Raw genomic sequence first — 72,089 nt, forward strand, 5'->3', positions numbered from 1 at the left:
TCAGTGGAGGGTCTGGACTCTGGGCTGGTGTCTCCATCGAATAGGGTGGCAAGTTTGCTGACTGATCTATGGTTTCCTATCCCTGTAGTTTTGTCGGCCACAAGTACAGCACTGCCTTGGATTATCCTCCATTGATTCCGGGGAAGTGTCCCACCTGGCTGTAGCGGCTCTTGGCCAATGGGCTTGAGTGGGATTCCAGGGATTCCAGTCCTAGGGGGATCTGTGTGCCAGAATCGGAGTGTCTTATACTGTTTAGCTCCTTCAGTGACATCCCCAGCAATCTCTCCTGGTTTGCCATATTATTTACTCCGTACACAAGGCGGTCCCATAGCCTCTCGGGCAGGGGTGGCTCACAGTTGCAAAACTCGCTAATTTGCACAATTGTACCAAACAAATTGGTAATGAACTCTCCTGGGGTCCTCTCGTCTGTATTAACTCGAGACCTCTGTACGATAACCAGTGGTTTAGGGTCATAGTGGTTTGCCATGAGCGCCAGTAGCTCTTCGAACGTCTTGAGGTCTGGGGCCCCGGAGTATGTTAGGCTGAAAGTGGGAGCCCCACAGGCGGTCAGATCAATTACAGTCTGGCGACCATCCCCAACAATAGCATTTTTCTTAAAGAAATAGTAGTTCCACTTTATCCTTATCGCCAATTTAGCAGTCATGGAGGCGTCTGGAAAGGAGAGTCAAAAAATGGTTTATTTCTAAAAGTGAAGTATTTGCCAGTTACAGTCCCATTCGGGACTATTCTGCAGCTCAGCTCCTACCTGGGCCAGCCTTTATGGTACTGAGTTAGCTAGCCCGCTGATCGGCCTCTGTTCCTCAGCAGGGGAGCTCGCAATCGATCATGGGGCGACTAATTGGGTGGTCCGCATGGGTCTTGTGGGGGTTATATCACCCTGTTGCACCTGTCAGGAAACAGGATGGTACAATACGTATCTGGGGAGGTTTTAAGACAACAATCATTCCGCGGGGCAGACTTGAGTCTGTGGCCCACCCTCTCTCAGAAAGAATGTTCCCGATGGTGGGGAAGTCCATAACTACAGTTCATAGTTTGAGGATAAATCTTTTAGGACTGCGGTGAGGAGAAATTTCTTCACCCAGAGAGTGGTGAATCTGTGGAATTCGCCACGGCAGAAAGTCGTTGAGGCCAAAACATTGTGTAATTTTAAGAAGGAATTAGATATAGCTCTTGGTGCTAAAGGGATCAAGGAATATGGGGGGGAAGACAGGATCAGGATATTGAACTTGATGATCAGCCATGATCATAATGAATGGCGGAGCAGGTTCGAGGGGCTGAATGGCCTCCTCCTGCTTCTATTTTCTATTATCCTCTTCATGCAGCCAGGGTAAGCCTGCCTTATGTCTGCCTTCCCACACCCATCACTCCTCCACAGTGATCTCTATTCAAGCCGCCTCACGGGGTCCTAGAACTTGTCACGTCGCCCTCCACTCCACCCCTGCATGATCCCCCAGTACCTCCTCGGCTCCTCGCGTTCCCGCTTCTTCTCACCTCCCACACATGCCAGACTCGATTGCCATCAGACCAGGCATGAGTCCTGCTTACACTTTCCCCATCTGTCTCATTGCAGGACAAACTCAACCAGTGCGAGTGGGAGCAGCTTGTTAGAGTTATGCTCCATCTCAAGACCCGAACCCACTTTGAGGAAAGAGCTAGCTGATGAGTAGCAGGACTGCATCTGTGCAGAGGGTGAGGTGGGGGCAAGAGACAAAAGTGAACATATCTAGCCATGGTGCAAGCCTCACGTGAATTATCTTTCTTTTATCAGCCTGCCTGTGTCATGTACTAATGCCATCTCGCTTCCCTTGCAGGTCGATCAGTGGACCAGCGCAGACCATCCTTGCACCCTCTGGAGACCACAGACCCAGGCAGCTCCAAGAGCAACAACTCTGAGACGAGCATCGAGGAGGCATTATAGCTGTTACCCTCCACCAGCGGAGATCCTCACATCTTGGTGGGAATAAGTAGTAGGCAGGCGACTGGTGAGCACTTCACAGCTGATGGTGTACAGCAGGTGGAGGCAGGGATGTCCCAGGGATCGTTCAGTCACACCATCTCATTTCCTGCGCATTGAGAGCGATCAAGACAATGATCTCCTGCTGGTAGAGCACAAGTCCTAATTATCTCACACCCAATGTTGGGGGTGGGGGGGGGGGGGGGGGGGGCAAATATGGCCACACTAGTCTTCCCCAAAGCAGGGGGAATCAGGGCGCCCCTAGCCTTGCATCCAATTCGGGTCCAGGTCCTTCCTCCACCTCCCCTGGGTGTTGACCATTATCACCCCCCTCGACCTCCTTCTCATCTGAGAGATGTGGTGCTCCTCCATCTCCTCCTCAACCAGCACCTCGCCCCAGTGCAGTGCCAGGTTGTGCAGAGCGCAGCAGACCATTATAATGCACAACATCATCTGGGGATCCCCTCGACCAGTCCAGGCATCGGAACCATATCTTTAGCAGGCCAACAGGAGATCATCATCTTGATCGCTAGTGCTTCAGAACATGCCGCACCCCTAGTCAAGCTGTTTCAGGACAGCCACAACACTGGCATCTGCCCGGAAATGTGGAAAATTGCCCACATGTGTCATGTACACAAAAAACAGGTTGAATCCAGCCCACCAAAGCACTAGCCTTCAGTACAATTGCAGGAATATTGTCAGGGCCCATAGCCTTTGCAGTATCCAGTGCCTTCAGCCGTTTCTTGATAACACGTGGAGTGACTCATATCGGCTGAAGACTGACATCTGTGATGTTGAGGATCTTCAGAGGAGACAGAGGTGGATCATCCACTTGGCACATCTGGCTGAAGATTGTTGCCAGTGCTTCAGCCTTGTCTTTTGCACGAATGTGCTGGACTCCTCCATCATTGAGGGTGGGGATATCTGTGGAGCCTCCTCCTCCAGTGAGTTGTTTAAGTGTTCACCACCATTCACGGCTGGATGTGGCAGAACTGTAGAGCTTAGATCTGATGCGTACCTTGTGGAATCGCTTATTGATCATTTATTACTTGCTGCTTATGCTGTTTGGAAAAAAATGAGTAGTCCTGAGTTGTAGCTTCATCAGGTTGGCACCTAATATTTCCGTATGCCTGATGTTGCTCCTGGCATGCTCTCCTGGACTGTTCATTGAACCAGGGTTGATCCCCTGACTTGGTGGTACTGGTAGAGTGGGGGATATACCGAACCAGGAGGTTGTAGATTCTGGTTGAATACAATTCTGCTGCTGCTGATGGCCCACAGCACCTCATCGATGCCCAGTCTTGAGTTGCTAGATCTGTTTGAAGTCTGTCCTGTTTGGCAGGGTGGCAGTGCCACACAACACGACGGAGGGTATCCTCAATGTGAAGACGGGACTTTGGCTCCACAAGTAATGTGCGTTGGTCACTTCTTCCGATACTGTCATAGATGTGAGAATCGCATTTGCCGACTAGCAGGATTTTGTGCCCTGATTTACGCTGACAGCTAATGTGGGCTCAGAATTCTGCCTTGCGTGTTTTCATGTGATTTTACTGCAGTGAAATTCAGGCATGGTGACTGGAATGGTGCTGCACTTTGTGGAACAGGACGAACAGCTGCTGCTCAGCACAACAGATGATAAATTAATTTGCTCCCACGTAGGATGTTCGGCTTATTCTTAACACTCTTCACTCTGGAAACGATGTGGGACGCGATTCAGTGGCCTCGTTGTGCTCGACTTGTGTTGGGTCCAGGCTGTTGAATCTCACGATAGGCCTTCATCGACAATTGGAGTGTTTGAAATGTCTCCTGCAATTCAATGCAATCTCGTGGCCGGCTGTGACTTGGATCTCGCTCTCACTGGGCGAGATTGAAGTGTGCATATTTAAATGGGCCATTAGACTCACTTAAACATATGCTCGCCCAATTCACCCGGAGCTTGGGACTCACCAAACTTGCCAGCGAGGATCAACTGGGCGCCATTTGGTTCAAGTCCACAAAGTCATGAACTAGTCATGATGGCACCTCGGGGAGGGGGGGGGGGGGTTGAGTTGAGGCTCCTGGGTGGTCGGGACAGGGCAGGCTGGCACCCTGGCACTCCTCTTGGCATCTGTGCAACTTGGCACTGCCACCTGGGCACCGTGGCACTGCTAGGCTGGCAAGGATACTGCCAGGGTGCCAGGATGGCAGTTCCAAGGTGCCGAGGTCTTGCCCATAAGAGGTGGGGTGAAGGAGAACCCTGGAAGTTGGGCAAAGTTGGGTTCCTGAAGCCACAGTGGATGTCAAAATATCGAGGCTGCCTTTACAAATGGACGTGGAGAAGTGACGTGGAGAGTAGCCTCGGTGGGGTGTTCTTGCCCAGGCAACAAAACTGGCAAAGTGCCGTTGAATAGCAGGGTCTTTCTCGGTGCTAAGCGTGCCATTCAGCCGACTTTAACTTGAGTCCGCTGAATTGCACCCGTGATTTTTGATCTAGCTCATTCTGTACTGCGAGCTTCAAGCTGAAATCTACGGCAGAAAATGCAGGATATTCACAGTCGGGAGGCAAACGAAAAAAGGAATAAATTGGTAAGTGAATCAAAAACCTGCCTTTTTGTTCAGATTGATGGGCAGCACGGGTAGAACAAGTGGATAGCACTGTGGCTTCACAGCGTCAGGGCCCCAGGTTTGATTCCCTGCTGGGCCACTGTCTATGCGGAGTCTGCACGTTCTCCCAGGTCTGCGTGGGTTTCCTCCGGGTGCTCCGGTTTCCTCCCACAGTCCAAAGATGTGCACATTAGGTGGATTGGCCATGATAAATTGCCCTTAGTGACCAAAAAGGCTTGGAGGGATTATTGGGTTACGGGGATAGGGTGGAAGTGAGGGCTTAAGTGGGTCAGTGCAGACTCGATGGGCCGAACGGCCTCCTTCTGCACTGTATGTTCTATGTTCTATCTCTATGTATTGACGTGGTGATTTGCAGCATTTCAGGTTTCAGTTCTGCTTTCAACCTTTGATCTTTCCCGTTTCGCAACTGCCTCACTCCAAGTGGGCACGGAGAAAAGGAGAGAGAAGAAAACAGTTGTTCATGTTGGGAGAAAGTGTCTGGAAAGAACAGATTATATTGGCACAATCAACAAAATAGCATGAAAAGTAATTTATTGAACAGCATATTAAATAGAAACCATGACATTGAAATCTAAGCATCTCAGACACCCTGAGGCTGAAAAACACCATGAAAGTATTATGTAGCCAAATTTAAGTGACAGTATAAATCTGATGTATTTTTTAACCAGACATAACTGTTATGGGACAGAGATTCAGTGATACATTCTTGTTTACTTTGTATGACCACACACTGTATTAATCATTGACTTAATCTATGGCGTGAAGATTGTTTAGCAGAATTTAATCCCACCAGAATCCAGTTCCCAGGATCTCCACAAATGATTTTGCTGAGGCTGTGTATTCTCTCTATCCTCACACGTTTACACAGGAGTACCTAGAGTAAACAGAAACTTAGAGGCGGCTTATAACTTGGAGTGGGTAGTGTACAGAGAGCAAGGAAATTCAAAGAGTTCATTTTAACTCCCAGGCTTCATTTAAGCGCTGCAGCATCTCAAACTGGCAAAAATAATGTCAAAAGTTAATTGCAGGAGCAAAAATTAGGAGAGGAACTCAAGGAGGTTTGGGTAAGGTTACATTTATATACAGTAAATCCTAATTAATCTTGCGGTCGCAATCCTGAAAATCCTGCAACTTTAAGTGAAATGACTTGAAGTGAATCGCAGCTTCTAATCGGGATGAATGGAAAGACGGGAGTTAGGTTCCGTCAGACATTTCTCACCGGGATAAACAACGTACAGGTTGAAATACTGCATTCTACATGTGCAGTACTGTGCATTTTTAGCTGAAATAACGTGAAAAATAAAATAAAGCACTAAATATAAAATTAATACTGTAGGTTAGGCATTTTTCACAGCGAACAAAAATGAATACAATCAAAGTTAAAATGCTGCAATTCTTAAATGCCTACATTCATGAATGAAATAACCTTCAAAAAATAAATTTAGAAATATAAATCAAATACAAATAACTGTAAATATAAATAAATGTAAAAACAACTTACACTCACCTGGGGCGGGATTCTCCGACCCCCCGCCGGGTTGGAGAATCGCCCAGGGCCGGGGTCAATCCCGCCCCCGCCGTGTCCCAAATTCTCCGCCAACCGATATTTGGCGGGGACGGGAATCGTGCTGCGCCGGTCGGCGGGCCCCCCGCGGCGATTCTCCAGCCCGCGATGGGCCGAAGTCCCGCTGCTGACAAGCCTCTCCCGCTGGCGTGGATTAAACCACCTACCTGACCGGCGGGAGCAGGCAGCGCGGGTGGGGTCCGGGTCCTGGGGGGGGACGCGGGGCGATCTGACCCCGGGGAGTGCCCCGCCCCGGTGGCCTGGCCCGCGATCGGGGCCCACCAATCGGCGGGCGGGCCTGTGCCGTGGGAGCACTCTTTTTCTTCGCCTTCGCCATGGTCTTCACCATGGCGGAGGCGGAAGAGACCCCCACCCCGGCGCATGCGCGGACTTACGGCGGCCGGCGAAGTCCTTTCGGCCCCGGCAGGCGAGGCGCTAAAGGCCGTTCACGCCAGCCGGCGGAGCGGGAACCACTGCGGCGCGGGCCTAGCCCCTCAATGTGAGGGCTTGGGCCCTAAAGGTGTGGAGACTTCCGCACCTTTGGGGCGGTCCAACGCTGGAGTGGTTCACGCCACTCCAACATGCCGGGACCCCCCGCCCCGCCGGGTAGGGGAGAATCCCGGCCCATATGCGCATGCAGACCACAAAACAGGAAGTCTATGGCAAATGATGCTCAAGTGAAACTTGCAATGTTTAAGGGATATATTGTCACTGCTTTATTTACGACGTTAAAGCAAAACAACATTAAATGAGCCAACCTTAAGTGTGGGTGTACTCTATTTACCTTGGCATTTCTGCCATTCCTTTGATTTCCAGCAGGGTGTGCAGCTGGATGTAGCCCTGTGCATGCCTCCAGAAACCTTTAGTTAAATTAACATTCTGAAACTAAGAACACCATCAGGTTGCAATATTTCCGTATAAAGTAGGGCTTTGTCTTGCCGGAATGGTTGGCTCTCCTCTTCCTGTTTTGAGGTGAGTTAAGATGTTGGGAAACAGGAAACTGCTCTGAACACACCACAGCGTCCTGCCGCCTTAAACCCTACCCAGTAACTCTTGCATTGAGTGTGGAGGAGTAAACTGATCATTTAATATCCCCTTCAGATGACAGTGAGACAAATTGATTTGCAAGTCTCTGTTTTTCAGGCAGGAAAGTGTTGAAATGTCCAATTCACAGGACATGCACATGCTTATTTCATGCTGTATATGTATCACTTGGTAGTTTTACTAGTGCCCTGCAGTTGATCAGGGCTCCCAAGTGAACCTAGAGCTAGGTCCACTGCCTCTGCCTAAACCCTGTTTCAGGCCCCTTGACAAAATTAGATACTGACTGCAACCAATCACTAAACTTTAAAGGAACTTCTCCGGTTCCATATTAACAGTACAAACAATCTGTACAGCCTCTCCCTTCACAACTGATTGCCTCCCTCCCAGATATATTTTACATTGACATCTGAGCTAGCTGATATCACCTCCCCCCACCACCTCTCCCCACCGCCCCACAGGCCAACCATCTCTGGCAAACTGTCTAAGGGCAGTGACTGGCACCCTCAGCTCACTGTACCAGACTAATGTGGCCACGAGCTTTCAGTGAGTGCAGCATGCATCCCACTCAAATTGTGCCCCAGTTCAGTTTGGCAACACCTCAATTTTATAATAACTTCCCTTGTGTTCACATCCATCCATGGGCTTGCCCCTCCCTATTTCTGTATCTGCCTCCAACCTGACAACGTCCGAGATCTCGGCCTTCCTACAATTCTGGCCTTCATGATTGGCAGACATGCCTGCAGCTGCCTAGCCACTAAACTTTGACTAAGCTTTTCAAAATGCTGGGCGCAACCGGCTTTCAAAAATGCTCGCTGTCCCTTGCAGGCGTGCCCCCTCAGCCGAATGTAGCAGTACGCAGGCCAGGAGCCCAGCGGGGCAGACCACATCCTCCGTACGTCAGCGTGCTGTCTCAGGAGAAGATTAATTAAAAAAATTGATGGAGTCTTCCTGCCAGAAGCGGCAGCAGAGAGCATGTCATGCATCCGGAACACTGACATCATGTGCTCGGGGCACGCACAAAATTACTGAGGTGTGCTCCCTCCATTTTGTAGCTGCCAGCAAGCAAGCAACAGGGCTATGTGAAGAACTGAAGATGGATCTTTTTGGACTAAGGAAGAGATGACCAGAGACACAAACAGACCAGAATCTCAACAGAATCTGCTGAGGAGAGCGGCTCAGGAGAATCCATAGCAGTGCTGGTGTGAGCTCCATGACCTCTGATGAACACCCATACAGAAATGTAACAATGAATGACAGCAAGTGAGATTGTGAGGACCAAACAGGTTCACCTGTCGCATTAAAGATAAGCACAAATGGTGGGTCCTGTAGGTTGGCCGGTTGGTAAAAATGGGCCCCCTTTTTTTTCCAATTAAGGGGCAATTTAGGGTAGCCAGTCCACCTACCCTGCACATCCTTGGGTTGTGGGGGTGAGACCCACGCAGACACAGGGAGAATGTGCAAACTCCACATGGACAGTGACCTGGGGCCGGGATCAAACCCAGGTCCTCGGCGCCGTGAGGTAGCAGTGCTAACCACTGCGTCACTGTGCCAGCCCCTTTGATCAACTAACCTAATCTCTTTATGTTACTTTGTGGGAATTTTTGTATGATATATATTAATATAAGTTGTTTTTGATTCACAGCGCAATCTAATTTTTCGGCTGCTTTCTGATAAACTTCCTTATCCATTGGGATCTTCTTGTGCATGAACGGAAGAACAGGCACTGTGCTGAACTTTTATCAGTTTCATGTTGGAAATGCTGATGACTCATAGAGATGACAGCATGACAGATATGGAACAAACTGCGCCCAATCAGACTAAGCTTCAAAGAACCCAACCATTATCTGGCATTCCATCCATCTTAGATGTGACACCCTGTGATCTATGAAAAACAGCTGCTACATTGCCTATTTAGACGTCGAAAGAAGGAGAAAAATGAGCTCCCTGTATGCCAAGCCCCATTTCTGATTTCTATTCATTCGTGAGAAAAATCCCCACAATATAGTCGTCTCCGGTTAAACACATATCAGAAAAGGAGTGTTCCAACAAGTCAAATCATTTCACATCACGATAGATTACATGGCTTTTTTTTTTCACAGTGATTGAAATGACAATCTAAGAATGTAACCAAATTGTTCACATTGGACTTTGGCAGTGTGCCATGCCACTCTCTTATATCTCCTTTTTTAATAAAACATTAGTTGAAAGAGTGACATGTTTTAAAGGGATATTGTCTCATGAGAAGTGTTTGACATTTTCTTTGAAAGAAAGAGAAGTCAGATTTCTTTCACCACCATTCTCTCCTGAAGACACTCACTCATATTACTGTGTAGTTCCACACGTACTGATCAACTTTCAGCGCAATATTTTGTTCAACTGGCCATTCTGGATGATGGATGCAATTGCCAAAAAGCTAATAATACCTGGGGCATCGTTGTTAAGCTTGAGTCCAGTCTTTACTGAACAGGGACATGTGTACATTTTCAGCTGATGCTACTGGATAGCAACTTGACCTGGAACTGTAATTATGTTTTCTTCTCCCTGGCTCAGGGCACTGAAGTATCATTACTGTCAGGTTATAAATCATGATATCAACTCACTCTGGGAAACAAGCCAAACACTTTGTCATGACATTGATGTCCCTTTAATGGAAAATAATTTACACTATGGATAATTTGATTCCACATTTTTGTTTCTCAACTACATACCATTGAACTCAATGACCTGATCTAAACAGTTCAATGCTGTTTAATGTTACCCGCCTACCTTTGAATCCTGGCTGGAGCTTGCCTAAGTTACGCAAACAAGCAACAGCTCTCACACTGACGAAATACGAAGGTCTGTTCAGATAATTGGCGAGAGCTCTTTATTGCCAGGAGCTCGATAAACAAAAATTACGGTCCACTTCTGTTTAATGTGAGCACGGATATATGAAAACTACAGCTTCCATTCAGGTGTCAGAATTCCAACTAAATGAACAATACCCAAGCCCCAAGCCACAGATACCAGAAGGTTAAATTTCTTACAGGCTTCTCGTAGTGACTTATTTTCTGTGCTGCCTGAGTGATTTTTCACAATATTCTTTCTCATTTGCTAGTTTCAATGTAACTGCATACACTCACTTGAGTGAAGGAAGAAAATGGTATCTGAAAATTTCTGTGTTAAGTGAATAATTTGATTGGTCTGTTTGGCGGTACCTACTTGCTTGTCAGTAAGTGACAGCTGAAAACATTTGAGAAATGTGATTTTTGTTTGCTGAGTGTTTGTTACTCATTAGTGCTTTTTATTGCTATTTGACTCATTATATTTAGTTAATCTAATAATTGATTGACGTTTATTAGGTTAATGATGGTTAGAGCATATGGTGGTTTTGAGTTTTGGGTTAGGACTCCAATGTCAGGATCAACTGGAGATCATGACCTCAAACTGTGGGGAAGTCATTCTTCCCCAAGAGACTGGTAGGTGGGGTCTTGAAGCTGAAGGGTTCTGAAGAATCTGCAGCTTCCCATTTTAGGTAAGAGAAGCATAGGTGTCTCCATCCTGAAATGCATGTTGTATTTTGAGATATAACTGTGTGCCATCTCTGCATATCTCCGAGGCATAAAATGAATGCAGTGGTGCCATTCCAACAACATTAACAAACTTGAAATTAAAAAATAGCCATAGCAGCTGGGCCATCATTGTGGGGGAGGAACATTTCCATTGGTTGGCCTGCACCTTGCAGCTGTGAACAAATAGGCGGTGAAGACCCTGGAAGCTGTCTAAAATGTTTGCCTGTCCAGTCTGCCAGCGGGAAGCAGTCTCCAGGCAGCTGGGGGGCTCACTTGCTGACTGAAAAATCTTCTGATAATTGGCCTTCAATTGGCTACCTCTATTTGCAGATGGGTTGCCCGGCTGAACCTGGCCCTGCTGCTGGTGGGATTGGCTGGTGGGGTGAAATTACATTGCACATGTCTCCATCCTTGTCCCCATATTGGAGTGAAAATTCAGCCCTCTGTTGGCCCCACAGATTCCTGATTCTTTTGAGGTGATTTGGATGTGGGGAACCCTATTAGATGTATAGGGCTGGATTCTCCGACTCTGAGACTATGTCTGGAGCATGTGTCTGGTCTTACGACCAAAACGCGGTGCTGCCCCCGCACCAATACTCCGCCCGTTTTGGGGGGAGGGGAGGGGGCGAGCAGCCGTGCCACATAAAGCCCGCGGTTTTACCTGCAGATATGAATAGAAAACTGCAGGTTCTTTGGTGGCCATGCCGTACAGCATGGCACCAGCCCTGCATGGTGAGCCTGCCAGATAGTGGCTCCCTGTAGCCACCCCTCGCCACCCCTGGACCACCCCCCACCGGTCCCCCCAGCCCCCACTCAAGCCCCCTGGCCAATGGAACACCCCCCCCCCTCACCCCGACTGGCACCGTCCACAGCTGCCATGCGACGTCCCTGAAAACTGTGAGCACACGTGACCGACGCCGTTGGGAAGTCGGCCCATTGAGGGACGGCCTCTGGTGACGTCCTGAGGTCGTCTCAACAGCGTGCGGTGAATACAGCGATTATGCTGTTTTTGAGGGGGCCGAGCATCCGAAAAATGGTGCCGCCGCCCCCAATTTTGGCGTAAGAATAGTTTCTCTGGCCAATCATCGAATGCGATTTCGGCATCGGCAATCGGAGAATCCCGCCAATAGTTTTTTCATGATATGGATTGTACAGAGAGGGTCAGGATGGTACAATAGTCTTTAGTAAACTGTCCTTTGATCTTTGCACCAAAATCAAAGTCAGGCTTAGACTAGTAGAATGTAAGGCCCAAATTTGACACTCCCCTCCTCAACCCACTGTGTGATTTCCCACCACTGCCATCTTCCACATAATTTGTGTCAGTTTTGATCAGGAGTCTGGGTTTCAACAATGTTAATGAGATTGATGGCCTGGTCTCGTGTCAGAGAGTGGGAGCGAGTCTGTTAATCGCTTTGCTACGCCCATACTGAACTCTCGACCCAGATAGATTTGGGACTTTAAAATCCAAAGCAGTGTGAATTTTTGAGTCCCTCAACTTAGTTCTTATTTCTGCAGAACTGTGGAACAAAACCACCCATAGCTTGGCACAAATTCACATTGATTTATTAGATAAACTAAGAGACTTTTTCAACCTTTATTGGGTCATGACACTTTGAAGTCATTTACACATCTTTGATCTGGGGTTAGTACGTGCTGAGCTATATGGAGAAATAAATTCAAAGTAATAACCAAACAACAATTTAATGTCTGTTTCTGTGCTAATTCCCTCTTCCTACTAACAGCTACGTTTCCAGGAGATTCTGCCAATCAAAGTAATTTTTCGTTTTTGACCATCAGTTGACCATTAGGTTTCCCAACTTGTCTATTTAAATGTTTAGATGAAGAGGAGGACAAGCAGAAGATTCCAGATAGATCAAGCTGCACAAGACAATCTCAATGACTAGTATCTGCATGCCTGCAACTGCAAACAAAGAGAAAGCAACCTCAGTCTATCAAATGATTCATTCATTTTGAGGTTTGGCTCTCAAGATAGGTGTGAGTACAACTCCAATGGCCTCACCAACCACTATGCCGACTACTTCTTCAAGGCATACCAGCCACAGCATCTCCTGCTTTATACATCAAAAAGTCAAAAATCCATGCCCTGGTGATCATTGTCAGCAGCGCCTGATTTAATGCACTCATCAAGATATCACAAATTGTACTTGCAGAGATTTTGACATTTATGGATACAGCTCCCAGGGTCCAAATCAGCAAGGAGCCAGATACAGGGCTACACCATTTGCTGTAAGGATACTTGTCTTATATGTCTTACAGATCTGGCACAGCCAATGAACGTACTGGATAGTTATGGCCTTATTCGGACTCTATCTTCTTCCAGGTATGTTGCAATTCAGCCTCATTGAGGCAGCGCCATGGAGTGGCATGAAGTAGAGCCCTCCTTTCATCCATTCCCACCTCCGCTTCAGCAAGCATCAAATAGTACTTGCCTGTGTCCTCAGGCCTGGTAAATAGTGTTTAAGTTTCCTTCATATTATTTATCTCTTCTTAATACCCTGCCCCTTCAGATTTGACGAAGGCGGCTAATGGTTTAGGAATCATCTTGAGCCTTTCTAAATGCTTTCATAATTTCTGTCTCCTGTTATGATACTTTAATTGTCCCATTCCTTTCAAATTTACTTGCACGCAATTTTCTATTCCCTTGACGATAATGCTCCACGCATCCATTGAAATCTCCATCTGCATCTGGAAATAATTATGCAAGAGGCTATCTCATGAAGTTTGAGTGCTTTGAACATATTACTGTTCTGGCAAGCTTAGCGTCTATTCTTAACCATTTAACCTAACTAATGTTTGGAGATGAAAAGTGGAAAAATACCCTACTGCATTGACACTCTCACATTAATGAGCATTAAAATTCATAACATTGTACATTTGAGGGGCAAGAAAAGGCCATTTGGATCAACGGGCAAGCTGTCGTGATGTCGAGAATAACATGCAGTCAAATGCCAATGAAATAAATGACCAAATAATGTGCTTTAGTGATGTAGGTGGAGGAATAAATGTCAGTCAGGATACCAGAGCAAACTTTCTTACTGTTCTTCACCTTTTATGTCCATCTCGAGAGCCACACAGGGCCTTGATTTAACGTGTCATCTGGAAGACGGTGTTGTGTTCTATGGCTCTCCTGATCATGAAGGCACACATAGAACATGAAGATGTGGTTGTAATAAGTATTTGTTCTTGATACGCAGAATGGTAACCATGCAATTCTATATTCACAAACAATTGTGTCTACGTTACTGTGAAGCTTAAGGAGAGATGTGCCTCTCCTGTTGTCCGTCCTACTACCAAGTGCCCCTTCCTTGTCCGTCCCCTGTCTGTATGGGTGTCTGGTTCCACTTACTGGTGGGAGGTCATAACTGTCACTACATGTATTAATCAATGGTTGCGTTCACTTATGCTGTTAAATACAAATATATACATCGGTGAAACTATATACAGTTATACATAGATATGCCTGTGCGCAAATCACCATAGATGGCACCTCTGACAGTGTAACATTCACTCAGTACTGCACTGCTCAACTTCCTGGGCTGAGTTTTTAACATATCACAGTCTGACTCAGAGCTGACAGTGCTACCACTGTATCATAGCTGATAATTAGTTTTGTTCTGAAATGCGATAATTGCGGACAATTGATCATCAAATTATGAGAAATGCTCTATTTAATGACCAAGGTCAGTATTTATTGTAACCCCTGGAGCTCACCATTATTTTGTTTTTTTTTAATAAATTTAGATTACCCAATTATTTTTTCCAATTAAGGGGCAATTTTAGCGTGGCCAATCCACCTACTCTGCACATTTTTGGGTTGTGGGGGTGAAACCCACGCAGACACGGGGAGAATGTGCAAACTCCACACGGACAGTGACCCAGAGCCGGGATCGAACCTGGGACCTCAGCGCCATGAGGCGGTTGTGCTAACCACTAGGCCACCGTGCTGCCCGAGCTCACCATTATAATCACATTTTAGGAAGGGAACTACTTAGAATCATAGAATTTACAGTGCAGAAAGAGGCCATTCGGCCCATTGAGTCTACACCGGCTCCTGAAAGAGCACCCTACCTAAGCCCACACCTTACCCTATCCCTGTAACCCAGCAACCCTACCTAACGTTTGGGCACTACGGGGCAATTTTAGCGTAACCAATCCACCTAACCTGCACATCTTTGGACCGTGGGAGGACACTGGAGCACCCGGAGGAAACCCACAGACACAGGGAGAACATGCAGACTCTGCACAATGACCCAAACCACGAATTGAATCCGGGTCCCTGGCGCTGTGAAGCAACAGTGCTAACCACTGTGCTACCGTGCCGCCCATAAAGAAGGAAATAAAGTTAAAGCCTGAATATTTACTATAAAATATCAATGGGTGACATACACAAACTCCAAAAAAGGAAAAAGCGTTTCTGCTAAAATCAATTCAGTTTACCTGATAATATACTTTTTAATAGTCATGTAATAGTTGTCTGTGATGATATGATGAACCAATGGTTTTCAAACATGTCTGCTTGCAGAGTTCTACAAGGGGCATCAGAGTTTATTCTAACTTCCAAAACAAGGACCATATCTCACAGTGGCTTGAGTGGTTAAGCCTGGATCTTGATTGTTTGTTGAGTCGATGGGAGTGCACCCCCTCGGCACACAGATACCACAGCAGATTTTCCCCTGTCACCTGCTGGCTGATGGTGATGGAAGGAGTGGGCCATGTCTTCTCACCATCACACTGATGTCCTTCTTGGCCCTGTCTTACAGGCTGTATTAAAGATCCAACCTGCTTTTCTTTTGGAAATAACTGTGAGATCTTCTGTACACCTCACCTCATTGGGCTTAACACCCTCCAATTTGGAATCATCTACTGCAAATGGCAATTAATGCTTGGTGAATTGTGAAATTTAAAGCTGAGATTGATAGTATTCTGTTAAGCAAAGTTGTTGAGGGAAATGAGGCAAAGGTGTGTATATCGAGTTAGGTTGCAGATCAGCCATGATCTCATCACTCAAGGAGTTAAATGACCTACTCCTGTTTCTATCTTCCCTTGTGTCCGAAATTAGACAATGGATATTCCCAGTGTAGGATGTCCCTGCCCCAGGCTCTGGCTCCTTGCCATCCTTTGCCTTGTTAGGACCAGAAAGGGAATCTTCCCTTTACAAAGATTGACACATTGAAAATAACAGTAAACAGCATGGCCCTAGCTCAGCCCACCCAGGTCTTTGATAATTTCAGGTGATTCCACTGGCGTGCTTCTCTGTAAGATTGATGGAATACCAACTCCTAGCTACCACGCACCCCCGAACAACGCCACATGAAAGTCCACACTACCTAAAAGAAAATAGTATGCAAGTGTGTGCACCAATAGAAAGTACATGCTCGTAAGTCAAAAAATGCAGAATAATGCACAGAATACAGCATTGGCAAGATACTGGGAATGAATTTCGGTTTATTGCAGTGGAGTAAAGCTGATATTTTGGTCCAGGTGCCCATTATAGAAACTGTCCTCTACTTTGTCCTTGGTTGATGATCACATGCTGAAGTGTATATTACAGTAATAATTTATTCCTAATTGTTTTACTAGTGATAATTGATGCCTGCAGCACAGATGTTGTTGTGCGATTTGTTCCCAGCGTTTCCTTTAATAATCTGACCGAAGTTACTTCTGAAACCGCCTCCAAAGTATTCTAATTGCTTTTTCTTGTTTTGGGTTGTTGACCTGCATATTTTAGCCATGGTTACTGGCCTGATAAAGGGAACATCCCTTTCCTTTGGAATTTAATCGGCGTTGAGTATGTTTGCTCTGTTCAGAAAGGAAAAAATGGCATGAAGGGAGTGTCTATGAGCTAGTGGCTGCAGTCATTTGTTCTCTGCCTTGCATCTCCTCCCTGGCAGCCAGCAACAAAGACTTCCTCTGTGTTCCAGAGTCATAAACACATTTACCAATCTTTTAAGTGCCCTTATTTTTTGCTGCACATAGCACAGAGAGGTTTTTTATGCACGTTCAATCCTTGATATAGCCCTATTTTAATTGGACACTTACAACATCAGGCACTCTTTCAGCAGCACAAACCTATCCTTTGATCTTGAACAAACCATTTGATGGAAGGTACTCGTTTACACTTCTGTTTGCACTTCTTGCGCAATAAATTGTCAGGATCACTTCACATTTTATGAATAAAGTGCATGCAATTTAGAGAAAAATTAATTCAGGGCGAGCCACCATTTAGATATATTATGAGTCCACATTTTCAAAAGGAAGCACATTGACTTGGGCAACCTCTCTGGTAGCCCAGCAAACATCCTGCTCCTCGGCTTCCAAGTTTGAGACACCCAGGTGAAACAGGGTTAACTTACCTTCATTCATTCTCCCCCTTATTTCAGTCTTTAACTATCCAAAGCTGGTTTAGCACAGGGCTAAAGAGCTGGCTTTGAAAGCAGACCAAGGCAGGCCAGCAGCACGGTTCAATTCCCGTACCAGTCTCCCCGAACAGGTGCTGGAATGTGGCGACTAGGGGCTTTTCACAGTAACTTCATTTGAAGCCTACTTGTGACAATAAGCCATTTTCATTTCATTGCAGGCTGCAGTAGATGCTACTGAAACACGAACACAGTTGTGTTCAAATCAACTGCAAGTTGCAGTTAGATTTAAGAAAGAAGAAAACATTTGCAGTGTATAAAACATTCCTCGAGAAGAACTATTTGGTTTATACCTAATTTTTAAATTATGTTTTCCCCTATTATTTATACCATCTTTCATCCCAAAGAATAATTGCGGATTTATGGCTATTTTAGCCTTTTTGGCAGAAATCTAAAGATGGTTTTATTATTCCAATAGCCAAGATTTTAAAGTGTTTTCCAGAGTAAAGTCTGCAGCTGGTCGATTTTGGCAGCAATTTGCACATTTTATTAATTTCTGTGACTTTTTATTAATGATAAGGGCCAACGATCTGGCTGATATTCTAAACAGACCTTCCTGATGAATCCGAGATGTTTATGCTTTCCTTGCCCAGTGTGACTGCCAGGAAAAATAGCAGTCTGTGTTGGTTCTGCTGCTTAGATCATCCAAAGGCATTCTGGGGCTATTTGGGGAGGGGAAGGAAGGGGCTGAATATAAAGCCCATCCAATTTATAAAGTTAAGCAGACGCAGTTTTAAAAATACGATCAGCTACAGGAAACTCCAGATATCTTATGGAGTCAAAAACAATATCGGTGTACAAGATGAATTCTTCGTCATAAAGAGACAGTCAGGTAAACCAAGGAATCCCAGGACTTGTTGGACATGGAATAACTGAATACCTGTCAGTTTAGAGTGGAAAAGGCAATATGGACTACATCCAAGTCTTCGAATGGGTTCCAAGATTAATTTTAATGACAATATGGAAAGAAACATTATTTGATAGAAACCCAAATTGTCACGTTGCCATTGAACTGCAGGAGAGAAGGGTATTTTTATTAGTTCAAGTTAAATAGAAGACTGCATTCAGTTAAACCTGAGCTGAACTTTGGTGTTCCCACATTCCAAACGTAGAGCTTGAGGTGTTTACAGAATTCCTGAGCCAGTCTCCTTTAGATCCTTAATTATCTCACTTCAGCCAACACAACATTCAAAACTATTTAGCAGTGTCACACCTTAATCTTTCCCAGTTGTAATATAACTGCATTAATATCCCATTATTCTTCTATCCATTCATGGGCCTTGTACCTTGCTATCTCTGTAACCTCCTCCAGCCCCATTACCCTTTGTAATCTTAGTGTTCCTCAAATTATATTGCTGGCTAAAGAGGAGATTAACACAATAGTGAGGACGGATATGAGTCACGATTCTCCCAAAAGAATGACTAAGGGCGTGATCCAATGGCTACGCTGCATCTGAAAAGCAGCTCACTGTGGCGCTGCCTGGCTGATAAAAGCTGGGAGACCCGCTCCTGGGATTTACTCGACTCGCAACGCCTCGCGTGATCCAATGCGATCTTGTGAGACATTGTGATGCAAATCCTGCCCAATGTGGGCGGGATCACTTTTTGGCAAATCTGCATATTAGAGCGAGGCAGCTGGTCTCACTCTAATGTGCAGATTCCCGCAGTACCTGAGGCTTTGGGATTCATCCCCTTCACCTCGGAAACCTCTGGCGAGTGTCGTTCAGCACTGGTCTCCAAAAATGGGGAGCAGGTGGAACAACACTCGTGGGGTTCTCCAAGGGAATGGATGCCTCAACTGCATGTCTTTTGGGTAGGGTGGTGACATGGTGCTGCTGGTGCCACCTGGGCACCCTGGCAGTGCAACCTGGGTGTCAGCCTGGCACTGCTAAGGTACCCAGGTGGCACTGCTGGCTGTCAGCAGCGCTGCCAGGGTGCCAGGTTGGCACCACACAATCCCACCCATGGTCAGCGTGATTCCCCGTAGTCTTGGGAAACACCCCCAACAATCAACTCAGGAGGAGCAACCTCCCACACAAAACTAAAAGTTATCATGAGCCCCCCCAACCCTCCCCCCTCCCCCTCAAGCCTGAGGGTGACTCAGCCCAACACCCATCAATCGGGACATAGCCCCTCCCAAGTGAGAAAACCCTGCTATGGGGTCACTGAAGCCCCCCCCCCTCCCACCTTTAGGTTGGCACTGTCATGGTGCCAGGTTGAAATTGTCCAGGTGCCAGGAGCACAGCCCTTCCCTGACAACCTCGTGGGCTCCAATGGTCTCCCAGCCCCCCCCCCCCCCCCATTTTTGGAGACCAGTACAAATTCCTGCCTGTGTGGCCTCAAACGGGTGGTGAGACAGTGGCCTCAAACGGGCGGTGTATATTTTAATGAACCTAATTGCTAATTTAAATATGATTATTTGGATCAAACCTAGCAAGGGTGTTAACCAGATCGTGCCAGGCATAGCGGATCGGGTGCAGCGCGCTCCGCTCAGCACGAAAACTATTTTGGGTATCTCCTGCTCTGCACCCGGTACGACAGGATCGGCACCAGGCGGAACGCCATGGGAGAATATTGCCCATTTCCTCCGACGGTGCGGAATTTGAATGGGTAGAACTGAGAACATCCAGGAACAAAAAATGTTAACGGGGTTGGCATACAGACTCCTAAATTGTTGTGGTGATTTTGGAGATAGCATTAAACAGTAATTAGAGATGCATGCGATAAACTAACATCTGTAATTTTGGGTGACTTTAATCTGCATTTAGAACATAGAACATAGAACATTACAGCGCAGTACAGGCCCTTCGGCCCTCGATGTTGCGCCGACCTGTGAAACCCCTCTAAAGCCCATCTACACTATTCCTCATGGCGCCGAGGTCCCAGGTTCGATCCCAGATCTGGGTCACTATCCACAAAGAGTTTGCACATTCTCCCCGTGTTGACGTGGGTTTTGCCCCCACAGCCCAAAGATGTGCAGGGTAGGTGAATTGGCCATGCTAAATTGCCCATTAATTGGAAAAAATGAATTGGGTACTCTAAGTTAAAAAAAATAGAAATAGGCCAAGCTTAAGACGCTCTTAAGGGAAATGATTATTTAGGAGGAATATAAAGATTTGTTACCTGCAGTAACGAGAATTCAAGCGGGAGAGCTCAGGGTTAAAACTGCTAGAGAGGCAGCAGGAATGGCAGATGATGTTGAGAAATTCAATCTAGTAACAATATTGTGCAGGAGGAATTCCGGGAGTGTGTGCAGAATGGTTTTCTGGACAAATATGTTGAGGAAGCAACTAGAGAACATCCTAGACTGGGTATTGCATGATTAAAAAGGAATAATTGGCAATCGAGTTGTATGAAGCACCTTGGGGATGAGCAACCATAACATGATAGAATTTTTCATTAAGGTGGAGAGTGATGAAGTTGATTCTGAGATTAGGGTCGTGAATCTAAATAAAGGGAACTACCACAGAAACAATGATATTGGATGTGAGTTGGCAATTATGGCTTGGGGAATGTTACTTACAGGGATAATGGTAGGCAATGGCAAACATTCAAAGTGTGCGTGGGTGAACTGCAACAATTGTTAATTCCTGTCTGGCGCAAAAATAAAACAGGAAACGGGACAAACCATGACTTACAAAGGAAATTAGAGATAGTATTAGATCCAAGGAAGAGACCAAATTGGCCAGGAAAAGGGGGACACAAATAAGTACCAGAAATGTTGGGAACACAGAGTTTAGTGAAAGGGAGGAACTGAAAGTAATCAATATTAATAGGGAAATGGTGTTGAGGAAATTGATAGCATTGGAGGCCGATAAATCCCTGGAGCCTGATAATCTACATTCCTGAGTCCTTAAGGAAGTAGCCCTAGAAATAGTGGATGCATTGGTGGTCATCTTCCAAAATTCTAGAGACTCTGGAACGGTTCCTACAGATTGGAGGGTGGCTAATGTAAGCCCACTATTTAAAAAGGAAGGACAGAGAAAGTAGGGAATTATAGGCCAGTCAGCCTGATGTTGGTAGTAGGGAAAATGCTGGAGTCCGTTATAAAAGATTTAATAGCAGAGCACTTGGAAAACAGTGGTTGAATCAGAGAGAGTCAGCATGGATTTAAGGAAGGGAAATCATGCTTGACAAATCTACTGGAACTCTTTGGGGATATAACTAGTAGAATTGATGAGGGGGAGCCAGTAGATATTGTTTATTTTGACTTTCAGAAGGCTTTTGACAAGATCCCACGGGCGTGGCCCGAATTCGCAGCACCCCGGGAATCCCCCGTGGCAATTCTCCGGCCCGCAATGGCCGAAGTCCCGCCGCTAACAGGCCGTTCCCGCCGGCGGGAATCAAAGCACGTCTGGTGCCGGCGGGATTGGCGGCGCGGGGGGGGCGCCGGGGTCCTGGGGGGCGCGGGGCGATCTGGCCCCAGGGGGTGCCCCCACGTTGGCCTGGCCCGCGGTCGGGGCCCACCGATCGGTGGGCGGGCCTGCGTCGTGGGGGCACTCTTTTTCTACCGCCCCACCATGGCCTTCACCATGGCGGGGGTGGAAGAGAACCCCCTCCACTGCACATGCGCGGTATGACATCAGCAGCCGCTGACGCACCGGCGCATGCGCGGACTTCCGCCGGCCGGCAAAGGCCTTTCGGTCCCACCTGGTGGGGAGCCAATGGCCGTTCGTGCCGGGCGGCGGAGCGGGAGCCACTCTAGCGTGGGCCTAGCCCCTAAAGGTGCACCTATGGGGAGGCCCGACGTTGGAGTGGTTCACGCCGCTCCATCCCGCCGGGACCCCCCGCCCCGCCGGGTAGGCGTGAATCCGGGCCCACATAAGCGATTAGTATGTAAGATTGAAATGTGTGAGACGGGGGGTAGAGTATTGTGATGGATAGAAAACTGGCCCGCAGACAGGAAACAAAGAGTAGGTAAAAATGGGTCTTTTCCAAGTGACAGACAGTGGCTAGTGGGGTACCGCAGGAATCAGTGCTGGGATCCCAGCTATTCACAAAGTATATTCATGATATAGATGAGGGAACTAAATGTAATACCTCCTAATTTGCAGAAGACACAAAGTTGGGTGGGTGGGTAAGCTGTCAGGAGGATACAGAGATGCTTCACTGTGAGCTAGACAAGTTGGATGAGTGGGCAAATGCATGGCAGACGCAGTATAATGTGGATAAATGTGAGGTTATCCACTTTGGTAGCAAAACCAGGAAGGCAGATTACTTTCTTAATGGCATCCCCAGTCCATGGGATGGGTCTGTGTTGGCACCCAGCACCCCCTCCTCCCGCTTGGTGCCCATATAGCCCTGGGGTTCACCACAGGGTGGAGGGGCAGCTGCTTCGAGCTGGTTTCTACAGCTTAGTGCTCATCTCTTATTTAATTTTTTCCACCATTTGTCGACCGGGGCACTCAGCTCTGGAATTCCTACCCTGAACCTTGCTTCCTCTTTCCCTCTCTGTTCTCCTTTAATATGCTCCTTAAAACCTACAATTTTGAGCAATCCTCTTGTTATCTGCTCTACTATCTCCTTCTGCGTTTCATTGTCAAGTTGTTTTGATGACGCTACTGTGAATATTTTGAGCCATTTCGTTATGTTAAAGCTGTTATAGAATGCTAGTGGTTGTTATGAACTTGGCTGGTTCTTGTCGTGTTAAGCACACTGAGATAACACGGGCTGCAACTGGATGCAGCTTTAACTGAAAGATACTCCAGACCTTGAAGTTAGTTCAATTTGATTTATTGAACCTGTCACACAGTTAGCACAGTTCTCTGTGAGTTTGACTCTGCTAACTTAAGTGTGGTTACATGTCTGCATATCATGACAGTAATGATCAAAATCAGGGAATTTGCAGTTTTTATTTCCATGTGCCAGCGGTGAAGGAAAGGATTAAAAGGTCCTCAGGGTCCCTGGAACCAATACGTTCTTCACCTCTTCAGCACAGAATCTGGGAATGGCTAGAGCAGAGAAGGAGGCCATTTGGCTTGTTGAGTCTGTGTTGGCTCTCTGCAAGGCCAACATAACTAGTTCCATGCCCGGGCCACATTGTTCCAATTAATAGAGGAATTTGCAGAAGCAGTGTAAATCCAGGACATTTCTGTGTATTGGAGCAGAGTTGCAATGCAGTTCTGAGTTCCGATGGGGTAAGATTACTGTTAAAAAGATTGAGAACATTTTCGTTTAGCACAGCAAGAGGGTCAAAGTGAAATCTTCCTGGATACTTTTCATCACAATCATGCTGTCACACTGATGTAGCGACCAAAGCTTATAAGAAATTTCTACCTCACCCTTACATGAGGACATTTGACAAATTACCCAGCTGACAGGAAATCCCAGAATTGTTTTCCAGCATGTTCTGCCAGGTTCCTGTTGGAATGGCTAGGGCAGTGCGGTGAAACCTCCTGCAGAAATTCAGGATCCATGTCAGCAAAACATTTACCGGGAACCAAAAAGGGATGTCTCTGTAGCAAGTGGAAGTAATTGCATCCCGACAGGGTTTACTGTTACTGAAAACGCAGACTCAAGTACAATAGACTGGCAATTGTAACAAAAACAGAAAATACTGCCCAATCTCAGCAGATCTGGCAGCATCTGTGGAGAGAGAACGGAGCAAACGTTTTGAGTCTGGATGACCCTTGGTAATTGAATTTGTTGATCATTTTCTGTGGACAATTGGAACCAACAATGATTGAAATTGATACAACCTGAATGAATGCTGTTACCCTTGGCTCACTGTCGATTACTGAATTGATGGTGTTCTATCCCGACGTGGTGAATAAATACAGATCGGTCTGGATTCTTCATTCTGGAGACTGCTGCTGCCAGTGGAGAATCGCAATAAAAACATGCTGCCACTAGGAGCACCGGCGAAGAACATGAATCACGCAAATGGCCTGGCATGCAGCCCACTTGCAGCCCACCTGAGTCCCATCTCGCCCAGGCGTCTGATTCACTGGGGTAGGGATTCGCGTTCAGAGCTTGACAAGCTGGAGCTGCTTTGAAGTGATCCACCCAGCACAGACTGTCACTCCAGCCAGGAAGATGGCTGCTAAATGACCTGCACCAAGGCACCTGGAAGCTGAGATTGAATGCATGCTGGACGCCGTTGAGGAGAAGAGGGACACCCTCTTCCCCAGGATGGGGCAGCGACTCAAGCCCTGAACTTTACTGAACTAGGCCTGGGGTGAGGTGACAGAGGCTCAGTGTTGGCTGCCTCACCAAAAGGACTGGCATGCAATGCCATAAGGAAGATGAACAACCTCTTTTGGGCAGCTCAGGGGAGTAACCACCTCTGTGCCCCTGGCATCACTCCCATCCTTCACTCCTCACATCTGCCCCTATCCCCTGGAGGCCAACAACAACCCACCAACCTGTATCTCCCTTACAACCCCTACAACATGTTCTTTATTTTAGTTTAGACGGACAGCATGGTCGGCGCAGGCTTGGAGGGTCGAAGATCCTGTTCCTGTACTGTACTTTTCTTTATTCTTTGTTCTTTGTAACCCACCCTCCACGGACTCCAAATACATGTATCACCCTCTTGGGCCAGGAGCCTTGCACACAGATTCCCCAGCTACAAACCCCCCATTAGACTCACGTCACAGTGTTTCACTATGTCCTTTCTGTGCCCCAAGGATAAAGTGGGCGATAATCACTGGGAACGCCAGAAGACAAGAGGGGGCATCCCAGATATTTGGGTTCACATCCCCTCTGAGGAAAGGGCCCTATGGGAGGGAGGCCGAGGAGAGGGCAGTGGCAAGAATGGTGTTCGGCATGTACCAAACAAGTGAGAGTCCAATGGAACACAGATGTCCCTATAGCAAATGAGTCAGCCCTCTCCCACATCCAAACATCTCAGCCCTTATCTTTGTCTTGCAAGATCCCCCATCACACCAGGGTGGGCTGTTCGGGGTTGCTGCCCCCCCCATCCAGATCCTCAGAACACCCCAGAGCACCAATCCGGGGAAGACACGGATGTCTCGCCACTGCTTTCACCTGCATTATCCACCATCGCAGAGACTATCACCTCAGTGGGTAATGTTAGTGATCAGGCTCCTGGGTCACCCTCTGGTGAGCACCACGTACATGCTGCAGCACATCAGGTGGATGCAGGGACTCCCGAGGGAGTGGACGGTTGGAGGGCTGCCCAATCCCAGTGAACAACTGTCACCCAGACAGATGTTGCACTTCTGGAAAGATGATTCCATCACTGGTGCAGATGCAGAAGCACAACCAGAATCTACAGGAGGGAGTGTCAGCGACTTTCCAACACCTGCAAGTACAGCTGGAGCAGTCCACTTGCCTTCAGGCACAGGAGATGTTGCTGACAACGCGTGGCACCCCGGGGAGCACTGAAAGGCCAGCGTCCTCGGTGGAAGGCCTGAGCCATGTGTCGAGACTTGGAACTGCTGCTCTTTAATCTTTATTAGCAATAACCACATGATGCAAGTATGTTCTGTGTATTGGGTAAATAACCCCACAACCAGTTTATTAGTTCAATTATTGTTTATTATTACAGTAAGAAGTCTTACAACACCAGGTTAAAGTCCAACAGGTTTGTTTCAAACACGAGCTTTCGGAGCGCAGCTCCTTCCTCAGGTGAATCATGTTGAACCTGTTGGACTTTAACCTGGTGTTGTAAGACTTCTTATTCTGCTCACCCCAGTCCAACGCCAGCATCTCCACATCATGTTTATTATTAAACATAGGTTTGGTTCTATGCGTAATAATCTACTCATGGCTACACATTAAACTATACCTTTTAAAAAATAAATTTAGAGTACCCAATTAATTTTTTCCAATTAATGGGCAATTTAGTGTGGCCAATCCACTTACCCTGCACATTTTTGGGTTGTGGGGGCGAAACCCATGCAAACACGGGGAGAATGTGCAAACTCCATACGGACAGTGACCCAGAGCCGGGATGGAACCTGGGACCTCAGCGCCGTGAGGCCGCAGTGCTAACCCACTGCGCCACCGTGCTGCCCCCACATTAAACTATACCTAACAACTTAAATGACCTTTATTTAACTTTCAAGTGACCGGCTCTGTGCAGGTTAGTTAAGGCCTTTATCTGAATCCCCACATGTGGCGGCTGGAAGTCGTCAGGTACGTCGAGGCTGTGGCTCGTCCTTCAGGTAGCGATCACGGGTCCTTGAACTTGGCTGGTCGATGTGCTGCAGTTGGTGGGGCAGAGGCCGGTCCCAAAAGAGACAGAATATTGGTCGTGCAGTTCTTCTTATCCTCCGATCTTTCACGCTCTTTTTGGCGGGATCCAATGGATCGATAGGGTTTCGATCACCCTTATCGATTCTAGCCAATTAGGGGCATGTACCTCGATGGCTGGGCAGGTCCTAGCTGCTGTTGTCCAAGGCATGTATGCACTCCCAAATAAGGTAAATAGGTGCCCCTGAGTCTGTTGCTTCTGCTGTGATTCAATCTGTGTCCCATTATCCTGGGGAAATCGGTGATAGACCTTCAGCAGGAATGAGTTTCTGTACAGGTCTGGTTTTCTTCTGCACAATATACAGTGGCTGTGTATCGTCTGTGTTCCAACCTAACCACAATTCCCATTATTCTTTGCGGGCGGCCATTTTAGATGGCCACAGGGCACACTGTGGTGTCCATGGCTGAGGCACAGGACATGCCCCAGGTGCAGATGGACATTGCTGCAGCGCTCCAGGGCTTGGCCCATTCACAAATGGTCACAGTTGAGACCATCGAGTGTTAACTTAGTTCGACTGAGGTTTTGGCTTCATGTCTGTCTAGTTGATAGAAATCTGGGGCTGAATTTTCAGTCAGGATGACTTGGGAGCCTTTTTAAAATGGCAGGTGGAACCTATTCCGGGACTCCCGACCCCATTCCCAGGGAGTCTGATTTTCAGATGTGCTCAAAGGTTGTGGACTGGTTCCTGTCGAAAGCTCGCAACAGGCATTCCTGACCTGGCTGTCTCCATTGCAGAGAAACTCCTCCACAATATTCCTGGTGTTGGCCAAGTTTTTAAGTCATGGTTCACGGCTTCTCAGCAGTGCTTGAAAGAATAGTCTACATGAGGGGACTATTAGAAAGGTAATTTCAAAAGCATACAAAGTGGTGAGGAGTAGTGGGAAACCAGAGGATTGGTAAGATTTTAAAAGCGAGCAGAGAACATCTAAAAAAGTAATAAGGGGGGAGAAGATGAAGTATGAGTGCAAGCTAGCTAGTAATATAAAGGAAGATAGGAAGAGATTTTTTCAATATAAAGAAGGTAAGAGAGAGGCAGAAATGGACATTGGACCACAAGAAAATGTGGCTGGAGAAGTAATAATAGGAAACAAAGAAATGGCAGACAAACTGAATAGATACTTTGCATAAATCTTCACGGTGGAAGACACCAGTGGGATGCCAGAGCTCCAGGAGAATCAGCGGGCAGAGGTGAGTGCAGTGACCATTACTAAGGAGAAGGTTCTGGGGAAACGGAAAGGTCTGAAGGTGGATAAGTCACGTGGACCGGATGGACTACACCCCAGGGGCCTAAAAGAGATAGGTGAGGAAATTGTGGAGGCATTGGTGATGATCTTTCAGGAATCACTGGAGGCAGGAAGGGTCCCAGAGGACTGGAAGGTGGCTAATGTAATACCACTGGTTAAGAAGGGAGGGAGGCAGAAGACGGGAAATTATTGGCCGGTTAGCCTGACTTCGGTCATTGGTAAGATTTTAGAGTCTGTTATTAAAGATGAGATCGCGAAGCACTTGCAAGTGCATGATAAAATAGGACTGAGTCAGCACGGCTTTGTCAAAGGGAGGTCGTGTCTAACAAATCTGTTAGAGTTCTTTGAGGAGGTAACAAGCAAGCTAGACAAAGGAGAATCAGTGGATGTGAGTTATTTAGATTTCCAGAAGGCCTTTACAAGGTGCTGCATAGGAGACTGTTAAATAAGTTAAAAGCCAATGGTGTTAAGAGTTAAGATCCTGGCATAGATAGAGGATTGGCTGACTAGCAGAAGGCAAAGAGTGGGGTTAAAGGGGTCTTTTTCAGGATGGCAGCCGATGACTAGTGGTGTGCCTCAGGGATCTGTGCTCGGACCACAACATTTTACAATATACATTAATGATCTGGAAGAAGGTACTGAAGGCACTGTTGCTAAGTTTGCAGATGATACAAAGATCTGTAGAGGGACAGGTAGTATTGAGGAAGCAAGGAGGCTGCAGAAGGACTTGGACAAGCTAGGAGAATGGGCAATGAAGTGGCAAATGAAATACAATGTGGAAAAGTGTGAGGTTATGCACTTTGGAAGGAGGAATCTAGGCACAGACTATTTCCTAAATGGGGAAATGCTTCGGAAAGCAGAAGCACAAAGGGACTTGGGAGTCCTTGTTCATGATTCTCTTAAGGTTAATGTGCAGGTTCAGTCGGCAGTTAAGAAGGAAAATGCAATGTTAGCATTCATGTCAAGAGGGCTAGAATACAAGACCAGGGATGTACTTCTGAGGCTGTATAAGCCTCTGGTCAGACCCCGTTTGGAGTATTGTGAGCAGTTTTGGGCCCCATATCTAAGGAAGGATGTGCTTGCCTTGGGGAAGGTCCAGAGGAGGTTCACAAGAATGATCCCTAGGATGAAGAACTTGTCGTGTGAGGAACGTTTGAGGACTCTGGATCTGTACTTGTTAGAGTTTAGAATGATGAGGGGGGATCTTATTGAATCTTATTGAGAGGATACTGCGAGGCCTGGATAGAGTGGACGTGGAGAGGATGTTTCCACTTGTAGGAAAAACTAGAACCAGAGGACACCTCAGATTAAAGGGATGATCCTTTAAAACAGAGATGAGGAGGAATTTTTTCAGCCACAGGGTGGTGAATCCGTGGAACTCTTTGCCGCAGAAGGCTGTGGAGGCCAATTAACTGAGTGTCTTTAAGACAGGGATAGATAGGATCTTGATTAATAAGAGGATCAGGGATTATGGGGAGAAGGCAGGAGAATGGGGATGAGAAACTATCAGCCATGATTGAATGGTGGAGCAGACTCGATGAGCCAAGTGGCCTAATTCTGCTCCTATGTCTTATGGTCCTCCTCATGCCCCTCATATCCACCCAACCCCATAGCCGCTAATGCCCCAATGCCAAGCTCTGGCCTTCCATCCCACTATAGCATATCATTGTTAATGCTACAATCCTGTCACAATTTAATATGTGTGCTAACTAATGAGAGCTGCTGTCACTAATTGGGAAAAGCTTAGGCCATTATTCTAAGGTATATTTTAGAACTAACTTCCACCTGTGTTCATATCTATGTTCTCTGGGTTTTGTGAACAAACCTATGATGAAGACACAAAGATAGGTGGGAAAGTAAATTGTGAAGAGGACATCAGGAGACTCCGAAGGGTCGTAGATAGGTTAGGTGAGTGGGAAAAGATCTAGCAAATGGACAATAGTGTGGGTAAATGTGAAAATGTCTATTTTGACAGGATGAATAAATGAGAAGTATATTATCTAAATGGTGAGAGATTGCAGAGCTCCTAGATTCAGAGGGATCCGTGTCCTAGTGAATGAATCACAAAAGGGTAATATGCAGGAGCAACAAGTAATTTGGAAAACTATTAGAACGTTATTGTTTGTTGCAAGGGGAATTGAAGCAAAGGTGAGGAGGCTATGCTTCAGTTGTACAGGGCACTGGGGATATCATGGGCTGGATTCTCCGGTCGCCGACTGCGAAATCGCATTCAGCGAATGGCCGGTGAATCAAAGCTCCTAACCGAATCGGGGGCGCCGCTGCTTTCGCAATGCCCTGCCGCCTCCAAAGTAGCGTACTCGCAGAGTACACCGCGGTATGTATCGACGGCCTCAGGACATTACCTGAGGCCCGCCCCAATGCTTCGCCCCCATCCGGCCGAGTTCCCAACGGCGTGGGTCTCTCATGGTCTCATCCATCGGGAACTCATCATGGCGGCTGCGGACATAGTCCAGCGGCGACCCAGTTGGGGGAGAGTCGATCCGCAGGCAGAGGGGTACATTATAGAGGCTGGGGGCACTGTGGGGGGATGGTCTGGGGCGCGCAAGCTGGCCGAAGGGGGGGGACTATTTCACAGGCCGGGTCCGCCATTGGCCTCTGCCATGAAGCATGGTGCGGCCTCTGCTTGCTGCCACCGTGCACATGCGCTGCCACGGTGATTCTCCGGGGCGTATTGGCAGCCAGAACCGGGAGCTCTACGCTGTCGGCATGCTAGCTCCCAGCTACGCGGGGAATCGTGGCCATTTTGCGCAGGTTTTCCTGCGTAAACGGCCACCATTCCCACACCGGCGTGGGGCCATAGCCCCAGAATCGGTGAATCGAGCCCCACATCTGAAGTTTTGTGTACAATATTGGACTCCTGGTTTAAGAAAGAATGAAAATGAGTTAGAAGCAGCTCAGAGAAGGTTTACTGGACTAATGCCACGAATGGGCATGTTGTCTTATGAGGAAAGGTTGGATTGGCTTTGTGAGGACTACCTTGTGACTCCTGCTACCCATCTCAGGCATACAAAATTCAGGCCTTATCAAATGCCTTTTGGAACTCCTGATACACCACATCGACAGGTTCCATGTTGCTCCACATTACTGGAGTGCGATAAATATGAAAAGGGAACATTCATTTCTGTCATTTAAAATATAAGCTGCCAATAAAAATAGTGACCGCAATCAAACAAACACGTTGCACCTGAAAAGCAGCACGCTGCGGCTCAACATGTCCGATAGAAGCTGGGTGACTCTGCTCCCAGGATCTATCTGGATCGCAATGCCTCCTGAGATCTAACACGACCTTGTGAGATGTTGCGATGTAAATCCTGCCCATTGTAGCAGGATAATTTTTTGGCACATCTGCAAATTAGAGAGAGAGAGCTAACCCCACTCTAATATGCAGTTTCCTGAGGCACCCGAGGTGTTGGGATCTATCCCCTTAACCTCAGAGACCTCGGCAAGCGCCGTTCAGTCACCACAAATGGAGACCAGCGGAACGGCACTCGTGGGGGTCTCCCAAGGGATCGGAGGAGTCAGGTATAATGCCCTTTGGGCAGGGTGGTACCCTGGCAGTGCCAGCCTGGCACTATCAAGGTAGGTGGGTGCGGGGGGCTTGGTAACTCCCTCATAGTGAGTTGGATCTGGAGGGGTGTTATGGGTCACGTCCCGATCTCTCGCTACACTGAGGAGTTCCGGTGAGTGGAGCTCTTGGGTACAGAAAACGGGGCTATGTGTGGCCTTGGCCGTGTGTTCGCCACTGAGACCCCCTATCTAACCGGAGTGCCGTTCGGTAGCACTGTATTTCTCACTGCTGTGAGCGCCGGGAAACACATGGTTAAACGCGCTCGCTATAGTTAAATCGCGCCCAGTGTTTTAGTCATTTTAAAAGAAATTTGCTCATGGCATGTGGGCGTCGCTGTCTGGGCCATCATTTATTGCCCATCCCTAATTGCCCTTGAGGGGACAGTTAAGAGCCAACCATGTTGCTGTAGATCTGGAGTCATGTGTAGGCCGGACCACGTAAGGACAGCAGCTTTCCTTCTCTAACGGACATTAATGAACCAGATGGGTTTTTACGACAATTAACGATGGTGTCATGGTCATCATTATTTTTATTGAATGCAAATTTGACCACTTGCAGTCATGGGATTTGAACTTGGGTCCCCAGCACCTTACACTGGGTCTCTGGTTTACTAGTCTAGCTACAATACTACTATGCCACCACCTCCCTTCTTGTTACAGTAAAAGAGTGTGATGAACGGTATTAATAACTGCCGTAAACGGTACCTGACCTTTAATACCTTGCCCCTTTAAGAGGCTTGGAACCCTCTGGCTACGCCCCCAGGAAACGGTATATAGGATAAGGCTCCATGTGGCGAGCACACTTCTCTCGAATGCTGTCCTGTTCTCCGTATATTAAAGCTTTTTGATTACCGACTTCGCTCTCGCGTCGTAATTGAGGGTGCCTCAAAGAGTTTGTCAATTCTTTCCTGATATGTATACCCATAACTGGGCACAATACTTTTAAGAATGTCCTAACCAAAATTCGGCACGGTAGCACAGTGGTTAGCACAGTTGTTTCACAGCGTCATGGTCCTGGGTTCGATTCCCGCTTGGGTCACTGTCTGTGCGGAGTCTGCACATTCTCCCTGTGTCTGCGTGGGTTTCCTCCGGGTGCTCCGGTTTCCTCCCACAGTCCAAAGATGTGCAGGTTAGGTGGATTGGCCATGCTAAATTGCCCTTGGCGTCCAAAAAAGTTTAGGTGGGGTTACTGGGTTATGTGGATAGGGTGGAGGTATGGGCTTATGTAGGGTGCCCTTTCCAAGGGCCGATGCAGACTCGATGGGTCGAATGGCCTCCTTCTGCACTGTAAATTCTATGAAATTCGATACAGGTTGAACATAACTTCTCTACTTTTATTCTAGCCCTTAACAAATAAAGGCAATGGCTTAGTGGCAGGAGGAAGCCATTCAGTCCATTGAATTTGCTCTGCCATCTAGTATGATCATCCACCTCAATGTCTTTTTCCCAAACCATCATCATATCCCTTGATAACATTGATATTTAGAAATTTATGGCCTTGTTAACTTGTGGTGCACCCTTTTGTGATTGTTGTATCTGTTCTCCGAAATCTCTTTGTTCCTCTATCCCACAAACATGGACTCCAATAATGTTGCCTCCCTATTCTGCCCACCAAACTGTACTACCTCGTATTTATTCACGGAGAACATTATTTGCAAAAATGGTTATGCACTCTGCAAGTTTATTACTGTCCTCCTGTAAATTGTTGGAGTCTTCCTCAGTACTGCCTATCGCCCACAATTTGTCACCATTTGCAAATTATGAAATTGTGTTTTTTATTTCAACGTCCAAATCATTAATGTAAATTGTGAACGGCAGTGGTCTCAGCACTGATCCTTGTGGAACGCCACCACCCTTCTGCCACTCTGAATATACTCACTCCCACTCTCTGTTTCTTGTCCTGAAGCCAGCTAACAATCAATTCCACGTTGATGTATTGGACACGCTAGATCTGTGACTATTGGCCAATTACAGACATGCACGTGCCAACAGTTAAGAAAAGCTCATGTAACGTCCAGGCGTTAATCAGATTTATACAATCAGGGCACAGAAACAGAAACATGACATTGTGATACAAAACAGGGACCTCACGCCCCAGCATAAATTCCAGGGGCACCCTCACCTCCGCTTGGCTGGTTTTCCCCGCACTAATTTAATTGTCACCAGGCCATTAATTGGCTGGGGAGGTGGGGGTGGGGTGGGGGTGGGGGGGGGGGGGGGTGGGGGGGGGGGGGGGGGCTTTCTTCCCCCATTGGGGCTGTGGTGAAGAAGCCTGGGGGAACCGGGGGGGGGGGGGGGGGGGTGCCTCTGGTAGACACAGAGGCCCTAAAAGGGCACATTGCTTGTCCAGCCCTCAGCCTGTCCAGCCAAATGTGGCTGGCTGGGCAGTTATCATTGGCCTCTCCATACTGCAGGTATAATCACAATGGTGGCAGTTCAATTAGCCTGTGGGGAGGCAAGCCTCTCGATACTTACCCTGACACTGCCAAAATGGCAGCAGGGGACCAGGGGTGCGGGTAGTGGGTAAGTACTACATGTATAAAACAGCTCAGGGTTAGCTCTTATAATTTCTGACATTATTAGACAGTAGATTTTCTTTCTGGACAGTGAATAATGGGAATTTGGGCATGGGGGCCATCAGGACCTGAAGGATTGTGGTTGCGACAGAAACTAAGTTGACATTGAACTTTCAATTGGATGAAGGGTAACGGGAATGAAGGGATCTGGGAACAGGATGCGTAATTGTGATTGGAATTCTTTGCTTGCGTGGGGCTAAATGCTGTCACAAATTGGCTGGGGCCAAATGGGCTGCATCTCTGTTGCAATTTCTATGATTTTCCTTCCGTTAAAATAACCTACCCACCTGAAATCTCAATATAGGATCCTGGCACTTGCCACCCATGTCTTGAGCGCAATTTAAAAAACTTATCGAGTCCAAGTCCTCTGTTTTTCTCCAGCCCTTCCACACTCCCCCACTTGTACATTATTGTATTTTGATCATCTGCTCACCAGAATAAAATTAGCTAGGCCTTGAAGCCTCCTCATTTACTCATGATTCCTTGTGCCTTGAGAACTTATTCCCAGCGCATGAAAGTTGGAAAACATCAGGGCAACCGACGATAAAGATCCAGCAGAAACACAGCACACTTCAACATCTTGAGTCTTTTTAGAGGAAATAAAAATATGGCATGAACTATCACAGTCATAAGTAACGGGAATCATGGGCGCGATTCTCCGCACCCGTGGAAAATCGCGAAGTCGGCCGTTTTGCGACGGCCTGACACGGCCCCGTTCCCGACGTATTCACGTCCAGGAAATGGGCTAGGAACGGGGCCGCGTCAATCACGACACGGACACGCCCATGTGAGGCCGCCCGACGCCGTAAAAAGGCGCGGGCGAGCACAGAAACTGTAGGCCAAGATGTCGGAGCTCAGGAGAGCAGCCCTGCGATTCGTTGAGGCTGACGTGGAGACGCTGCTCGAATCAATCGAGCAGAGGAGGGGCATCATCTGCCCGCGTAGAGGGCATCGGCACACTGCCAGCGCGGTGCGCCAGGCCTGGCGTGAGGTGGCTGCTGCCATCAGTGCTGTGGGGCAGGCCCCTCGCTCTGCAGAGCAATGTCGGAAAAAGATGCACGACCTCACCAGGGCTGCCAGGGTAAGTGCCAAGAAGGTGCTCCCGGGTCACAACCATCCCTCCCCCCTTTACTTAATCACCCACCTCCCCCCCCGGCACGGGGGGTGGAGGGGGATTGGGGCAGAGTGAGTTGAGGGTGGTTCACAAAGTAGTCACAGACCCAGCACTCTGGCCCCCGTGGAGAGATGCAATGGTCTTATTGCAACTTGACCCCCAAACTGTGCCAGTATCTGACCGGCCTGCTGATACCTGCCGTATTGTAATGATCTACCTATGCCCCCTCCCCCAACAGGACAAGACTGCTCACAACACTCGTGAGCGGAACAAGACTGGAGGGGGTTCGCCCATCCTGCACCCCCTCACCACGTTTGAGAAGAGGGCACTGGACCTTGTTGGGGGATCTGCCACCTGGGAGATCGCGCAATGCGAGGTTGGCGGAGCTGCAACAAGTGAGACAACCCTGCATGACAAACACCCCCCCCCCCCCCTCCCCCATCCTCTTCACACTCTGCCCACTGGAACACCTCCCCATCCTCCGTCCCTTCACACACCCTGCCCACTTGGACACCTCCCCCATCCTCTGTCCCTTCCACACACCCTGCCCACTTGGACACCTCCCCCAATCCTCTGTCCCTTCACACCCTACCCGGACCTCGAGCTTGCGGCACAGCTATCTCCCACACCATCCACCATCCCAGAGACACTCACCCCGGCTGGCCTATTTAGTGATGAGGCTCCTGGGTCACAGTCTGGGTCGCACATCACAGCTGAGCAGGTACAGCAGGTGGAGGTCGGAGCAGCCGAGGGCCCGGACTGGCGTAGGGCAGGCCAGGCCCAGCATCCAGCTGGCTCCCAGACGTTTTCCGATTTCCTGGAGTTTCTCAACCCACCCGCACAGCCGATGCATCAAGAAACCCAGGGACACGATGACAGGATGAGGGCTGTCTTCCAGACTCTGCAGACGCTGTTAGAGGAGTCGAACCGCGTCCACGAGCAGGGAGTGGTGCCGCTCATGGCAGCAACCCAGGCCGACACCGCACGGGTGGCATCTGCGGTGGAGGCAATGGGTCAGGCTATGCAAGGCGTTGGGCTTAATGTGCACGCGTCATCCTCGGCCCTGGACAGGGTTGCCCTCTCACAGGCAGCAATGCGCCAGAGCCAACATGACATTGCCGGCGCGCTGCGGGCCTTGGCCGCATCTCAGCAGGTCATGGCCCAGTCGCAGTACGCCATGGCACAGTCACAGCAGGTCATGGCCCAGTCGCAGTACGCCATGGCACAGTCACAGCAGGTCATGGCCCAGTCGCAGTACGCCATGGCACAGTCTCAGCAGTCGATGGCACAGTCCCAGCAGTCGATGGCACAGTCCCAGCAGTCAGTCGCGGAGAGCATCAACCGCCTGACACATGTGCTGGATGGCGTTCTGCACTCACAGGTTGAGATCGTACAGTCCCTGGCGGGAATGTCTAACTCCCTGGACTCCGTCTCTGCAAACCTTCGGATCCTGGTGGATGCCGTTGCAGGCCTCCAGGACTGGCAGCGCCAGGTGTCGGTGGCGCGACGGGGCAACTCCCCGCTCGCACCTCTGTCCCAAAGTGAGGCCCGGGGGCCACCAGGCTCCCCGAGGGAGGAGGAGGTTTCGGGGCCCGTCCCATTAACTCCATCACGCGACGTCCCGGAAATCTCGGCCTCTCCCCGTCCCATCCCTGGTGCATCGGGTGGGCAGCAGGCAGAGCAGGGTGGCACAACGTCACCCGAGACGCCCGCAGAGCAGCCTGGCCCATCAAGACCGGGTCGGCCCAGAAAACGCTTGCCGAAGGAGAAACGAGTCGAAGGGGGCGATTCGCAGCAGTCCTCCTCCACTCCTGCTGTATCACCTGGGGAATCACTTAGACGTAGTGGTAGGGCCCGTAAGGCAACAAAGAGAGACACTGAGTAAGTTGGCACGGGTGAAGGGCACAGTTTAGTTGTAGGGGCTAGGGCACCTGTAAATTATTGTTAACATTAAACGCACTGTTCCACCTTACTTGTAATACCGCGTGATTGTTCCACAGCCACAGGAATCGTGATGGTGACCGAGTGTCGCTGGGGTTGATGAGCGGTGAAACTTCGGTGCTGGGTGTGCAGTCCCTGCCCCTCCCCCAACCCCCTCCCACAGCTAGCCCACACGGGCACATGATGGAGTGTCCGTGACGAACTCAGCGGCCACCAAGGTGGATGGTTCAGCTATTGCCATGGGTCAGACTCTCTCTAATGATTCTGAGCTCACAGCTCATCGCAGAGCGGGCTGTCATCATTCCACATGGCACTGATCACACCCGCTGACACGGCCATCAATGTTGTGCCATACCGTCTGGACCCAGTGGTAAGGGTGATGTCGAAGTGGAGCAGTGTACACTGAGAGGGGGTGGGGGGGGGGGGGGGGGGGGGGGGGGGGGGGTTGTGGTTGTGGCAGTTTTGTGTTGACCCTCTGCACGACTAGCAATGCAGGTGGTGGTTTGGTGTTCAGCGGGGACGTCGCATGCGACGCGTGAACCGTGCTGCCACCAAGGCGTTGTGTGCCCGCCGTCCTCGCCGGGTCCATCGTGCTGCCTCCTGGACATCACCAGTACCTGGGTCGTGTCTGCGTGCTGCGCCCGCCACTCCACCAGCCTCCTCCTCCTCCTCCTCTGTGCTGGCACCACTGCCACTGGCTTCTCCCTCCGCCTCCTGCAGCAGGTCATCTCCCCTCTGCATCGCGATGTTGTGCAGCGCACAGCAGACCACTGCAATGCGAGCGACCCTGTCGGGCTGGTACTGCAGGGCCCCTCCGGAGCGGTCCAGGCACCTGAATCTCATCTTCAGGAGTGTAGCGCTAACAATTATACTCAAAGCCGAGAGACTAGTACAATAGAGGCTTTATTGTTGTACGATGTTGTCCCTTCATCTGCAACTGTAGACTGAGGGTCTGAGTGGCTCTCATACATTTATACACAAGCTCCCTGTGGGCGGAGCTAGCCGGCAGGGGCTTACCAGAGGAACCTGTATTACAAGTACAGGCATACAACCCCCTACTGCAAGTACGCATAACTACAGTAGTTATCATCACATTCACCCCCTGTCAAAAAATGAGTCCGGCGGGGGTGACATGTAACTCTAATACAAAGGATGCTATTTACAAGAGGGTCCAAACAAGGAAAATCAAGAGTCCATCCGGTTAGCAGGTTACAGGTTGAGCCGAACCGGTGGTCGAACGTTCCGCTGTGATCGGCGTAGCTGTGGTGGTGACGTCGGCACAGGCGGTGATGGCAACAATGGTGCTGGTGCTGGTTGCTGGCGGGATGACTCTGAGAGCGAGTCGAAATCTTCCGTGTCCTCCAGGGTGGGCAGGGGGATGAGGGATGGACCTGGTGGGGACGAATAGGGGGGCGCCGGGGTTGGCGCGGGAAGAGAAAGGGGTGTGGGCATGGGATCGGCACCTGAGGGAGCCAGGTCCCGGAGCGAGACTGTGTCCTGGCGGCCGTCGGGGAACTCCACGTAGGCATACTGAGGGTTGGCGTGGAGAAGGCGTACTTTGTCCACCGGGGTTCCGCCTTGTGGTGCCGGACATGCCTACGGAGAAGGACTGGGCCCGGAGTCGTGAGCCACGTTGGGCGTGACACTCCGGATGTGGACTTCCTGGGGAAGGCAAAAACACGATCATGGGGTGTACTGTTCGTTGCGGTACACAGTAGCGACCGAATGGAATGGAGCACATCAGGGAGGACCTGCTGCCAGCGAGCGGCTGGGAGGCTCCTGGACCGTAGGGCCAGCTGGACGGCCCTCCATACTGTCCCGTTCTCCCTCTCTACCTGCCCGTTTCCCCGGGGGTTGTAGCTGGTCGTCCTGCTGGAGGCGATACCCCTGCTGAGCAGGAATGGACACAGCTCATCGCTCATGAACGAGGATCCCCTGTCGCTGTGGATGTAGTCGGGGAAACCGAACAGGGCGAAAATGGAATCAGGGCCTTGATGACGGTGGCAGACGTCATATCTGGGCATGGGATGGCGAATGGGAACCTAGAAAATTCATCGACCACACTAAGGATGTAGGTGTTGCGGTCGGTGGAGGGAAGGGGCCCTTTGAAGTCCACGCTGAGGCGTTCAAAGGGGCGGGACGCTTTTACCAGGCGCGCGCGATCTGGCCAGTAGAAGTGCGGCTTGCACTCCGCACAGATCTGGCAGTCTCTGGTGACTGTCCGTACTTCCTCGACGGAGTAGGGCAGATTGCGAGCTTTGATCAGATGGTATAAGCGAGTGACCCCCGGATGGCAAAGGCTCTCGTGCAAGGCACGGAGCTGGTTCACTTGTGCGCTGGCACATGTACCTCGGGAGAGGGCGTCTGGGGGCTCGTTGAGCTTGCTGGGGCGATACAAGATCTCGTAGTTAAAGGTGGAGAGCTCGATTCTCCACTGCAAGATTTTGTCATTCTTGATCTTGCCCCGCTGCGTGTTGTTGAACATGAAGGCTACCGACCGTTGGTCAGTGAGGAGAGTGAATCTCCTGCCGGCCAGGTAATGCCTCCAGTGCCGCACCGCTTCAACGATTGCCTGGGCCTCCTTTTCAACAGAGGAATGTCGAATTGCGGAGGCGTGGAGGGTGCGTGAAAAGAATGCCACGGGTCTACCTGCCTGGGATGGGTAGCCAAGGATGGCTAAGCGGTCTGTGCGGAACACGCATTTCTCCTTGTTGTACGTGAGATTAAGGAGAGATGCCGTGTGGAGGAATTTATAAAGGTTGGCATCATGGTCCTGCTGGTCATGGCCGCAGATGGTGACATTGTCGAGGTACGGGAAGGTGGCCTGCAGTCCGTACCGGTCAACCATTCGGTCCATTTCTCGCTGAAATACCGAGACTCCATTCGTGACGCCGAAGGGAACCCTAAGAAATTGGTACAGACGACCGTCCGCCTCAAAGGCAGTGTAGGGACGGTCCGATTTACGGATGGGGAGCTGGTGGTAGGCGGATTTCAGGTCAATAGTAGAGAAGACCCGGTACTCTGCAATCTGATTGACCATATCAGAAATGCGGGGGAGGGGGTACGCGTCGAGCTGTGTGTACCGGTGATGGTCTGGCCGTAGTCCACAACCATCCTGTGCTTCTCCCCGGTCTTAACCACTACCACCTGGGCTCTCCAAGGGCTGTTGCTGGCCTCGATGATACCCTCCCGAAGCAGCCGCTGGACTTCGGACCTGATGAAGGCCTTGTCCTGGGTGCTGTACCGTCTGCTCCTGGTGGCGACGGGCTTGCAATCTGTGGTCAGATTGGCAAAGAGTGAGGGGGGCTCGACCTTGAGGGTCGCGAGGCCGCAAACGGTGAGGGGAGGTAGGGGTCCACCGAATTTGAGGGTGAGGCTCTGGAGATTGCACTGGAAATCCAGGCCTAGTAAGAGTGAAGCGCAGAGGTTGGGGAGAATGTACAGACGGAAACGGTCAAATTCCACGCCCTGTACAGTAAGTTTAACCAGGCAGAAACCCTGGATCGGGACAGAGTGGGACCCGGAGGCGAGAGAGATCTGCCGGTTGGCGGGATGGACCGCAAGGGAATAGCGCCTTACCGTGTCTGGGTGGACGAAGCTCTCGGTGCTCCCGGAGTCGATGAGGCAGGAGGTCACGTGGCCGTTGACCAGCACCGATGTGGAAGAGGGTGCCAGGTTGCGAGGTCGGGACTGGTCGAGTGTAACGGAGGCGAGCAGCGGTTGATCGGCGGTTGAGTCAGATGAGTCCGACGAGGAGCGGTAGCGACCCATGGCCCGTGGCCCCATCCCGGGGAGAGGACAAAATGGCGGCATCTGGAGACAAGATGGCGGCATCTGCAGTACCTGTGGGTAAAATGGCGGCGCCCATGGAACGCACATGGCGGTGGTGGATGAAGATGGCGGCGCCCATGGAGCGCATGTGGCGGGGCAGGCAAAAGATAGCGGCGCCCACTGATCGCACGTGGGGTCAGGGGAAGCGGACGGCGGGGCCCATTGAGGGAGCGGCTGAGGCGAGGGGATCTGGGGCGCGATAGCAGCGACCGTCCGGGACTGACACACTGCTGCAAAGTGGCCTTTCTTGCCACAAGCTTTGCAGGTCGCTGTGCGGGCCGGGCAGCGTTGGCGAGGGTGCTTCTGTTGACCGCAGAAGTAACAGTGGGGACCCCCAGGGGGTGCGGTGCGGCGGGCAGCGCAGGCATATTGCGCGGGGTGGCTGCTGGGGGGGCCGTTTGCAGGGTCCACGAGGGGTAGGATGGATGGGCCTGGGGGGCCGTTTGCAGGGTCCACGAGGGGGTAGGATGGGTGGGCCGAGTGGCTAGCGGAGTAAGTTCGCGCACTACGGGAGGCGGCCGTCATGGAAAGCGCCAGGGCCTTTGCGGCCGCGAGGTCGGGGGCGGCCCCTTCCAGCAGTCGTTGCCGGATGGGGTCCGATGCAATGCCTGTAACAAAGGCATCGCGCATGAGTAAATCAGAATGTTCCGTGGCTGTGAGGGCCCGGCAGTCGCAGTCTCGTACCAGAGGTATAAGGGCCCGCCAGAAGTCCTCAATCGACTCACCCGGCTGCTGGACGCGAGTAGAAAGTTGATGCCTCGCAAACAGGGTGTTCGCCGATGGTGAATAGTTCTCCTTGAGCAGTTCCATAGCTGTGGTGTAGTCAGTCGCATCTCGAATTAGCGGAAAGACACTGGAGCTAAGTCTGGAGTACAGGAGTTGCTTTTCTGAGCCTCCGTCGGGGGAGGGTCCGCTGAAGAGACGTAGGCCTCAAAGACTGCAAGCCAGTGAACAAAGTCTTTTCTGGCGTGAGGCGACTGCGGATCCAGCTGCAGACGGTCAGGCTTGATTCTGATGTCCATGGTGAATGGGAAATCGTACAACAATAAATTGTAGCGCTAACAATTATACTCAAAGCCGAGAGACTGGTTCAATAGAGGCTTTATTGTTGTACGATGTTGTCCCTTCATCTGCAACTGTAGACTGAGGTTCTGAGTGGCTCTCATACATTTATACACAAGCTCCCTGTGGGCGGAGCTAGCCGGCAGGGGCTTACCGGAGGAACCTGTATTACAGGTACAGGCATACAACCCCCTACAGCAAGTACACATCACTACAGTGGTTATCACCACAAGGAGGCCAAGGCAGCGCTCCACCACACCCCTGGTTGCTGCATGGGCCTCGTTGTATCGGGTTTCCGCATTGGTCTGAGGCCTCCGTATAGGCGTCATCAGCCAAGACCTCAGCAGATAACCCCTGTCGCCTAGCAACCAGCCCCTCAGCCGGGGGGGGACATCCCTCAAACATCGCAGGGATGAACGACTGCGCCAGTATGTAGGAGTCATGCACACTCCCTGGGAACCTTGCACAGACGTTCATGAACGTCATGTGGGGGTCGCATACCACCTGGATATTCATGGAGTATGTCCCCCTCCTGTTTGTGAACACCTCCCTGTCCCCTGCAGGCGGGCGCATGGGGACGTGAACACAATCGATTGCCCCCTGCACCATCGGTATCCCGGCCACGCTGGCAAATCCACGAGCTCGTGAGTCTTGAGTTGCTCGGTCCTCGGGAAAGGTGATGTAGCGGTCCGCGATGGCATAGAGGGCGTCGGTCACATCCCGGATGCACCTGTGGACCGATGACTGGGAGATCCCGGAGACGTCCCCGCTCGGAGACTGGAAGGAGCCGGTCGCATAGAAGTTAAGAGCGACCGTCACCTTGATGGCAACCGGGATCGCGTGTCCTCCCCCCGTTCCACGTGGGGCGAGGTGCGCCACGAGGTGACAGATATGTATCACCGTCCGCCTACTCAGCCGGAGTCTCCTCCTGCAGGTGATGTCCGTCATTGTTAGGAAAGAGATCCGGACACGGTACACTCTCGGCCTTGGTCATCGCCTCTGGTGTCGTGGCTGCACCCTCACTCTCTCCTCCTCCCCCTCCTCCTCTCCCCCCCCCCCCCCCCCCCCCCCCCCCCCCCCCCATGCTGCTCGACGACTGGCAACTCCTCTGCCCTTCCCTCTGCTGCTGCAGCTGACCCTGCATCCACTGCGGGTTGTGGCTGTGGATGCTGCTCCATCTCCAAATGCAGTGCAGCGGCCCCAACCACTGCGCAGAACATAGCCGTTCTGTTCGCAGACATTGTGCTAACCTACAGAAGGGTGGTGGGGGCAGAGAAACGGGACATGTTAGACGGAGGTTAGTCTACACCTCGGCAGCCGCCTGCCACGGGATACCTGTGTGTCCCGGTGGCCTGGTCGCGCTGCTGACACGCGGGCAGCCTAACCCCTGGTCACTTTCTACATCCAACGGGCAGTTAACTACGTCCTCTTCACCGGTGCGTCAGTGGCCTGTGGCCGTAAGCCACAGGGCAACCAGCGGCCGTGTCCTCGTGACCGGCACGCCATGGCATGGTGGCAGACATTTTGTAACTGGGGTTGGACGGGTCACTCGCTCACTCTCTCCCTACCCCCCCCCCACTCTCACTCTCCCCGTCTCCCCCACTCCCCCCTCCGTCTCCCCCACTCCCCCCTCAGTCTCCCCCACTCCCCCCTCAGTCTTCCCCACTCCCCCTCCGTCTCCCCACTCCCCCCTCAGTCTCCCCCCCTCCCCCCCTCAGTCTCCCCAACTCCCCCTCCGTCTCCCCCACTCCCCCCTCCGTCTCCCCCACTCCCCCTCAGTCCTCCCCACTCCCCCCTCAGTCTCCCCCCTCCCCCCCTCAGTCTCCCCACTCCCCCCTCAGTCTCCCCACGTCACCCCCCCTAGCTCCCCACTCCCCCCTCCATCTCCCCCACTCCCCCCTCCGTCTCCCCACTCCCCCCTCCGTCTCCCCCACTCCCCCCCTCAGTCTCCCCCACTCCCCCCCTCAGTCTCCCCCACTCCCCCCCACTCCCCCTCAGTCTCCCCCACTCCCCCCTCCGTCTCCCCCCCCTCCCCCCTCCATCTCCCCCACTCCCCCCTCCGTCTCCCCCACTCCCCCCTCAGTCTCCCCCACTCCCCCCTCAGTCTCCCCCACTCTCCCCTCAGTCACCCCCACTCCCCCCCCCCCCGCTCTGGACCCCCTCCCGTTCTCGGGGATGCCTTCCCCGTTGTGGCCAGACTCCAGCAGTGCGCTGGGCGGTGCGCTGACCCCCTCGAAGCTCTCGTCAGCCGGCACGACTGGTTGACGAACTTCAAAAGCAGGTGTGTTGTCCGGCGTGAAAACATGGCGTGAGAACGTCGGGACTTTGGCCCATCCGGGCCGGAGAATAGCGGGGGGCCAATAAGTCGGGATTCTGGTCGTGTCGGGGGGTCTTTCGAGGCCTTTGCCGGGAATGCCGACGTGTAGCTTGTGCGGGGTTCGGAGAATAGCGGGAGGGCGTCGGACCGGCGTCGCCGTGAAAAAATGCGCGGCCCGCTATTCTCCGAACTGGCGTGAGAGCGGAGAATCGCGCCCCATATCTTAAAATCAACAGCAAAATGACAACGTACATCCATAGAGCACCATTAACATAGTAAAAGGTCCAAGGCATACATGGAAGTAACGTTAAGGTACATGAAATGAGGAAATGTTCAGGTACACCAGCAACTTGTCCTTTGCATCTTTGTTTTTGGCTGCGTTGTGGGTTGGTGTTGTGGCCTGGTTACTGTGATCCAGTGATCACAAACAGTAGGCAGTGACTCGGAGCGTAGAACTGTGTGGGCATTATGCCTCATTTCAGCGAATTTAATCAATTAAGTATTGAGGAACTGAAGAGAGAGAGCATTAAAACTGTACAAGATTGTGAGATTGAATGGTGTAGTCGTCAGAACAATGTCCATTCATGTCTGTGACATTTTGATTCCAATGCAGACAGATGTCTTCCCTCTACTGAAAATAAAGGTCACATGATAGACTCTGGGCAATAGAAAGATATTTCCCATCAGAAGGCCCCACAATGGAAAAATTGCCCAGAATCCAGGAGAAATTGGCAGGCTCACTGAGAAAGGTTACAAGGCTGCTGTGTGGGAAATGAAAATATCTGGTGCAATAAAGATTCTTGAGGATAGGGTTAACTTTAATGGGACAGGGTAAATAATCCATTACTTTGAAAATTTGATGATATATGTGAACTGGCAGTACTTGATTCATATTTAATACCTGAAATCTTCCTCGACTGATACGCTGCAGCTGGTGATAAATCTTAACCCCATCTTCACCCTGTCTTAATATAAACACTTTGATCAAAATTAATATTAATTGTAGCACCACTAACTAGCTTTGTTTAACTTACTCAGTAGAAGAGTCAATTCCTTTTCGAGGAAGTTCAATTTGCTACAGAAATGTATTTTAAGGAAATGCTTTAAATCGGAATATTCTGCTCCTGTTCACTGATCCCAGTTTGTGATTCCTGGGGGTAAATTGCTTCTCAACCATTTATTTGGAATGCCGCAGCCAAAAACTAGGACCCAACGCAATGATTTTTGTAAATCTGCAGCAAAGTCCATCAAACAAAGGCTTACTGCTAAGACAATCAGAGTTTCATCAAAACTTTTGTATTGGGATTGAGAGGAAATGAGAAACTCCATGCACTTAACAGGAACTTCATTATATTCTGGTCCAGAATTGAAGCCTACACTAATCAGAATTGTAGGTTGGCCTCTCCTATCGCATTAATATGAACTGCAAGCCTGAAGAGAAAAGAGTCAAAAATCTCTGGAGGGTTTTGGCACTGGGCAGAAAATTGTAGGAAAAACTGACAGCATTCAACTTGTATAACATGGTCCAAGTGCAACATTAGAATCCTCTGTTGTAAAGGTAGACAATCTTCATGTACTTTGTTCTTCAAAACGCCTATGTATGTTTTATTTATTTGTAATGTTAGTTTTATCATTCCTCCTGCAGGGAAAATTTACTTTTTATTTTAGCTTAAAAATCAATCATCCAATTCTGCCTCTTATCATCCCATCTGTAAGGGGTCAAAGAGCAATTTCTAACCGCAATGAGTTCAATATGTCTTTGAGTGTACTACAAGCCAGCTGGAAAACAGGATATGATACATTGACTGGAAATGTCCATGTTATTAGCAACTTTATATTTAGTATTGACACTAATCAATTGTCCATGGTGCTGCACATGAGAAATAAAGGTCAAGTGAAGTCTTCAGGAGCAGCAGGATTAGAAGGCAGAAGGGAACACAGATATTATTGACTACCCACGTCAGTCATTCTGACCTTATTTTGATATTATTTGTAGTTAAATAGCAAAATGTCATGCAATCTGCAATGAAGAGACATAAAGTTAGTTGGAGTACAGAGTTTCTGTGCAGTATGAGCTAAGTATCTGGAAGGTACAGATATAACACTAATGCATTACAGTGACACCATTGGTGGGAGGGATTAATTACAATGCAGGAAGTTTACACAAGCAGTTTTCGTTATAAATGGAAGCATAATGTTACGGAAAAGAGGTGAGGTGAATTTAAACACCCCTCATTTATTTTCTCACTACCCTCAAGTTAATGGAAAGGTGATTTTTTGTTTTGCTTTTTGTATTCCCCCCTTTATAAGTGAAGGCTTGTTTCCCCAACCCTAATTTTCGAGTGTTCCAACATTGTATCAATAACTTGCATAGCAAACTCGAGGTAAGATAAAATAAAAGGGGTTGGATTATTTCACACAAACACAACATGGGAGTGTATCTCAGCAAGGTCCATGGGAGTGTATCTCAGCAAGGTCCATGGGAGTGTATCTCAGCAAGGTCCATGGGAGTGTATCTCAGCAAGGTCCATGGGAGTGTATCTCAGCAAGGTCCATGGGAGTGTATCTCAGCAAGGTCCATGGGAGTGTATCTCAGCAAGGTCCATGGGAGTGTATCTCAGCAAGGCCCATGGGAGTGTATCTCAGCAAGGCCCATCGGAGTGTATCGCAGCAAGGTCCATGGGAGTGTATCGCAGCAAAGCCCATGGGAGTGTATCGCAGCAAGGCCCATGGGAGTGTATCTCAGCAAGGTCCATGGGAGTGTATCTCAGCAAGGTCCATGGGAGCGTATCTCAGCAAGGCCCATGGGAGTGTATCTCAGCAAGGTCCATGGGACTGTATCTCAGCAATGCTGATGGGAGTGTATCTCAGCAAGGCAAGGCCCATGGGAGTGTACCTCTGCAATGCCTATGGGAGTGTATCTCAGCAAGGCCCATCGGAGTGTATCTCAGCAAGGTCCATGGGAGTGTATCTCAGCAAGGTCCATGGGAGCGTATCTCAGCAAGGCCCATGGGAGTGTATCTCAGCAAGGTCCATGGGATTGTATCTCAGCAATGCTGATGGGAGTGTATCTCAGCAAGGCAAGGCCCATGGGAGTGTACCTCTGCAATGCCTATGGGAGCTTATCTCAGCAAGGTCCATGGAAGTGTATCTCAGCAAGGTCCATGGAAGTGTATCTCAGCAAGGTCCATGGAAGTGTATCTCAGCAAGGCACATGGGAGTGTATCCCAGCAAGGTCCATGGGAGTGTATCTCTGCAATGCCTATGGGAGTGTATCTCAGCAAGGTCCATGGGAGTGTATCTCAGCAAGGCCTATGGGAGCTTATCTCAGCAAGGTCCATGGAAGTGTTTCTCACCAAGGTCCATGGGAGTGTATCTCAGCAAAGCCCATGGGAGTGTATCTCAGCAAAGCCCATGGGAGTGTATCTCAGCAAGGTCCATGGGAGTGTATCTCAGCAAGGTCCATGGGACTGTATTCAGCAAGGTCCATGGGAGTGTATCTCAGCAAGGTCCATGGGAGTGTATCTCAGCAAGGCCCATGGGAGTGTATCTCAGCAAGGCCCATGGGACTGTATCTCAGCAAGGCCCATGGGAGCGTATCTCAGCAAGGCCCATGGGAGTGTATCTCAGCAAGGTCCATGGGAGTGTATCTCAGCACGGTCCATGGGAGTGTATCTCAGCAAGGCCCATGGGAGTGTATCTCAGCAAGGCCCATGGGAGTGTATCTCAGCAAGGTCCATGGGAGTGTATCTCAGCAAGGCCCATGGGAGTGTATCTCAGCAAGGCCCATGGGAGTGTATCTCAGCAAGGCCCATGGGTGTGTATCTCAGCAAGGGCCATGGGAGTGTATCTCAGCAAGGCCCATGGGTGTGTATCTCAGCAAGGGCCATGGGATTGTATCTCAGCAAGGTCCATGGGACTGTATCTCAGCAAGGTCCATGAGAGTGTATCTCAGCAAGGCCCATGGGACTGTATCCCGGCAAGTTCCATGGGAGTGTATCTCAGCAAGTTCCATGGGAGTGTATCTCAGCAAGTTCCATGGGACTGTATCTCAGCAAGGTCCATGGGAGTGTATCTCAGCAAAGTCCATGGGACTGTATCTCAGCAAAGCCCATGGGAGTGTATCTCAGCAAGGCCATAGGGGGGCATCTCGCTGAAGCTCGAGGGAGTGTGCCTCACCAAGACCATGGGACTGCATCTCAGCAAGGCCCATAGGATATGAAATGAAAATCGCTTATTGTCACGAGTAGGCTTCAATGAAGTTACTGTGAAAAGCACCTAGTCGCCACATTCCGGCGCCTGTCCAGGGAGGCTGGTACGGGAATCGAACCGTGCTGCTGGCCTGCTTTAAAAGCCAGCGAGAAGTGTATCTCAGCAAGGTCCATGGAAGTGTATCTCAGTAAGGCACATGGGAGTGTATCTCTGCAATGCCTATGGGAGTGTATCTCAGCAAGGTCCATGGGAGTGTATCTCAGCAAAGCCCATGGGAGTGTATCTCAGCAAGGCCCATGGGAGTGTATCTCAGCAAGGCCCATGGGAGTGTATCTCAGCAAGGTCCATGGGACTGTATCTCAGCAAGGTCCATGGGACTGTATCGCAGCAAGGCCTATGGGAGTGTATCTCAGCAAGGTCCATGGGACTGTATCGCAGCAAGGTCCATGGGAGTGTATCTCAGCAAGGCCCATGGGAGTGTATCTCAGCAAGGTCCATGGGACTGTATCTCAGCAAGGTCCATGGGAGTGTATCTCAGCAAGGCCTATGGGAATGTATCTCAGCAAGGCCCATCGGAGTGTATCGCAGCAAAGCCCATGTTGTGTATCTCAGCAAGGTCCATGGGAGTGTATCTCAGCAAGGTCCATGGGAGTGTATCTCAGCAAGGCCCATGGGAGTGTATCTCAGCAAGGCCCATGGGACTGTATCTCAGCAAGGCCCATGGGAGCGTATCTCAGCAAGGTCCATGGGAGTGTATCTCAGCAAGGTCCATGGGAGTGTATCTCAGCAAGGTCCATGGGAGTGTATCTCAGCAAGGCCCATGCGAGTGTATCTCAGCAAGGCCCATGGGAGTGTATCTCAGCAAGGTCCATGGGAGTGTATCTCAGCAAGGCCCATGGGAGTGTATCTCAGCAAGGCCCATGGGAGTGTATCTCAGCAAGGCCCATGGGTGTGTATCTCAGCAAGGTCCATGGGACTGTATCTCAGCAATGCCCATGGGAGTGTATCTCAGCAAGGCAAGGCCCATCGGAGTGTACCTCTGCAATGCCTATGGGAGAGTATCTCAGCAAGGTCCATGGGAGTGTATCTCAGCAAGGTCCATGGGAGTGTATCTCAGCAAGGACCATGGGACTGTATCTCAGCAAGGCCCATGGGACTGTATCTCAGCAATGCCCATGGGAGTGTATCTCAGCAAGGCAAGGCCCATCGGAGTGTACCTCTGCAATGCCTATGGGAGCGTATCTCAGCAAGGTCCATGGGAGTGTATCTCAGCAAGGTCCATGGGAGTGTATCTCAGCAAGGCCCATGGGACTGTATCTCAGCAAGGCCCATGGGAGTGTATCTCAGCAAGGCCCATGGGAGTGTATCTCAGCATGCCCATGGGAGTGTATCATAGCAAGGTCCACAGTGTGGTGTTCTTTATGTTGCTAATTTGAGGATGGTTGGTGTAGTGTTCACAAAGACCACAAATAGCTTTAAAATGAACAAAGCTATACATTTATTGACATTACTTATATGGATTCAACACCTACTCCTATATAATTCACAGCTGATATTAAACATATAATCTACACTCATCTACTACTAATCTTGACACTATTAAATATGATCTGCTCTCACTCACACTATCCTTTCTTTAGTCTGTTCTCTAGCATTCTCCTCAACCTCTCCCCATCAATGCCTTATATATTTGTACATATAGCTCCCTCTAGTGATTGATTTAGACATTACATTAACCCTTGCAATTCTTACATTGATGATAATGTCACACACGGGGGTGTATCACACCAAGGCCCATGGGGGTGTATCTCAGCAAGGTCCCTGGAGTGTACCACAGCAAGGCGCATGGGAGTGTATCTCACTGAGGCTCGAGGGAGTGTATCTCATCAATGCTCGAGGCAGTGTACCTCACCAAGCTCATGTGAGTGACATTACAAAGGTCCATGAGAAAGTATCTCAGCAGGTTCCATGGAGGTGTCTCTCAGAATTGCCCATAGACTGTACTATCAGCAAGACACATGGACTGTACCATTAGCAAGGCACATGGACTGTATCTCAGCAAGACCAAGCAAATCTATCTCAGGAAGACCCTAGAAGTGTGCTTCAAGAAAATCCATGACGGCCCTTGAACATAGAGATTAATAATGAAATCATCCAATTTGTTAATTTCTCTATTACAACTCATTTCATCAATTCTATGCCTTGGAGTTTGGCTGAACTATTAAAATGTGAAAATTGTCATCCATTTTGCAATTTATTCTGAAGAGAATAAAATGGAAGTGCTGAACATAAAGATCCATCGTACACAAGATGATTAGATTTTAAAATCATCCCTGGCAGTGGATACACCATATTTAGTGTGTTTAGCATTCAAAAGCAGATATTTAGAGAACATTTAGTGCTTGGCTTGAAATCTGTATATCAGTGTTATGCTTGGATCAGGTTTTGTACATAATGGGTGAATGGAGATGTGTTTGATACACTGGAATTCTATGCTTGCATCAGAGTTACGCTTCGACTGGCTATGAGTTTATTTGGAATTGACTGTATTCCAGACTCAACTGACGCTCAGACACTTAGCAATCCACATAAACTAAAACCTATTGACCGGCAATTCTAGCAAGTTCTATTTTTAGGTACGGTAAAAGGGGCCACACAGTGGTACAGTGGTTAATACTGCTGCTTCACAGCACCAGTGACTGTCTGCGAGGAGTTTGCACCTTTTCTGCTACCATGGGGCAGCACGGTAGCACAGTGGTTAGCACTGTTGCTTCACAATGCCAGTGACTGTCTGTGAGGAATTTGCACCTTTTCCGCCACCATGGGGCAGCATGGTAGCACAGTGGTTAGCACGGTTGCTTCACAGCACCAGTGTCTGTGAGGAGTTTGCACCTTCTCCCCGTGTCTTCATGGGATTCCTCCGGGTGCTCCTGTAGATCAAAGATGTGCAGGTTAATTGGATTGGTCATAATCAATGTGCCGGGTTATGGGGACTGAGAAGGGGAGTGGGCCGAGGTAGAGTGCTCTTTCGGAGGGTCACTGTGCACTTGATGAGCCAAATGGCCTCTTTCTGCACTGTAGGGATTCTATGGAAAAGCACTTCTGAAATTTTACTGGGTCAACAATATTTCTCTTTGTTTGAAAATGAGTGGACAGCAGATTTTGTGTAGATCTGTATAGTTGTATACTCAGATGAAAACATATAGTAATGGGTATAGATCATATTTCCCAGTTTTTTTGTAAACCTTAGCCTGAGGAGTTAAGCCCAAAGAAATGAGTATAATTCATTATTTGAAGACTTTTTTTTCATGTGGAAACAGAACCGAGCTCACTAGGGTGCCCGAGGAGCAGGGTTTGCTGCCATTGTCGGGATGCACCGGGCTCAGGGGGTGATCAACAGGATGCACCTACAGCTGACAGGCCGCTCTACACAAACCGAAAGTGGTTCCACTCGATGAACAGGCAGTGTCAATACCCAGGCAGTGTGCACAACACCTTCATCCTGGCACATTCGATGATCCCTAACTTGTTCAAGATGTCCCCCCCCCCCCTATCCGGAGGCCACACACCGACACCGAGACCCATTACAATGATGCCCAAGCAGTGACCACGGCATGACCGAGGGTGATTCGACCGTCTAAAGATGTGGTTCAGGTGCCTAGGCCGCTCTGGAAGAGGCCCTCCAGAATGATGCTAAGAGGGCCGCTGCACCGTGGTGGCCTTCTGCATCCTCCACAACATCGTGCAGCAGAGGGGTGATCTGCTGGAGGCGGAGGATTTTGTGCACTAAGGAGCTCCACTCGCCGGAACTCTTCAGTGTAATGAGAGATCGGGACATCAGTTACAAATGGCATGCCGATCTCTGGAGCTCCCGAAGCAATCCCTAACCCCCCACCTCCAAGCCCCATTGCACTATGGGAGGATCACTCAGCCTCCTCCAACAGCCGCACAAGGCACCCCCAGGTGAATCGCCACCATGCAAAAATTGCCAGCTTGGCTGTGCCAACCTGGCATCCTGGCAGTGCCCCTTCCAGCTGGCAGTGCCACCTGGGCACCTTGGCAGGGCCATGCTGGCATCCAGTTAACACTGCTAGGCTGCCTGGTTCCCAGGTAGCATCAGCAGTGCCAGGGTACCACCTTGCCCAAAGGGCACGCAGCTGGGGGTCTCCAATCCCCTGGGAGACCCCCACGAGTGCCGTTCTGTCTTCCCCGTTTATGGAGACCAGTACTGAACTGCACTCACCCGAGGTCTCCAAGGCAAAGGGGATAGATCCTAAAGTCTCGGGTACCTCGGGAATCTGAACATTAAAATGGGACTAACTGTCCTGCTTGAATATGCAGATTTGCCAAAAGGTGATCCCCATAATGGGCAGGATTCACATTGCTGCAACATGCGAGATCGTGTTAGATCTCGTGAGGCACTGCGAGCCAGGTAGATCCCGGGAGGAGGGCGTCCCGGCTTCTATTGGCCACGCTAAGCCATACGTGCTGCTTTTCATCCTTGGATAGGTTGACTGAGTGTGAAAAAGTGTGAGAAAATGTAAACTTTCTATTTCGGCAGAAAAGAATAGAAAAACAATCAATTATTTAAATAGAAAGAAATTGCAGAAATCTGAGATACACAGGAATCTGGGTGGCCTGGTACATGAATCAGGAGAAGGTAGTATGCAGGTACAGCACATGATTAGGAAACAATAGAATGTTGTTGTTTATTGCAAAGGAAATGGAATACAAAAGTATAAATGTTCTACTACAGTTGTACAGGGCACACATTTGGAGTACTGTATAGAGTTTGGTGTCATTATTTACGAAAGGATATAAATGTGTTACAAGCTGTTTGACAGATACCTGGATGGGAGGAGGAACAATCTTATGAGGAAAGGTTGGACAGGCTGGGCATGTATCCATTGGCATTTAGAGGAATAAGAAGTGATCTTGTTAGCAACATGGAAAATAGGAACAAGGGGAGGCCATTCAGCCCTTTGAGCCTGCTCTGCAATTCATTATGATCATTATGATTATTGAAACATACAAGACCCTGACGCTACGTGGTCGGGTGGATGCTAGAACTAGGGGACACCATTTAAAAATAAGGGGTCACCCATTTCGAACGAATAAGAGAAGAGAAATGTTTTTCTCTCAGAGGATCGAGAATCTTTGGTACTCTCTTCTCCAGAGAGCGGTGGAGGCAGGGTCAATGAGAATTTTTAAGGCAGGGGTAGATAGATTTTTGACTAACAAGGGAGTCAAAGATTATCAGGGGTTGGCACAATGTGGAGTTTAGGCCAGAATCAGGTCAGCCATAAACGTCTTGAATGGAAGAGCAGGCTCAAGGGGAATTATGGCCTACTCCTGCTCTTAATTTGGAGATTCGCATATTCAAATACAACCAGTTCCAGTTTTAATGGAAGTGGGGCGACGGACTGCTGACCAACAGGCTCGAAGTAGGTAGGTTGGTTATTTAAATGCTTCTATGAGATTGTCATGCTTATATTTTAACAGCGATTCCATTTTTATCCACAGTCAGCTAAGTTTCCCAGGTCTTGGGAAACCCAACAGATGAATGAAGATATGAAGGGTTGAATCCTTACAGTAAATGTTTCTATAGCACTGCACATGGACCTGGAGGAATAGTGTTTCCATCAAGCTGCTGTAGGAGGTTACTGAATTCAGCAAACTTTGTTCAAAACCGATCGTAAATCAATTGGCCTTGGCAGATTGCAGGTGGGTCATTGGTGCCCAAACACATGGACATTGCCTGACCAATCAATGGCAGACAATTGATCGTGTTACTGTGACCTTGGGAATCCCCTGCTCACACATAGACACTAGGAAACAAGAAACTGCTGAGATGGCAAAAAAAGCATGGTCAAAAACAATGCTGTGATAATGCAACCATGACTCTATATAAGATAGGCCTCTTTCCAAGCAAAGAAGGAAAAATAAGAAGACATCAAGAAGATATCATGTCGGCAGACAAGCTGGAAGCGACAGCATGCTGGGTAGCTATTGACACGGAATTCCATTGCTGTCAGACAGCCCAAGCAGGTAGTCGTAAACATATATATTAGGGAACTTGATTTAATTAAAGAATTTGCACTGTGTTATAAGGAACAATACATTAGATATTTATTGAACCAATCTAATCTGTGCAATCTACATTTGATCCTGTGCACCTTGGTAGTAATTCTAGTATCCAAGAACACTTGAGACATATTGGCCTTCACTGCCCAGTAAACACCCAACCTGACTCCTCTTCCCGGGGCAGATTATTATCCCCTGACCCCCATCTAACCGCTTCCCTGGAATCAGGCCCTACCCCATGATTGCAACTCCACCTCTGCAATCAGATTCCAGCCCTTGACTTCCAACCCTCCTGTTCTCCCCCCGCCGCAGCTCCCCACCCCCCACTTCCCCCAACTGGACCTACTTACTCTCAGCTCACTTGTCTGTGTCCTTCTGCTGCAGGATTTCCTGTCTGACAAGCAGCCGATTTGTCAAGGGAAACATACAGGGGGAAAAAATAAATACATCCTACCGTTATGTAGTTAAAAACTGTGGGAAGTTTTGGAAACCTGTCCTTCCAGGTCTGCGGAACTCAAAGCAGGCCATCAATCCCTATGAAGCTATGAGGCAGAACAAGCATGTGTTACATGTTGCATTTGATTGTCCTCCTGTTACTGTGCCCTCAAACTGACATTGTCATTATAATGGTCGGAAATGCTTCTGCTTAACAGAAGCAGTGGATGAACAGGAGTCCAATTGGCAACTTTGAAATCCAACAGATACTTGTAGGCTTGGCCAATGAGAGGTACTGGCAGCAAAAAGTCAACAAATCCTAGGCATTTTTGAACATAGAGCCACATTTAAGAATACAAAGCAGAGTTCAAATCTTTATTCTCACTCAGATCTGTTTTCTACCTCAGGTTTATTGATTTAATTGGCATTATTTTTTCTAATGCGTTGCTGAGTCATCATTCTTTCCTTATATATGCAAATATAAAGCAACAACGTCTCCTCTAAAACAGAGTTAATCTTAACTGCCCACTCCATTCTTAATTTGTGTCATTTTCCATTAAATATACACATTTATGTCTGTCCGAAAGTAATTTATTGCCAGTTTTAGAATTTGGAGTAAAGGATTACCATTCCCTATTTTGCTTGTTTATGCCATTTATTATTTGATTTATTATTTGGACAGTTGATTTACTAGTAATCATTTCCAAGCATTTAATGAAAATCCTGCAGTAATTTGTAATTTTGTTCCATGAGTATTATCAGAAAGTGATGGCATGTACTGCTGGTGTGACAAGACAAGAAATACTGTTATATAAAATTGACACCGTTTAATGACAAATAATGAGGCTTACCAGGAAACAATTTCAAGGCTGGAACCTCATTTTGTGATTCAGATGATATTATGAAGTGATTAAACTTTGCATTGATGGTTTATGACATAATTTAAAGTCCTCAAGATCTGATTACTCTAAGAGCATCGTCAGGCTTCTGCTATTCTCAATGTGGCACAGGGCCGAAGAAGGATTAGGGAGATGCCCAAGGTTCATCAGTATTTAAACAGAACAGGAATTGAAAATTGTTTTTTTTTTAAACTTCACATACCTTTTGCTACTCCTTCATGACAATCTGAAACGCAAGTTTTGAGAACGGAATGGAAAATTTTAAAGGAATAATCTCTTCATCAAATATGAAAGCAGTGAGCTCAATCCCCTCAGTGCTGGAAGGCAATAGCAAGGAGAGAAATAGGATATATTTTTCTCAAGCCAAGTGCTTTCTTTTTCTCTGTTTCACATCCAAAACATGCTTACATTGGCACACAGCAATAGCCCAGTGAAGTAATACAGATACTTGCCAACTGAAACTCAAAGTAACGGTGTACTATGTTTAAAACAAGTCGTCGATGTTGACACAAAGCTGTGTTTGCCAGATCCTTAACCATAGTAAATGTTATTCTGTACAATTAAGACTTCTTTTCTTAAAAGTGATGTGGAGATGCCGGCGTTGGACTGGGGTGAGCACAGTAAGAAGTCTTACAACACCAGGTTAAAGTCCAACAGGTTTGTTTCAAACACGAGCTTTCGGAGCACGGCTCCTTCACCTGAAGAAGGAGCCGTGCTCCGAAAGCTCGTGTTTGAAACAAACCTGTTGGACTTCAACCTGGTGTTGTAAGACTTCTTACTGTCTTTCTTAAAAGTGTAAGCTTCCAAATATTTTACCTCCTCAGAACAGACGATATTTTATCCATCAATATTTTTAATCTACCATGCAGTTATTCCCTTTAGAGCTGTGTCGACATGTCGAATTTGCAGTCTCTTGAAAGGCATGTTTAAACTATGTGAAATTTCAGGTAAAGCGATGCTCAAAAGCTTGGTAATTACAACAGAGGCGAATATGTCAAAGGAATTTAGCAAAGGATTTTTCAGTAATATTTGATTAAATATTTCTAATCCATAAAAATAGAATAAAGAAAACGAGGAGTGAAGGGATGGAAAAGGAGAAAGGCTCATCGTTGTAAGGGTGCTGTTAATTTGGTAACTGGGGTGAAGCATCAAAGTCCATTGTGTGCCAACAAGAAGACATATAATAATTGAAAGCAAGTTGTTCGATACTAACAGCCTTATGTTTTAAAGTTCTGAAGTAAAGGAAATTGGAAAGATGTTATGTTTCTCGGCCCAATCATCTTCAGCCATTTCATCAATGACCTCCCCTCCATCATAAGACTAGAAGTGGTGATGGTCACCAATGACTCCTCAGATTATGAAGGAGTCCTTTATATGCAACACGACCTGGCAATATTTAGGCTTGGACTGATAAGTGTCAAGTATATGTGCCACACAAGTGCCAAGCAAGGACCATCTCCAACAAGAGCGGCACGGTGGCACAATTTTTAGCATTGCTGCCTCGCAGTGCCAGGGACCCAGGTTCAATTCCGGCATTGGGTCACTCTCTGTGGAGTTTGTACATTCTCCCCGTGTCTGCGTGGGTTTCCTCCTGCTGCTCCAGTTTCCTACTACAGTCCAAGGATGTGCAGGTTAGGTGGATTGGCCATGCAAAATTGCCTATTAGTGTCCAAAAAGAATAAAGATGTGTAGGTTAGGTTAGGGGGTTATTAGGATCGGGCGGGGGAGTAAGCTTGGGTGGAGTGCCCTTTCAGAGAGTTGGTCTAGACTTAATGGGCGAATGGCCTCCTTCTGCACTGTAGGGATTCTATGAAGAGAGAATCTAATCATCTCCCTTTGACTTTCAATGGCATTACCATTACTGAATTCCCCACTAACAACATCCTGAATGTTACCATTGACAAGAAACAAACTGGAACAGCCATGTGAATATTGTGGCAACAAGAGCAGGTCAGAGGCTGGGAATTCTGCAATGGGTAACTCATCTCCTCACTTCCCAAAGTCTTTCCACAATATACACAACACTAGTCAGGAGTGTAATGGCATACTCTCCACTTGCCTGGATGAGTGCAACTCCAACAATACTTACAAAAGCTGATACCAGACTTCCAGTGACGACACCTGAGAGCAAGTCACACAAAAGGTGGCCCTGTCAGGATCCTTGCATATTGATCCCTTATGCCCGCTTTTTCAGGAGATTGTGTTCCAACCCAGCAGGTTGGTGTGGATAATGGATAGTCGACCAAAGAATGTCAAAAGCCTTTTGGCGAAAAAGGCCACGGGAAAGAAACCACCAGCTGGTAGCCCGACAAAGGAATCCGGGGGAGGAAAGATGGCAGAGGGGGCAGTGCCCACCATGTTGGAAATGCTGGTGGGGGCAATGGTGCAGGAGTTGGAGAAGTTTGGAAGACAGATGGATGGACAATTTGCGAGGAAAGGAAAGGAGATTAAAGCCACCATTGAGGAGTGTTGCCCTCAAGTGGGCAAGATGGCTAAAGCTGTGAAGAAGCAAGGCGAGACGCTGAAAGTCATGGAGGAGGCCTTGTCGAGGCATGGTGGTCAGCTTGGCTCAGAGGCTGAAATGCTGCTTGTGAAAGAGAGGAATTAGGGCCTGAGTGTTAAAGTTGGGGATCTGGAGAACAGATCGAGGCGCCTGAATCTCAGAGAGGTGGGTTTGCTGGAGGGAGTGGAGGGCTCGAGACACCGAAACAAAGAAAATAGGAGCAGGAGGAGGCCATTCAGCCCTCTGAGACTGCTCCGCCATTCATCATGATCATGTTTGATCATCCAAATCAATAGCCCAATCCCGCTTCCCCCATATCCTTTGATCCTCTATTCCTAGGTGCTATATCTAACTGCCTCTTGAAAATACACAATGTTTTGGCATCAACTACTTCCTGTGGTAACAAATTCCACAGGCCTACCCCCACTGTCTGGGGTCAAAGAAGTATCTCTGCATCTCTGCCCTAAATGGTCTACCCCGGTATCCTCAGACTGTGACCTTTTGTCTGGACACAGTCACCACCGAGAACATCCTTCCAGCATCTACCCTGTCCAGTCCTGTTAGAATTTTAAAGGTTTCTATGAGATCCCCCCTCATTGTTCTGAACTCCAATGAATACAATCCTAACCGACTCAATCTCTCCTCATACGTCAGTTCCGCCATCCCAGGAATCAGTCTGGTAAACCTTCGCTGTACTCTCTCTGTTGTGTTATGTACTCTGGGATAACACAGGCTGCAACTCGATGCAGCTTTGACCAAAAGATACTCCAGACTTTGAAGTAAGTTCAATGTGATTTATTGAACCATTAGCGCAGTTCTCTATGAGTTCGACTCTCCTGCTAATCTTGCTGTAGTAACTCAGTCTAACTAACCAGTCAGCTCTAAGCCACGTGGTGGGTGTGATGCTTCTGATCTTCCCCTTTCCTACTCTAAGTGTCGCCTGTGGAAAGAGACAGAGCATGTGTGCCCTGTCCTTATATATGGGTTATGTAATGCCCCCTTGTGGTAGTGTCACCTCTGGTTGTCTTGACTGCCCATTGTTCGTGTCCTATTCTATGTGTTAATTAGCTGTATGTCTGCATGTCATGATATCTCTGGTGCTCCCTCTAGTGTTTACTTAGTCATAGTGTATTTGCAGTAACCCCTTGTGTATTTACAGTGATGTATATCACTACTCCCTCCAGAGCAAGAACATCTTTCATCATAAAGGAGACCAAAACTGCACACAATATTCCAGGTGTAGCCTCACCAAGGCCCTGTATAATTTCAGCAAGATATCCCTGTTCCTGTACTCGAATCACTCGCTATGAAGACCAACATATCAATTTCCTTCTTTAGCACCTGCTGTACCTGCATGCTTTCCTTCAGTGACAGGTGTTCAAGGACACCCAGGTCTCATTGCACATTACCCTCACCTAATTTATAGCCATTCAGATAATAGTCTACCTTCTCATTTTTGCTACCAAAGTGGATAACCTTGCATTTATCCAAGTTATACTGCAGCTGCCATTCCTTTGCCCACTTACTCAACTTGTCCAAATCACATTGAAGGATCTCTGCATCCTCCTCACAACTCACCTTCCCACCCAATTTGGTGTCATCTGCAAATTGGGAGAGGTTGTCTCCGTTGGTGGGAGGGGGGGGGGGGGGGGGGGGGTGAAGTGTGCACCCCTTCGGAATTGGACAGGGCTCATCAAACAGAAGCCGCGTCTGAATAAGCTACCATGGGCGGTGATTGTCTGCTTTCACAGTTTTCAGCGGGAGGAGCAAGTCCTGGGGTGGGTCAGGAAGAATCAGCACATTGACAGGGACAGGCACAAGGTGTGCATTTATCGGGATGCTGGTACAAAACTGCCGAAGCGGCGGACAGCCTTAAATAAGATAAAGGTGGTACTGTAGAAACAAGGGTGCAGTTCATGGTGGTGTACCAGCGAGACTGAGAGTCACGATGGACTTGAAGGATCACTACATTGACACGCAGGCAAAGACCTTCATAAAGGATAAAGGACTGGGATTGGATTGAGTGTGGAAGGATTGTGTGTGGAATTTGGGTTGGGTGGTTTATAAATATTGCAATATATTGTGTTATGTTCTTGTTCTTCTTTTTCTTGGCGGTTGGTGGAGGACTTTTTCTCTTGTGGCCAGGGTCATGGGGGATGGTAAAGAGGGTGGATTGATATGATAATTGGAGGGGAAGGGGAGCGTGGTAAGTATGCTGGGATTTGAACAAGGGACTAGGGAGGGTGGGCCAGGAGAATGGTATCATTTTTGGGCAAGACCTTGGGTTGGGGGGGCTGCACCTTACTAGCACTAAGGGATAGGCTAGTAAACGAGAATAGTGTGGAGGAGGGGGTGTGGCTTGTTGAGACAGTTTGGTGAGGCTCGATGAGGCTAGAATGTTTGTTTGGGAGGGGGAGGGTTTAGTTGAGAAGGTAGTCTGCTAGCTAACATAAAAACATACATAGAAAATAGAAGCAGGGGGAGACCGTTTGATCCTTGGCTGATCATCAAGTTCAATACCCTGATCCCGCCTTCCCCCCCATATCCCTTGATCCCTTTAGCCCCAAGAGCTGAATCTAATTCCTTCTTGAAATTACACAGTGTTTTTTGCCATTTTCTGCAGGAGTGAATTCCACAGATTCATCACTCTCTGGGTGAAGAAATATCTCCTCACTTCAGTCCTAAAAGGTTTACCCCTTATCCTCAAACTATGACCCCTAGTTCTGGACTCCACTACCATCGCGAACATTGTTTCTGAATCTATCCTTTTTAGTCCTGTTAAAATTTTATAAGTTTCTCTGAGATCTCCTTTCACTCTTCTAAACTCCAATGAATATAAGTTTATTAAGTCTCTCCTCATATGGGCTACCACCGAGAAAGGGGCTGGTTTAGCTCAGTTGTTTGGACAGTTGGTTCGTGATGCAGAGCAAGGCAAAAAGTGCAGGTTCAATTCCTGTACCTGCTGAGGTTATTCATGAAGGCCCCACCTCCTAAACTTTGCCCCTTGCCTAAGGTGTGGTGATCCTCAGGATAAATCACCATTAGTCAGCTCTGTGCCAAGGGGAAACCAGCCTATGGTCATCTGACAACTTTATTCTGCTTATCACCTGGAAGGACAAGGGCAACAGATGCATGGGCACATCATCACCTGCAAGTACACTCCAAGCACCAGACCACCTTCACTGTCACTGAGCCAAAATCCTGGAACTCACTCCCTAACAGCACAGTGGATGGACCTCCACCACGTGAATTGCAGCGGTTCAAGAAAGCAACACACCAGGACCTTCTCAAAGTCAATTACGGATGGGCAACAAATGCCAATGCCAACAATGCTCACATCCCATGAGAGAGAAAATATCAATTCAAATGCAAGGAATGTAGCTGAAAGATAATAATGAGAAACTGAAGGATATTTCTTTAAAATATTTGTACTTCCTGAGGTCAAAGTGCGCAATTGTTCAATTTGCAATTGTAGCAATTCAAGCTGTAAAATGTGAATGGTCATGCCTGCCTTAGCAATTCTGGACATCAGCTATGTGGTGCCATCGTGCATTGCCAATGCATTCGTTGTTGCTGTGGTGATGGTGTTTATGCAATTTATTACCAGAGTAGTACTCCGATTGGAGAGGACCTCTCAATGTTTGGAGGTCAGCAAGTCAGTATGGGCACATGTTTCTGAAAAAGACATTGTAGGAATGTTCAGTTTCCAAATAGATCTAGTCCACAGCACACCCCTCCCTAGGCTAGCTGCATTTTTTGCTGAGACGACACAATGCCAAGCAAGGCTTCATTGTTTATAACTTGTTCCAACATTCCGTGTTACAGCGGATCTGCACATTGCACCAAATGATTTGCCACTTGTCTTTTGCTTATGCTCTTTCAGCAGATTAAAGCAGAACTTAGTAAAAGTAGGGAAAAGAAATACAAATCAATTGGTGAGATTTTAATGGTACATGGTACACGGAGGTACTTGACATTACAGAGTGTTATGTTGTGACTGATAGGGATAGATTGTTTCCCTGATTGCTGAGAAGGTAAAATTATTAGGAAGAATCTGAATGGGAAGTTAATACACAGAAAGCAGCGAGAATGTGGAATTCTCTGTCACAAACATCTATTGAAATAGAATCCTAAATTCTTTCAAAAGGGAATTAGATATTTGTTTGACAAAGATGAATATTAAAGAACATACACAAATGAAATTGAATAGGGGCTAATAGAGGTGACAGAGGTCTTGCCTGCTGGCTGGAGAACTGACGGGAGTTTTGCTTGCTGCCTTTCGAGATGACCTGCCAAATTAAATGCCACTCAGGTACTTAACTGGCCAGTGGTGGGGCATCCCCAGATCAAGGACCCTGGGGCAGATATTTCACCTTCTGAGTGCTCCTCGCCAATCAGAGGTGCAGTCCGAAGCTGCTAGCCAATCAGAGGTGCAGTCCGAAGCTGCTAGCCAATCAGAGGTACAGTCCGAGGCTGCTAGCCAATCAGCGGTGCAATCCGATGATGCTAGCCAATCAGAGGTACAGTCTGAGGCTGCCGGCCAATCAGAGTTATAGTCCGAGGCTGCTGGCCAATCAAAGGTACAGTCCGTGGCGGTGGGTACAACATCCACTGGGCCTATCAGGTGCCGGGTGTGGATCTGGGTAGTGGGGAATCATCTGAGTAAACCCTGGAATTGTTGGGACTGGCTCTGTGTTGGAGTTGTGTCATTCTGTATATGTAAAGTTCTTCCTTTGTTAATAAATCACTGTTGTGATTGAACTCTGCCTTGTCGTATTGACCTGCGCTACTACACTCTACTATCACTATCCACAGTTCCGGACTACAACATGCATGTAAATAGTGCATGTCACCACAGCAACTTGGACTCGCTGAGTGAACTATAACACACCGCCATAATCTAGTCTGTTACTTTGCAACCTGCCTCAGTGCTGGTACTCAAGATCCACAAATATTCAACAGTGCACAGATGACTTATGAATGCATGGAGACCGGGGCAGTGTGGTTGTTTAAATATTGGCAATGTAAATGTGCTCACTCTGCTGGCCGATGTGCAATGCATTCAGGGTCAATCCCTACACCAAAAGATTGTACAAAGCTGTCAAGCTGAAATGCAAGGGCTGCAGGATGGTTCATGTGAGAAACAGAGAAGTGTTGTATTGCTGTAGTGGAAAACATTTTTCTGAGATTAAACATGATGCCAACAGTGAATGCCTGAAATGCAGCCAATAAAGAATGTTGGAAGTTTGGTCATTGTTCTACTTTACAAAATGCAGCTGCCAGTTTGACAAACTGCAAACAGCAACGTGATAATTAACAGATCATTTGTTTTAGGGATGTTAGCTGAGGGATAAATATTGGCCAGGACTATAGGAAAATTGCCCCTTCTCTTCTTTGAATAGTGTCGTAAGATCTTTAATGTCCACCTAAAAGTGTCGCTGTGACCTTGCTTCACCATTTTATCTGAAAGACAGTAGTGCCTTTGACATGCAGCAATTTCTCAGTGCAGAACTGAAGAATGGAATCTTGCACTCACCCCCACAGTATGTTTGGTGGAAAGGGGGAATTTAATCAGGTGGGAGGGTGTTGGGTGGTGATCACGCTACCTACCTACCTCCACCTTGATGAATACTTGACGGGAAGGCAATTATTGACAACTTTAAGGCACTCATCTCACGCTGCTGGTATGAACCCAGAGGTGAATTGGGAGGAGGGGGGATGAGGGCCAACCTCTTCCCACCCTCGACACCCACCCTGCAATATTCTCCCAGCATCACTCACCTGCGGCTTGTGTTTTTGAAGCATTGTCAGGGTCTAAATCCGCGCTTTAGGGTGTTGTCTATTTTCCAAAGTATGCTCCTTGAATTTGTAGTTTCTGAAAATGATTACTCTTTGTTTACAGAAAATATAGATACATAGAAAATAGAAGCAGGAGGAGCCCATTCAGCCCTTCGAGTCTGCTCCGCCATTCATTATGATCATGGCTGATCAGCAAGTTCAGTACCTTGATCCTGCCTTCCGCCCATATCCCTTGATCCCTTTAGCCCCCAAAGCTATTTCTAACTCCTTTTTGAAGTTACACAACATGGCAGGGGGAGTTGGCCAACCCCCTAGTTCTGGATTCCCACACCATCGGGAACACTCTCTCTGAATCTACCTGTCTAATCCTAAGTTTCTATGAGATCTCTTCTCGCTCTTCCAAACTCCAATGAATATAATCCTAACCGATTTAGTCTCTCCTCATATGGCAGTCCTGCCATCCCAGGAATGAGCCGAGTGAACAAACCGTTGCTGCACTCCCTCCATAGCAAGAACATCCGTCAATGTTACGCCTGCATCCTGTAATCAGGACTGCTCTGATTCTGCAATCATGCTCTTCTCTTCTGCAGCCATGTATAAGTATGCCGTCCGTTTAGTATATCACTCCTTCCATGCTTTCTACAGTGTGGGACATTGTTCTCTGGAAAATGTCTGGAGCAAACGTTATGCGGAATTTATTGAAGCAATAACAACAGAATGGCATTATAAATGTGGTCAGCAATCTGGATTCTTTGTCCAGAGGCAACTGCCAAAATCCACTGTTCGTATCCAATTTGGTAAAGAAAGACCTCTTGGTTAATTTGACTTTCATACACTGAGGCCATCAGATAGCACATTCCCCTCATTTATTTATTTCCATTAAATCCATGCATATTCTTATAGAGTTATTTGGTGTTATGTTCTTTGCTGCAGCCGTAAAGAGAAGAATCGGAGGTGGCACATGCCAAGTTCACATAACATGGTGAAAGGGTTTAATGACACGGTGCTGTTCAAACAGGGTACAATAGTGAACTCCACAAAATCCCACACAATGCTATTGAGTAAAACAGGACATTACATCAGCCAATGGTGTTACTCTGATAGATAACACTCCTCCCTCTTTACTCTTTTATTGTCCCCGCCATTTTTACTCAAACACTTTAACACAGATTTAGCACATTATGCCATAAGTAACATTGTTGTGCTATCGATACATATGTACATTAGTAATACAGTCTCTTGGGTGGACCTCTGTCTCGCTTTGGCAGAACACAATGTTCAGGAACTTGGCTCTTAGGGCCATGAGGAGTGTCTTGCTGTACACTGCTCAGCATTACATCTGGCAAAACCAATTTAGGAACTGTCTCTGGTTGTATGGATTATTCTGTCATAACAGATTCTGTAATTTCAGCAGTTATAGTCCTCAGTCTGGCATGTCGATGTCCATACTCTCTGTGGTGAAAATATCTGGTACAGATTCCATACTCTCAATACATGCAGACATTAATTGGTCAGCGTGCCAATGCCAAATTTCATCATCAGATTGTACAGTATATGAAATCAGACCCGTTTTGGTTAGTACATTTTCTGGAGCCCATTTTTCACCTGAGGTGTAATTTGTCGCAATAACACGTTCCCCATGGCCCCAGGCACTGCCTTGGAATGTTATTCCCTTCTAGCCACTTGCGTCTGGTGCTTACCATCTCTGAAGTTGAAGGGGGAGTCTAAAGGTCAAGCTGTGTGCGGTTTTCTTCTGAACATCAGTACAGCCAATGAGCATTGTGTGGGGAATGTTGTGTGTCTGTATGCCATAAGAAAGCTATTGACACATTTAGGTAGACAGCCCTCATCCCTCGAAAACTTCACTACATGCTTGAATGATTGTTTGAATGATTGTACGAAACATTCAGCTGGATGGTAGGGGATAAATTTGATATGGTGGATGCCACACTCCTTCAGTTAGTCTTTGAGTTCAACAGATCTGGATTGAGCACAGTTATCGTTCACGAGTTGTTCAGGTTGCCTGAATCTTGCAAAAACCTCATCAAGCCTGTCTATGGTCTGTTTCGTACGGTTGATTTCATGATGGCAACCTCTGGCCACTTTGAATGTGCACCAACCATGACTAAAAACATGTGTCCTTTGACTGGTCCTGCATAAATGGCTTGGATTTTTTGCCATGGCCTTGTAGGTCATTCGCATCGGTGCAAAGGTTGTGGTGGAGGTACATGAGGGCTGGTTTAGCTCACTTGGCGAGGCAGCTGGTTCGTGAAGGCCAGCATCGCAGGTTAAATTCCCGTACCAGCAGTGGTTATTCATGAAGGCCTTGTCTTCTCAATCTTGCCCCTCGCCTGAGATGTGACAATCCTCAGGTTAAATCACCACCAGTCAGCTCTCCCCCTTAAAGTGTAAAGCAGCCTATGGTCATCTGGGACTATGGCGACTTTACATTTAGCTAATGGAAGTACATTTTTGAACATAGTGCAGGATTGGCATAACCCCAACTTCTCCTCTATTTGGACATCCAACCTGGGCCACCAGAGGTAGCTTCTCACCAACTCCTTCACTCTAACTACACCGGGATGGCCCTTGTGCAGCTGGTCCAGGATTCTACTTCGTAGACACGGCGGAATGATTACTCTACTACCCCTGAGCAATACTCCATTTTGTACTGTCAACTCAAGATATCTGGTGTGAAAGGGTTTAAGATCTGGATTCTTTCTGTGTTCTTGTGTTAGAGTGCCTTTTTGAATCATGCACAACACCTTCCCCATCAATGGATCTGTTCTGGTAACTTTTCACACCTAAGAAGATGTTACCAGAACATTTTCCACATGAGACAAATTAAATATGTAGTTGAAGTGTTCATCAGATTAGTGCTTGAGTTTTTGGACTTGTTGATCTTGCAGCAACAGTCTAGACAAATCATTCACATTTGCATGCTGTTCAGACCTACGATATTCAATGATATAATCGTGTGCCAACAAGATTAACACCCAATGTTGTAATCGACTAGCAGCGAACGAATATTGTAGTTAAGGGATGATGATTGGTCAGTACAATAAATTGATGGCCAAATACAAAATGGTGGAACCTTTGAATACCAAAAATAATGCAGAGAGCTTCTTTCTCAAGTTGAGCATAGCTGGATTCAGCCCTTGTCAACGTCCGGGAAGCAAATGCTACCGGTCGCTCTTCGCCTGAAGGCATTATATGTGAGACAACTGCTCAAACCCAAAGGGTGATGCGTCATAAGCAAGGTGCAGCTGCAGCTTTGGGTTATAATGGACCAATAACTCAGACTCCTGTAAAATCTGTTTAACATTTCGGTAAACATCCTCACAATCTTTCATCCAGATCCAAGCTTGCTTGTTATAAAGTGTGGTGAATATAACTCCGTAATTCACACTGTATTGTATATACATGAGACCATGCATTTGTAAGCGCAGTTGCGTTGCCCGACCACTAGGGGGAGTAGCGCTGGGAATGCTTAGGAGTTTGTACAGGGCTCCTCCCTTGGCTTCGCCCATGACTCCTCTCCCTGGACTGCTGTATAAATACCAATGCTCAGAGCCAGTCGTTCAGTTCATCGAGAGTTCAACGCGGAACAGGCTGGCTCTGTTGTCAGTAGATTAAAACCACTGTTCATATCTTAAAGCACGTGTCTAGTGAATTGATGGTTCCATCACAAAGCAAAGTATGTAAAGCATCCAGCCTTGTTGTTAAATAGTAAAGGAACATCGGAACAGGAGTAGGCCATTCAGCCCCTCAAGCCTGTCCCACAATTTAATGAGATCATGGCTGATCTGTGGCCGAACTCCATATACCTGCCTTTGGCCCATATCCCTTATTATATTTGCTAAACAAAAATCTATCTATCTCAGATTTAAAATTAATAACTGTGCGAGCTTCAACTGTTGTTTGTGGGAGAGAGTTCCAAACCTCTCCCATCCTGAGTGAAGAAGTGCTCCCTAACCTGTATCCTGAATGGTCAAACCCTAGTTTTAGAATCTCCAACCAGTGGAAATAGTTTATCCTTTAACACAAACCAATAATCAATAAATTAAACTAACAAAAGGGACCGACATTTTAACTAAACTAAAATGTCAAAAGGAAACTTAACTAACTAAACTATCATTACCGGGGGTGATGATGCACCCAGCCCCTGTGGCTGCAGATATGTATCGGTAGACATAGAACATAGAACAGTACAGCACAGAACAGGCCCTTCGGCCCTCAATGTTGTGCCGAGCCATGATCACCCTACTCAACCCACGTATCCACCCTATACCCGTAACCCAACAACCCCCCCCTTAACCTTACTTTTATTAGGACACTACGGGCAATTTAGCATGGCCAATCCACCTAACCCGCACATCTTTGGACTGTGGGAGGAAACCGGAGCACCCGGAGGAAACCCACGCACACAGGGGGAGGACGTGCAGACTCCACACAGACAGTGACCCAGCCGGGAATCGAACCTGGGACCCTGGAGGTATGAAGCATTTATGCTAACCACCATGCTACCTTGCTGACCCTGTTGCCCACATTGCGTGCTCCCTCACCACAGCGGGTGATCCCGCCTTGGAAATATTCAACTCCTTTCAGTTCGCTGAAGACCAGGACAAGACAAAGTTTCAGACCATCCTGGACAAGTTTGACAGCCACTGTGAGGTGGACACCAACAAAATCTTCGAGCGCTACATATCCCAGCAGCGATTGCAATGTAAAGATGAATCCTTCAACTCACATTTAACAGGGCCCCGCTAATCACGTTCATATGTTTTGGTCCTGTCCAAAGCTTGGGGAGTACTGGAAGGTGGTGCATGTGAAGCTGGACCCGGGTCCCCAGGAGGCCATATTCGGGGTGTCGGATCAGCCAGGGTTGGAAACGGGTGCGGAGGCAGATATCGTAGCCTTCACCTCGTTGATCGCCTGAAGGCGGATCCTGCTGGGAAGGAGAGCGGCCTCTCCACCCTGTGCCCTGGCGTGGCGAGGGGACCTGTTGGAATACTTGACCCTTGAGAAGGTTAAGTTTGAACTGAGGGGAAGCTCGGAGGGGTTCTACAAGTCATGGGCACTATTTATTATGCACTTTCAAGAACTGGATAACATCGAACATTAGTTGGGGGGGGGGGGAGGGTGGGTGGGGTGCAGGGGGAGGGGGGCTGTGTATGTTGATGATGGCTATGGGTAATCCCTGATTCCTTTTTTTTCTCTTTGTCATTTGTTTATGTTAACATGCGGGTTGATGTCTGGGCATGGTGGGAGGATGGGATCGTTGTTACTGTTATGGAGTTTGAGATATTTGTTGTTGGTTATTGATTGTTGTTGGGTGTAAATTCGGGAGAAGAATTGTGAAAAAGGAGGAGAATAAAAATATTTTTTAAAAAGCCCTCATTTTTAACTAACCTTAGACTGCTAGCGCAATCCTGCAACTTCGATGATATCACTGACTCCATGATCAGAGACCAAATCGTTTTTGGAGTTCACTCTGATCCTCTGAAAGAGCAGTTACTGAAGATCAAGCATATGACCCTGCCAGTCGCAATTGAAACATGCACAGTGCATGAGCACGCTGAAAATCGCTATTCCCAGAACAAAACGGCAGATAATGATACACTAGCCTCTCACGAGACGGAGAGTGTGCAGGCCATCTCCCGGAAGCAGCGCCTCAACATCGACGAAAGCGGCCATTCGCGCGCTCTTCCCGGGGCCTGAAGCATGCGCGATGCGAACGGGGTAACAAAGCGGCCGAAACCCGCACTGCGCAGGTGCAGACGTCTGAGAACTGCACTGCACATGTGCAACGGCGCACTGAGCATCAGGATGCCAACGTCATGACGCGTTCAAACTGTGGCACCCCCCATTTAAAGAAACACTGCCCTGCAAGAGGCAGACACTGTTTAAACTGCGGGAAGCCAGGCCACTATGCAGCCCTGTGCAGATCTGCACCACCAGTCAGGAGCCGGTGCTCCCAATTCCGATGACGGAGCATCCGGAGTGTGCAACAACGGCGACAGGATTCTGATTCTGGCAGTGCAACGGATCCAGATGATGAATGCCTGGACAATGCCTACCGTGTAGGCATTATTACAACGTGTGAATATGCCACACCAGACACATTGCAAGTCCAATCAATCCTAGCTGTGGATTCTGAGGACAAATGGCGAGCAGTGATGAAGGTCAACCATCCAGTTCAAGCGGGACACAGGTGCCTCTGCCAATCTCCTCTCACCAGGCAGACTTCAGACGCATTAAGAAGCCCCCCACTCGGGGAGTCCAGCGAACCATGCCCATATGTTCTGGGCATGCCCGGCGCTGGAGGAGTTCTGGAAGGGGGTGGCGAGGACAGTGTCGAGGGTGGTGGGATCCAGGGTCAAGCCAGGATGGGGACTCGCGATTTTTGGGGTTGGGGTGGAGCCGGGAGTGCAGGAGGCGAAAGAGGCCGGTGTGCTGGCCTTTGCGTCCCTAGTAGCCCGGCGAAGGATCTTGCTACAATGGAAGGATGCGAGGCCCCCAAGCGTGGAGACCTGGATCAATGACATGGCGGGTTTTATTAAGCTAGAGAAGGTCAAATTCGCCCTGAGAGGGTCGGTACAAGGGTTCTTTAGGCGGTGGCAACCTTTTCTCGACTTTCTGGCTCAACGATAGGGTACGGGGACAGTAGCAGCAGCAACCCGGGGGGGAGGGGGGGAAGGGGGAGGGAAAAGGTGGGGGGGGGGGCGGACAATGACTATGTTTGTTTATTTAATTTAAATTTATTTTGAAGTTCTTTTGTTGTTCATTGGGGTTGGGGGGGTGGGGGATGGGATACATGCGTCGATACGGTCTGGGGGTGGTACGGTTATTATGGGTTATTTTGTTGCATTTCATTGTTTGTCGTTATGTTTTATATTTTCTGTAAAAAATTCCAATAAAAATTATATTTAAAAAAAAAAGAAGCCCCCCACAGTCCTTCCAGCTGACTGCAAGCTCCTGGATTACAACGGGAATGCCATCACGGCACTGGGATTCTGCCATCTGCACATATCCAACCGACACACACAAGCACGGTTACGCTTTGAAATTGTTAAACCGGACAGGGCATCCCTACTAGGTGCGCACGGCTGCCAGCAGCTGAACCTCATTCAAAGGGTTTACACAACAACATCCTCCCATGTGGATCTTCAGGCCGGCATCGACGCCATCTTTGCCCAGTATCCAGATGTGTTCAACGGGATGGGCATGCTGCCGTATCGATACAAGATTCTGCTACGACCTGATGCCAGGCCAGTGGTCCAAGCACCACGACGTGACCCTGCTCCACTGAGAGAATGCCTAAAGGCACAGCTCAAGGAATTTCAGCAAAAAGGCATCATATCCAAGGTCACCTGACTGGGTCAGCTCGATGGTGTGCGTAAATAAGCTTCGGGGGACCTGCGCATCTGCATTGATCCCAAGAATTTCAATAAGAATATCATGCGGGAACACTATCTCAAAGTGGGAGGTACTAATGAGTGAGATGGCACACACGCGCTTCTGCACCAAATTGGATGCATCACAGGGATTTTTGCAAATCCAGCTGGAAGAGTCCAGTAGAAGGCTCTGCACCTTCAACGTGCCTTTTGGCAGATATTGCTACAATTGCATGCCATTTGGCATAATCTCCGCATCGGAGATATTCCATCGCATCATGGAGTAGACGATGGAAGGTGTTGAAGGGGTTAGTGTGTACGTGGATGACATCATCGTATGGTCCACGACCCCTGAAGAACCCGTCTCCAGGAGGAATTCCGCCGTGTACATGCCAACGGCCTAAAGTTAAACAGGTCCAAATGTTGTTTTGGCACATTGACGCTCAAGTTCCTAGGCGACCAGATCTCACAGCATGGTGTGCGCCCGGACACAGACAAAATCAGGGCCATCGAGGCGATGAAGGTCCCCGAGGACAAAAAGGCGGTGCAGCGCTTCTTGGGTATGGTCAATTTTCTGGGCAAGTTCATTCCAAACATGGCCACACACACCACGGCTCTACGCAACCTGGTGAAAAAGTCAACTGCCTTTGAGTGGAAGGCGGCACACCAGACAGAGTGGCTGGAGCTGAAAG

At 48.4% G+C, this 72,089-nt stretch overlaps 1 long non-coding RNA gene across 1 annotated transcript; it reads left to right on the forward strand.

Moving 5' to 3' along the window:
• Positions 1–10,615: 10,615 nt before the first annotated feature.
• On the forward strand, positions 10,616–54,219 carry LOC119968609. Its single transcript, XR_005461152.1, has 3 exons — positions 10,616–10,701; positions 13,016–13,079; positions 53,804–54,219. It is a non-coding gene; the product is annotated as an uncharacterized LOC119968609 (long non-coding RNA).
• The last annotated feature ends 17,870 nt before the right edge of the window (positions 54,220–72,089 follow it).

This window comes from Scyliorhinus canicula, chromosome 7 (assembly GCF_902713615.1).
Source record: "Scyliorhinus canicula chromosome 7, sScyCan1.1, whole genome shotgun sequence".
NCBI classification, from domain to species: Eukaryota; Metazoa; Chordata; class Chondrichthyes; order Carcharhiniformes; family Scyliorhinidae; genus Scyliorhinus; species Scyliorhinus canicula.